Consider the following 72,089-nt stretch of genomic DNA (forward strand, 5'->3'; position numbering starts at 1 on the left):
TGTACTGAAAGTTTGCAGACGAAAGAGCTGTAGACAGTAGAGCTGTAGACAGACTGTAGATAGTCGGGACTTGTTTTATTCCCCCCTCTTTTTTCTTCAGTTCACACAATGCACAATTCACTCTGACCCTCTAGATCAGTGGTTCTCAAATGGGGGTACTCGTACCCCTGGGGGTACTTTGGAGTACTGCGGGGGTAAAAAATTAAATGTAAATAAATGTAAATCTGAAACAGTTGCATGAAGCACATGCCCATATTTCTCACTAAATTGTGAGCATTTGCGCCCTTTAAATGTTTATTCTACCAAATACAACGCACATACATTATTTATCTTTATTTATTATATTTTATCCCCAAGAATAAATTGGGCCGGTGAAGGGGGTCCTCAGCTTAAAAAAATATCTCAGAGGGGGTACACCAGTAGAAGAGGTTTGAGAACCACTGCTCTCGAGGACAATGGGCGCCTGTTGAGACCGACAATACAGAGCAAGGACGCGCCGGGTCATCCCTCCTCTGTCTAATCAGCTACTGGCTACGTCCAGCGGCGTCTCCCATCGAACCAACCGCCAGCCTCCCCCACGCCGCGTCCGGGTGCGCGGGTGGGGAACCCGGGGGCGCGCAGCTACGGCTTGGCCGCCGCCGCTGGCAAGCCCTTAAAGGGAAAAGGGAAAAACATGGAATTAGGGAGATTCTCCGTGAGGCCCTCGTCCAAGAGCACGACGCAGACATCAGTTCATCTGGGCTCTCTCCGCCGCTGTCTCTTCCCTCTTCATCCTTCCTCACCTATAATTGCTCTCATCCTCTCCCTTGCTCTCTCTGTTTAACCTTTCCCTCTGCTTGTTTTCAACCTTTCTCTCTCTCTTTCTCACTCACTCACTGTTTCTCTCTCTCTCTCTCTCTGTGTCTCTCTCTCCCTCTCTTCTGTGTCTCTGTCTCTCTCTCTGTGATTGCATCCATATGGTCTCAAGGGAGAGAGGGTCAACACTACTTATTCACGGTACACTGAGCCTGTGAGAGAAGTTCCCTCACACGCACACACAAACACACATGTGCACTTTCTCTCACACACACGATTAATAGACACAAACTGAAATAAAATCCTAATTTTTAGGCTGATTGTCTGTTTGCAGTGGCCCCAGACCGTTAAGTCCTGCATTCGAGAGAGAGAGAGAGAGAGAGAGAGAGAGAGAGAGAGAGAGAGAGAGAGAGAGAGAGAGAGAGAGAGAGAGAGAGAGAGAGAGAGAGAGAATCTAAAAATCGGGGGGGATTTTCATGCCATCACTAAATACCGTAGCATGAATGCATGGTGTACATTACAGCACAGTGCCGTGGCTCCTCCTCCCAATACATTGAGCCTCAGCCTCTGTGGAGATCTGGCATCAATTACGAGGCCCTCAGAGGAGTAGGGCTCTATGGGGGCCAATGGAGCCTTCTGATCAATCCCCTCTTTTGTTCGGCGCAAGCGGCAGAGGTCGTAAATTTCGACCTGAAGACAGTGTGCAAATTGCAGTCACACTTGGAAGCGGTGGGGGGGGGGGGGGGGGGGTGGGGGAGCCAAGGCCAGGGGAGGGACGGTGAATTAGCCAGGCCTCGTGCAACGGTCCAAATCGGGGCCCGCTCCCTTCCTGTGTCCTGTGCATGCTCACGGGAGGCACGCACAGACATATGGATGTGCACACGCACACGGGGCGTATGTGGACCCGGACACGGGAACGTGAACGTTAAGCGTGTGCAACACACGCACACACACACAAACACACACGGGACCACACCCGTAGTGGGAGGCGTTTCCACGCACCTGTAGGCCTTCGGAGAGGAGCTGAAGGACAATGAAAAGCCAGATGCTCACACTAGCACGCCAACGTTGCTTACACGCGAGATCCACATAGCGTTCCGCCAACATACACGAAGGACACCATGGAGACACCATAACAAACATCTCCAGTGGACACTATTTTCGTCGCCATCTGAATCCTTCTCCATTACGTTGAGCACGTCTGAACTCAATCCACAAGGCCCTGTTATAAGAAGTTCAGCCTGCTGCTCTCTGTGGATGCGGAGGAAATCCTAGGCTAGGTTTAAACCAATCCTTTGATATTGTATACCGTATATGTAATCTTGGGTGCTTGACTCCGAGCCCTGATGTTCTGGGTTCAAACCCTCAGTATGTCCTGGGTTCATAGCCCCTGTAGGCATCCCTGAGCAAGATGATATGGCTCTCTACCTGTGAATAAACAGCAGTAACTGTTTACCGCTTTGGATTAAAGCTTTGGCTAACAGACTCTAATAGTAACACTAAACAGTACATCTGCGCGCACACACAAACATCCACACAGTCACACACACAGAGGTTTGAAGGACATCAATCAATCACATATGTGCGGTGAACCCCTTATATGTGAGGTGAACCCCTTCTCCACGATCTCGTGGCCGACCTCGAGGACAGTGATCCACTCGGTCTCGTCTTCTATTATAAGCGGTCCCTCATAGATCAGGACAGCACCACCGTAGGGGGGGGCACATGCATACACACTGCCCCCCCTCCCCATTTGTTCCTGTGTCTACAGTCTCAAGGCTGCATTATGTTGCTTTTGTGCAGTGATGCGTTTACTTTGTTACAGTGTTGAAGTCGTTTTTGGAGCGTCAGAGTTTTTATATTTTTGTCAAATTTCACTTCACTGCAGAAAATACGGTATACTTTTACTCCACTACATTTGCCGTGGACTCATCGCTACAAAATAAAATTGGATTAGCCTCACAGACTTCCGTACTTTTTATCGTGCTGCGTATGTGTGTAAATAACTTTCCGATCTCACTGACAAGTTGAGCCACGTCTCAACGTGGCCAAAAGGCCCAACCAATATTTTCTGGAAAATCACTACCGCATGTCCGTAAGCTACAGCGAAAGCAGCAGAATGAACACATCCTGGATGACTACTGAAGAATAATCAATCCTTACCCTAATCTTGTGTCCGTCCAAGATTTATATAAGCTGACTATTACTCTTATGGATGACCTCGACTTTTACCAAAATCCCTTGAAACTAAGCTCCTGGCCATTTACTTAAGTATGAGATTCTAGTACTTTAAACTCCACAGCTTAATTCATTGGTTTTATTTGGTTGATTTGAGCCATTTCATCAAAAAGGCCAATTCATATTTTAGCCAAATCTAAAATCAACTCAACCTAACCACACTAGCGGTGGTTGTCAAAGCACTACGAAGTCATATACACCCTAGTAATGACACTGCACACTCAACGTAATGATGTTGTTTTTCAAACAAATCAATTGGAATAAATAACGCTGAATATAGCATCACGAGGCATTCAAAACGGCTCTGAAGATCAAACAAATCTAAATCATGGAATAGTGGTCCTCAAATTATAACCTCAACCAAACTTTGATCATTCCCCACATCGCGTCTGTCAGCCTCAGCATTGGACTCCAAGGACCTCATCTGTCTGCGAGGCGCATTAAAACACAGAGAAAAGGATTTTCCTGGAGATCATCTCTGTGGTGGGTGTTAGTGGAAAGTATTTGCTATCAGCTTTAATACACTGCTTTCATCCTGGGAGGCCTTGCTTCAGGCTTGGGACGGGGGGGGGACGTGTATTCAACGTAGAGATCGTTTGAAGGCGGGTTTCGCTCACTACCTCCGCACTTCAAACCTCCGCCGCAGGATCAGAGAACGAGCGCTCGAGATTAGCACATTTGTTAAGAGGGGAAAAAGGGGGAGCTGTCATTTTGCTGTCTAAATCTTATGAGAGAACAAACCGCCGTCCGACCTTTGACCCCCCCCCCCCTCCACAAACCGTAGGCTTAGCGCAAACTTTGATTTGTCAACGATGACCACAACAGAGAGCCCCCCCCCCCCACACACACACCGAAACGGGGTGCCAAGGTCAAGGGTGTGTGCTCTGACTATCATGTGACATGGGGTTGTTTCTCAGGGTGGCTGCTGGTTGCTCCTACCGTTCCTTACTGGAGTGATGTTATGAGTAGCAGTGTTGGAGTAACCCTCACCTAACCCTAGCCCTGATTATTCAGAGGACCCAGAACTCAACTCTTTCCATAGCATACTGAAACAACATGACCCGTTCATTGCATGGGTGTCAACGGTCCCATGAGAAGAAAAAATAAATAACAAAGATTTGAACCAGAGTCACAAAAGGACACATAATGAATGATAATAAACAATGAATGCTATGAATTAATCTACAGCCACATCTTCAATTGAATGCTAAGAAGTATACTACAGTACACACAAGAGGGCCCCTACAGCCCCTCCTGTACACTGAAAGCAGGGGGCCCTACAGTATGCTGAAAGCAGGGGGCCCTACAGTATGCTGAAAGCAGGGGGCCCTACAGTATGCTGACAGTATGGGCCCCTACAGCGGCCTTCAGAACATTTAAAGCAGGGCCCCCTTCAGCCCCTACAACAGGCTGAAAGTAGGGGCCCCTACCCTCCCTACAGTACACCGACATCAGGGGCCCCAACAGCACCAACAGGGGGCCCTACAGTACACTGCAGGAGTCCCCCAGACCCATGTGACGTGTTCTCCAACAGAGTGCAATGCCGGGCCACAGAATATATACCGTATACATTAGATGGAGATACTGATCATTTGTGAATTTTGCAGTGTTTTAATATGCATCAATCAGCCTGCATCAGTCTCTTTGGACAAAAGCGTCTGCTAAATGCCCTGAATGTCAACGTGCATCAATCAAACACAACTGTGGGACTCTACAGTACAGAGAGCATGTCCATCTTTCGGCACAGGGGAAGCTGACATCAAGACCCACGCTGACAGATATCCCACACACATACACAAACACACACATACACACCACACACACCGCCGCGCTGCTTGCCAGTTGAACACAGGATTGACTGAAGCCATGCCTGGGGAGCAGGAGTCCTCCGATGGACAGAGGAACGCCACGCACCAGCAGCACAGAACACGGTTACCGCATAACGCTGGAGGGCCAGGACAGACCATAATACACAGCAGAACAGAACACGGTTACCGCATAGCGCTGGAGGGCCAGCACAGACCATAACACACAGCGGCACGGGGTGAGAACAACATGGCACCTTGTTCAGAAGCCATCACCAAAGGAGATACTTTATAGGGCTGGCAATCGGTTTGAATGCTTTGGACCCTTTTATCCAAAAGGAACATGGAGTGATTTCAGACCATGGGATTTGAACCCAGAACTTTGCACTGGGGGCTCCAGCTAAAACCCAAACCCTAAAATATGGTATTTATTTATTCATTTGTTTATTTGTTTATTGATGGATTATGTTCTGCGTTACATAGCATTCCTCGTATTTGGCTCCACGGTGTGTTGTATAAGATGGTCTTGGAGGGTGACCGGCGTGAGCAGCGTGGAGGAGACGGATGGCTCTAGTGTTTAGAGCCGTCGCAAAGTACAGACCACAAGAATGAACAGGAGATGACGCGTCTGAAAAAGCATCACCTTCATCAGCTCGGTGTTTACGTAGTTTGATCGCTCGCAGGACGCGGAGGAACAGCGAGTACACCGTCGGTATTTCCTCAATGTTTATTTGCTTGGACTTACCTGACAAACTGTCAATAAAAAAAAACGAAATGGTTGTCCTCCAAAGCAATGAACCCTTAACTGCCGAGCCGTAAAAAGCTCTCTGTTTACGAGTTTGTTTATATAATATGTATGAACTCTTTTGAAAAGTGGTTAATTCCTTTGTGTGTGTACTGACATTTACAAAATAAAAGGCCAACCCAAATGTCACCCTGAAACACAAATGAAGTATATTTAAAAAGCCTTTGCAGGCGAACTCAAATGATCCCAGATGCTTCGCCCTCTCCCCCGTTCACGCCTCCCTCCAGGGAGAGCTATTCCCCGGGTGCCAGCCCAGGTCCGCCTCACCTCGCTTGGCCCCGAGCCCACCACGGTGAACTCACACGCGATGGGGTCCGGAGCAGAACCAGGAAGCTCAGGAGGCCCAGAATAAAAAAGGGTTTTTGGCTTTTTTTTTTTTTTTTTTTTTGGGTTTGAAGTTTGGTAGCCTGGCTACTGCCAGACCAAGCTCAGTCGTAGATTGCACGTTGGTCTTTGGAGGCTGATGTCATTTTCTTCAGCACAAGAGGAGTGATTGACGGGCCTAGTTCAACTGACTGTATGCAATTGGCTGCTTGCCGTCGCTTCCCTGTCGTCATTGTGTTAAACCAGCCAATAGCGCGCCGAATTAAAAATCGCCAGCGGAACGGGCTGGGGGTACCCAGTCTAGAAGTTTGGGGCCCTGCATGAACTCCCTTGCCCCAGGACTTCTCTTGCAGAGTTAGCGCTTATACGTAAGCCTCAAGGGCTGCAAGTCTAATAACCATAGCTCTTCAATGGCACCGCAGCAGCTGAAGAATTACATCTCGATGAAGTAATAATAGAACATGTAAAATGTATAAGTTCTACATTTTTTGCGTTACTTCATATTTTTATATCGAGTTTCATCGCGGTTATAATTAGATATTTAACTGTGGTTGTATATTATCGCTAGGTTCCTGGGTGATTTAATAACATCATTTCATAGGTAAGGACCCTGGGCATGGACCAACCAGTACGCATGGATTCGCAGGAGCATTAGGGTCAACCCAGTTACCTGGGATTGCGAGAGACAAAGTATGTACAATTTGTATGATCGTATGCATGACCAGAATTCATCACATCCGCCTGCCACCAATCATGCTTTCGCCTCCAAAAGGATCTCATGCAAATTGCAAACGGAAAAGCTGAATTATTACAGTAAAGATTTTGTAGATTCTAGCCCTGCAGAACGAGAGGCTTAGATCATTGCTATATTCTCGCTAAGTGCTCCCTCGATTTCTAAGGGTCAGATATGTAATTGAAGTCATTTAGGAGGCAGAGCGTCCATGTAATTGCAATAATCTTGCGCTTCCGCGGGTGGAAGGGAGCCATCGCATCCTGGGTGTACTGGGCAGACGCACGGCAGAGGAGGGGGGGATAGCGTGAATACTGCTGGCAGGAAGGGGAATTGGTTAATAATCAAGAACATTAAGCTCAGATTGCTACACAAAATCACATAAGGCGAGAAATGAAAGACAATTTTGGGATGCGTCTGAAGGATCTGTTTGAATTTGTTAGTGCGTGCGTGTGCGTGCGTGCGTGCGTGTGTGTGCGTGCGAGGGGCTCTATGTGTTTGTGTCTTTATTTATGTGTATACTGTATCTATGTGGATGTCTATGTCTATATATATATATATATATATATATATATATATATATATATACACATGAGGGTTCTTCAAGGAAACTCAGGAAGACAAGAAGTACTCTGCCTTGGGATATCAAAGGGACAATACCGACGCTTTCAAATATCAGACCTGGCCGTCAGCTTCACTGTGGGGGAGTGTGTGTGTGCGTGCATGCACATGTTCGTGCGTGTGTTTATGCGTGTGCTGGTATGTTTGCTCTAATCTCAGTATAACTGTTATAATTGTGATCAGCTGCAGCTTGCTGTTGCCACCATGTGTGCATCCTTCTACTTTAGACACCTCCAATTCACCATATGGCAATACACACATACAAACAGCCACAGGCCTCACACACCCCCTGCCAACGCATACCACAGTAGTAGTATTTATATATAGGCTTTCCTAGAAAGCCTATATATAAATAAAACAGCTTATTTGATGGATGGAAACACTTATTCCACCCTTAGGCCATCCACATGTAAAGATGGATGCCTTCCTCCGGACTGTATAACAATGAACTGGAGATGTTTATCAATTAGCCCGGCGAGTGTGAGGATTAGGAAGCGTTCGGTCGAAGGACGCCATCCCTAATAAACCCTCCGGCCTGCCTGTAGCACACGTGCTGCTGCGACAAGCCTGCTACATGCAGGAGGACCCCGCGGACTGTCCGGAGATATGCCTGCTGTGAGTAATTACCGTCCTCTATCTGGGGCTGGCTCGGAGGAGACACACATCACTCATTCATAAAGGAAGGAGGCGACGCAGCAGCGCCCAAGAGCGGCGTGGCAATTAATTGATAAATGCGAGGACGCGATGTCCCGTCGGATAGCGAGGGGAACGGCCGCTAAAGAGTGCGGTGGGGCGTGACTCGCCGCTTGGAGGAACTTAGTGAAACACCATTAACCTACTAAAGCCCCCCGCGCTGATAGTGGAGGGCACGGGAGGGAGTTTTTAAATTGCGCCGAAGCCCCTGAGATGATGGAGCGCGGCGCGGGTCTCTAGTTCATGGGCTGCAAACCTACTTTTTGATCCGTTCTGACGCAGGGAACTCATAAAGCGCAATGCCGGCCGGGCTTTGAACCATTAAGGATGCGGTGCGATGTGTTTTGACCAAGTGATTACTGTATATACACACACACTGATTTAGAAATGTATTGGAAGTTCAAGCGGGAAAATACCTTGGATGGTTGTAATGTAAATATGGCGCGCATGACTGCGTATTTCCTATTATAATTGGAGTATTAGGCCCATTCCCGTAACGCAGACATCAATAAAAATCTGAGTTGAATTCTGAATCTGGGCAGAGAAGAAGGACGGGAAGAATAAGAGCCTTTTCAACAAACAAATAAGCCGTACACACACGCATAAACACAGCTCACACACACACACACTCACGTAAACACAGCACACACACATAAACACACTCAGACAGTGACACACACACAAACTCACAAGGCATGCATAATACACACTAATAAAACCCAAACTTGCAGACAAACACACACAAAAAAGAAAATCACACAAACATCAAGTGAGTGAGTGAGTGCGTACCTGTGTGCATGTTTGCGTGTGTGATAGTGTGCATGCGTGTGTGGGTATGTTTGCATGTGTTTGCAACATCAAGTGAGTGAGTGAGTGAGTGTGTGCGTGTGCGTGTCTGCGTGTGCACGTGCGTGTCTGCGTGTGCACGTGCGTGTCTGCGTGCGTGAGATTCCTCCGCCCTTGATTAATCTCTGCTGTCAGGGGGAAGTTCCTGTGTTTGGGACCTGACCGGCAGGTTGCCCATTCCACATCTGGAAGCTCTACCCCTGCCATCCCCACACACACACACAGAATACACACACAAACGCACAGACACACACTCCCACACACACTGAAGGCGCACGGAACATACTCAACACATTGTCACGTAAGTTCACCCCATGCACAGTTAACACACAGTCACACACACACACATGGAGACAATGGCCCCTGCATATGTAGGGGCCGGCCGTTGACATGCATAGATGCACACATCCCAAGACACGCAGTATATCAACACCCCCCCCCCCCCCCCCCCGACCCCATGACAACATGGAAATCACACACTCACACTGCCAACCCAGCCAATCAACTCACTGCTCTGTCGCCTAAACACTCCTCCTCCATACTCAAACTTGCTACCTTTCTGTGCTGGCCAAATGTTCCATTCTATCACTCAGGCTATCTTCTACTCCCAGAGGGGGGAGAGGGAGGATGGGAGGGAGGGAGAGATGTCAAATTCAATCTGTATTTCAATTTGGAATTTCATTTGGATAGCGTTCTCTTAATTCCCAACTGGGGGAAAGTTTTCATCTCCTCCAGTCTGAGTATTTTTTGGGGTCAGCCATAGCTGGGAGGGGACCCTGGAGAGGTCGGGGGTTAAGTATCCGACTCAGGGATACTGCGATGGGTTTGGGCCGATACCTCTGGGCCTTCGAGGCCCCGCTGACCTCTAAAACGACCAGGACGTCCTCCTGCCGGCCGAGAGAAGTCTTTGATATAAACTATCTTCAAAAGACTCAAGGCTTGTAGACGTAAAAAAAACAAAACACTGTTTTTTTAAGCTCTCAGAACTCAAATCTAGCTTTGATTTATTTGAACGCTTTACTGCACTGTACACTTCAACGTGCCTTTTGTGCTCAGTCAACCATCCACGTGCGTTGGCAAATGGTTGCTAACGCACGTTAAGTAGCCAAACATTACTATCACTCATTGCAGAAGCAGGGATGCCGTTTTATTCGCGGTTGTTTTATTGCTGCGAGCAAAGTCTGTCGTCGGTCCAACAAAGTTTTGTATTGCGTAAAAAAAACGAAATCCCCAAAGTAAAGACGACTCGGCCAGGCTTCTGCCAACAGCGCCTCAGTGACAAGCTGTGTTTAAAGAGTCGGCTGGTGAACGGTTAACAGGGTTTGGGGCAGTCCGTCAGTGAACAGCCCTGCTTGAAGAGTATAGGGTAGGCTTGCCAAGGACTGGCCGACCGCATCAGCTCCTACCGCAGTAAGTAGGAAAGGACGCCCCGTGAAGGAATAGAAAAAGTGATACGGCGATAAGTGCGCCCTGAACGAAACCAGAGGAAGAGGAAGAAAAGAGGGGACAATGTGCAATTTTCCAACATGATCTCAGAGACCAGACATAGGCGTGTTGTAGCGGGGATGGGTTTATGAAATGCCACCACACTTTCCATTATTCATTCAGTCATTCCATTTTCGATAACAATGTTTTGGCGGCCATTGTTTCACAGCATATCCACTGCACTGCTGTTAGGAGATCCAGGAAGGTTACATTGGGCATGAATAAAGGTTCTCTGGAATGGATTAATGGCAGAACCATTTCATTTCTGCAACAGCCTCGTCGGGACTATGTGTGGGAAGAATGTGCGTTTGTTTTTTGCTTCAAAATGGACGATAATGTGAAACGAATGACGAGCTATCCAGAAGGAGACCTGGGAGACATTGCTTATGAGACAAGGCAGTGGAGGATGTCGTCCTTCTGCATTTGTGTTTATTTATTGTGCATGCGAGACAGGGCTACCTTTCAGAGGCGCAGGCTTTGTTAGGCTGCTGCTGCTGTTATAGTTCAGGGTCACTCCCTGCTGTCACACACACAGGAGATCGGTCGTCACTGCATGTGTATCATTTCATGCAGAGTAAAAGTCTGTTATTCCTATATTTGTTTGAGTACTGTATGTGTGTCCCTTTCTCTATGTGTGTGTGTTTGTCTCTTTGTGTGTGTGTGTGTGTGTGTGTGTGTGTGTGTGTGTGTGTGTGTGTGTGTGTGTGTGTGTGTGTGTGTGTGTGTGTGTGTGTGTGTGTGTGTGTGTGTGGTAATTCAGCTCTTTGTTGTGACTTTGTATACCCCTATGCGTGTCTGATGTTTGTATGAAAGTATGACCCAATGTATGAGAGTGTATCCCTGACTCCCTGTATGTGACTTTTAATCTTTAAGAAATGCATCTCATTCTTGTGTGCCCGTGCAATTGCGTGCAATTGCGTGTGTGTGTGCATTAGTGTGTGTGCAATTGTGTGTTTTTGGTCTGTGTGTGTTTCTCTCTCTCTCTGTGTGTGTGTGTGTGTGTGTGTGTGTGTGTGTGTGTGTGTGTGTGTGTGTGTGTGTGTGTGTGTGTGTGTGTGTGTGTGTGTGTGTGTGTGTGTGTGTGTGTGTGTGTGTGTGTGTGTGTGTGTGTTTGTTACTCAAACCATCTGTCGTTCGCTCCACCGTGACGTACCACTGCCACTTAGTGGACTCACGCCAGAATGCAACGAGGATGAGAAAGTTCCTTATACTGTCTCAAAGTTCAATGAGTCATAATTCACTTGCTACTTAGGAATCACCGGTTTAAACGAAGCAATCCATTTGGCAAGACTCTTCTATTTATCTCGACAATGATGTCTTCTTTAAATTTGACGAAGGATGTAGATTGCATGAACGCAGTAAAACGACGACAATGACTTCACCCATCCACGTACGTCCCCAGAATGCACCTATTACTCCAGACACTGATTACCACGTTCCGCATAAATTACACACTTCAAAATAAAAGCCCCCCCCCCCCCTGGGCACACATAACGTCTCCAACACTAATCAAAAGGGGATTTTTGAGTTTTTAAGGAAAAATCTGCGATAAGGAGCCCTGACTCATACGACGAGGTGCCATTGCCAAGCCCTGCTGACCTTTGACCTGCCAGACATTGTTGTTTTTATTTCCCCCTCCATGAGCAGGGGTAACAGGAGATGGGCGAGCGATCAGAGAGATGAGAGGCAGCGCCTCGGAGATAAAGGGGGCGAGAGAGGGGACGAGCGAGAGCCGGAGCAGGGGGAACGAGGGACGAGGGAACAATGGTGAAAGCGGAGATGGAGTTGTTGATTAAACAAAAGCGAGAGGGAAAGTCCACGACGGAGCGCCGAGGAATTTGTTTTTCCCCCCGGATGGTTACGACGTATCTGAACCGTGAGCAGGAGACGGCGGCGACGTATTGAGAGAGAGAGACAGAGACGGAGACAGAGACAGAGACAGAGACAGAGAGGGATGTACACACACACACACACATTCAGAGAAAGAGAGAGACAAACACATACTCACACACACACACACAGAGACAAACACACACACACACAGTCTCACACACACACACACAGTCACAGAGAGAGGAAGAGTGGAAATGACAGAGTGGGGAGAACAGGATATGGAGATGAGAGGGAGGAAGCTCTAGAGGCGCCATGGGGGAACACGTGGAGATCAGAGGTAGACCCGTGTGAGGAAGAGAGACAAGCGGGAGAGAGCAGAATGGTGTCGGGTTGCAAAATAAAAAATGAGGTAGCACAGAAAAAGTCAACAAGTGTGTGTATTATGAGCGAGCGAGCGAGCGAGAGAAAACGCAAACGTTCAAGTATAACCCGAATCCAAACCAAGATGGCGGGAGAGCTGGAAAAACAAACAGGCAGCCTATGAGGAGGGGGAGAGAAGAGAGGAGGGAGGGAGGAGGGAGGAGGGAGAGAGGAGAGAGGGAGGGAAGGAGGGAGGGAGGAGAGGAGGGAGGGAGGAGGGAGGAGAGAGAGGGGAGGGAGGGAGGAGAGAGGAGGGAGAGAGAGGGAGAGGAGGGAGAGAGAGAGAGGGAGGGAGGGAGGGAGGGAGGAGAGAGGGAGGAGAGGAGGGAGAGAGGTGGGAGGGAAGGAGGAGGGAGGAGAGAGAGAGGAGAGAGGAGAGAGGGAGGAGAGAGGAGAGAGGGAGGAGAGAGGAGAGAGGGAGGAGAGAGGAGGGAGGGAGGAGAGAGGGGGGAGGGACGATAGCGGCCGAGGCCTGTCTTCCTTCGATTCAGCGCTGGAACAATGGCCGCCCATCACCGTGTCAGCACCTAGGTCCCGGCGGGAGCGCGGCGGCGGGAGTGACACGGCACTCCCATCAATGAGCTATTGTGTGTACCACACAGGCTCTAGCAGGCCGCTTCCCATTAGAAAGCCCTCAGCCGCTCGCTGAGTAATCTGCTGCACGCACACCCACACGGAGAGAGAAACACACACACACACACACACACACACACACACATACAGACAGAAGGACACACACACACACTCGCACACGGAGAGAGACACAAACACACAGAGAGAAGGACAGACAAACACACACACACACCCACACGGAGAGAGAAACACACACACACACACACATACAGACAGAAGGACACACACACACACACACACACACACACACACACACTCGCACACGGAGAGACACAAACACACAGAGAGAAGGACAGACAAACACACACACACACACACACACGGAGAGAGAAACACACACATACGTATCACATACACACACACAGACAGAAGGACAGACACACACACACACACACACACACACATAAACACCCACACACACATACATGCGCACACACACACACACGCACACACACTTACGCACGCACGCACACACACACACACACACACACACACACACACACACACACACACACACACACACACACACACACACACACACACACACACACACACACACACACACACACACACACACACACACACACAGACACACACATGGTGGAAAACGCTAGCAAACGGCAGGGAATTTCAAAAGAGAAAAAACATTGAACATGTGCAGGAAAACCAACTCAAAGTGTGACCACACATCACGGGATGGACAATAAGGAGCCACACACATGACAAATTGTCTATTTTGGGTTTCCTATATACGTTATCCCCGATGCCGTACGTGCGCGTGACCGCACACACATTGACACACAAACAGGCACCTTGACACAAAAATAAAGAAAGTCCCACAACCTCATCAATATAGAGAAGCGATACCCCTTGACTCATTCCCGATTCACCTACTGAGTCCGGTCCGGGTTTTGATCCCGTTCCCGGTACAGGAGGCTTCAAGCCAAGGGGGGGATAGAGGGGTGCCGGGGCCTAACGCTAAGCACCTCAGAGTGAGCGTGTGTGGTTGTGCGTGCACGCGTCAAGAGGATGAGCTCCCTCCAACAAGCCTCCTTAAGCCCTCAACACACTGCCTAAACCCCTGGAGTCGGACTTCCTTCGTCGGCTGTGTGTTCGGTCGGTGTGTTGTTCCCCCCCCCAATGGCGGCCGAACCTCTGGTCCGTCGCAGGAGAAAGAAGACAACCGTGGAGTAGAAGAGAGAACGCCTGAGATGCGAGTTGGAGATTAGAGCGATTTAGGGGTCCTCTGATCACAACATTTATTCTAGCCGGTTCCCCTCCGCTGACAAGCTCGGAATAACCCCGGCCGCGGATAAGAAGATCAAGAAAGTAATCTTTAAAATGAGCTGGAACTGAGTTCGCCCGGCGGTACGTAAATAAAACACGTTTCTGAGTGGCTTTATCAACACCAAATATTCAGTCGGGCGCAGGGCCAAAAGCATGCTTGTTTTGTCCACCTCTGTAGATTAAACAAGTGGGGTTAGGAAAATAATCCCCGGCCGGTATCTCGTTTCAGACTCTCACCTCCACAAAGGGAGGCTGTGTAGGTGACGGCAGCGAGGGAACACACGTGTATTGACATTCCAAACATCCGACCAGATCCCAGCACCCCGAAACCCCCGTATTTTTGCATAACATACCAGCCTGCACACACACACACACACACACACACACACACACACACACACACACACACACACACACACACACACACACACACACACACACACACACACACACACACACACACACACACACACACACACACACACCCATGTGCCCCCCCAAACACACACACACACACACACACACACACACACACACACACACAACCATGTGCCCCCCCAAACACACACACACACACACACACACACACACACATAAATACCCCCCTCCCCCACACAGACACACACACACACACACACACCCAACCATGTGCACACACACAAACATGGGCCCCCCCACACAAACACACAAACGCAACTCAGTCCTGTACACAGTGTGTAGTCTGACGAGGTATTGATGCCTGTACTCCCGAAGAGGCGTGTGGCAAACGGCTGATTTATTTGACTTAACCCCCCCCCGCGCGCGCTACACGCGATACGCTGGCTCCTGGGTGCCCCGGTGATGTCATGGCAGGTGAGCGGGTCCGGCTCTGGCCCCGGTGCTGCACTGCTAGCGTGAGTCTGAGCGGCGCTGTGCCGGTCGGTGGAGTTCAGTCTGAACCCCAGCGTGCGGCAGAGCGGAGGAGCCGGCCATGGGAGAGTGTTCCAGGTAAGGGCGCCCTTCAATCAAACCCTGGGGCCACACACGTACTTTAAACTGTTTTATATAAATACCCTGGATTCATCTGACCAGTCTGGGGGTGGATGTGTGCGCGCGTGCATGTGTGTGTGCGTGGGCCTGTCTGTGTGTGTGTGTGTGTGTGTGTGTCTGTGTGTGTGTGTTCGCCCATGTATATTATGTGTGTGTGAGGGAAAAAGCCTCAATGTGTGCTTACGTGTGCTTACGTGTGTGTGCGTGCGTGTGTGTGTGTCGGTGAGAGAGGGACAAGCATGAATGCGTGCCTACGTATGTGTGGGTTTTTGTGTGTCTGTGTGCGTGCGGTGCAGGCAGGTGTGCGTGTGTGTGTGGCTGTAGGAAGGTAAGAAGAAAGACAGTGGTTTGGGCGTCTCTACAGCGCTGTGAAGTATGAATATAGCCGTTCAAACCCACATTAAGCCGGCCAGCCGGCCAACAGACCAGAGAGTATCCCAGCAGGAAGTCAGCCAGTGACGTGCACGGACACACACACTCCGTGCCCGACATTCCACAACAGAACTTCCCTCTCTGGGCTCCCTGCGCTAGAAGCCACCAGGCTGGTCAGCCAAGATGGAGGACTGGTCTCCCCCACATCCGTTTGTGAGCTGCTGACTTCCAGCAGCGGATGGGGTGAATATTTGGGTTTTTGCAGCCTTGCTGTTTTTTTTGTTGGCTCTTTGAAGTGGAGGTTTTCATCCACGAGGAGAAAACATCCATCTTGTCCAGTCGTTTATTTTTGAGCCAAAGAAATGCCCTGCTTGGGTTTTTTTTCCTCTTTCAGAGAGCATATGGATGGAAATGTCAAGCAATACGATTCCACATACTTAAAAATACAACAACTTCTAAGGGGGCATTGACACATCCAGGCATGGGAGATTTATAGCTCAGAGGTGGAACTTCAACCATAGTTCCAGAGATCCATATCCTAGCCTCCTAATCACTTTCACCTGTGCCTCATAAGTGATCTAATCAAGCAGCCTTTGTACTGAAACCCTCTGTTTCAGGTCAACTCTCGCAGTGTTGGCTAACCCCGAACCTGGCAACCGAACCCGGGTTCCATCCACACCGGTACACCTGTGTGTGACTCTGGGCAGAACAAAGATGGAAATCTTTAAAGTGACAATTTGTATTGTCACTTTAAAGGAATCCAGCAGTACATGGGTGTGGTTCAAGAGCTCGATCATTTTGTCTAGCCTCTGTAAAATACCGGAATATCGGTTTGAAAGGAGCGAAGACGGTAAGACCAGGCAGCTGTGGTGATAGCAGGGGAGAGAAGTGAGGTAAATAATTCATAACACGCCGAAACTAACCTTACTTGTGCTCACTGACGAAACTCACTTCAAGCCACTGGAAAGAGCCAGTCCAGCCAAAGTCAACAAGGGCAGCCCGGCAGCTGAGTTCAAACGAGTTAAAGAAGTGATGTCAAGGATTCTCATGGAAATAAATGTCTGCGAAGACACGCTTTGGGTGCTTGTGTAAAACAAATAATATACTCCCTTAAATCGTTTGCAATTGCTGTAATCTCCTTCCTCCTACATTCCCTAATTCTGTATTTTTCCAACACATATTGGATGTTACACAAATGTCCTCCCTTCATTTCCTCCTCCCACTCTCCCACACTTTTTCTTCATTCAACCTTTGGCCTCTGCTTTACTGAGATCGATGTTTGCGTCAATCTGGTCTCCTTTGATTGAATCTTGAGCGCATATCAGCCTTTTCATGCCTTTAACTCCACCATGCGCTGGAACCCATATCAACTGAACCACTATCCCCATCATCCCATATCCCCCCCCGATTCTAAACAGCCGTGGTCGAATATCAACAGATCTAGCCGGATGACTTACAAGAATGAAGACACTTCGACACTACACACATGAATCTGAACACATGAACGCATGAGGAGGCATCACCACTGCTACCCTCTGTGCAAACAGATAAAATGACTGGCTCATTTAAAAATGTACTTCTGCTACAACAAATGCTGACCTTGGTGCCTCTCGTCTTTCTGCCTCTTCCAAGCCATCTGTAAACACATTAAGGGATCCATAATATCTGGATTTGGTGGATGAGTCAACATCGGCATCATCGAATCTCCCCTCCCTGTCTTTAGCTGCACCGTCTAATTCTAGGTCTACCTCAGGAAATGGCAGAAACAATGGCGGCACAGTAGGATCTGTTGCCGTTGGGCTATATTTTTCTAAATCCCCTTCTCACCAACCTCTCCTTAACTCCATTTATTCCCTCTTGCCACTTGGCTACAACATGCACAGCCTTTCACCATGTCTTCCATAGAGCCCTGAAATCTCCCAGGGTCTACCCCTGCATTTGTTTATGCATCATCTATTATAATAGAAAATAACAAAGGTCTTCCAAAAGGCCCCTGGGGCGTGCCACCCTTAACATGGTATACTGCTGTCATGCTCTTTTTGAATCGGTCTCCTCACAAGAAAAATATTGGACCCACTTGAACATTCCTTCAGTCGCACCAAGCTCATCAAGTTTGATTAACAACCCTTCTCTCCACATCATATCGTAGGCCGCCTCGATATCAAAGAAATAAACACTTTGATACTGTGAAATGAGGTCAGGGTTTTCTGCATGATTAAATTCAAGTAAATAAAGAAAGTGTTTGCAATACATTAAACACAGCACAACCATTATATCGCTACTAGCCAAAAGCCTGCAGAAGAAGAGGAGTCTTTAGCTGTTTATCAAAAGTGGTCCCAGCGTCAAATGTGCGCAGTAGGAGACGAGGACAGCAGAGTGGAAGCTGCCGCTCCAAAAGTGAGATGGCCACCATGTTGTTAATAGTAAATGGTCAATGGACTACAATTATATGGTGCTTTTCTAACCAGTGGCCACTCAAAGCACCTTACAATATTCTCTTACATTCACCCATTCATGCACACGTTCACACACCGACGGCGGTGTCGACCAGGCAAGGCGACAGCCAGCTCGTCGGGAGCAGTTAGGGTGAGGCGTCTCGCTCAAGGACACCTCGACCCTCTAAGCTAGGAGGAGCCGGGGATCGAGTTAGCCACCTTCCGGTTACCAGCCAACCGACTCCATCTCCTGAGCCACATGCCGCCCATGTTGTGCATCGGTTGCGGTGGACAGTGAGTGGGTGCTGCTAAGAGGACCTCCCGGACGGACAGGCCGTTAATGGGAGCAGTGAGTAAGGCGAGAGACAAAGGGGGGGGGGGGGGGGGGGGGGGGGGGGGGGATGAGACCGTCTCCATCCGGTTTAAACCGGAGCTCAGCGGGGAGGAGGGAGAGCAACAACAGAAGAAGCCCCGGCCGTGGTGATAATGTGTTGGGGAGCCGCGCGGCAGGCCTTCACCACAGGCACCTGCAGGCTGAAACCTGAGCTCCCACTCTCCACGGGGGAGGGAGGGTGAGCGTGTGTGTGTGTGTGTGTGTGTGTGTGTGTGTGTGTGTGTGTGTGTGTGTGTGTGTGTGTGTGTGTGTGTGTGTGTGTGTGTGTACCTACTTCTGTGTATTATTGTATTTGAGTATGTGTGTGCCAGTCAGTGTGTGTTTATTTATATTTGCGTGTGGTCACATGTGTGTGCCAGTGTGAGTGCGTGCAGGTCTGCACATGTTCTCTGTGTGTGTGTGTGTGTGTGTGTGTGTGTGTGTGTGTGTGTGTGTGTGTGTGTGTGTGTGTGTGTGTGTGTGTGTGTGTGTTAGCATGCGTGTGCCAGTGCATTTGCCAATACATGTACCAGTGTGTGTTGTGTATGCATGTGTGCGCGTGGCACCCGGTACGGTTTGAGCGCCAGCCAGGGATTCCCATGAGTTATGCCTCCAAGCCGCGGCGGCGTCTCGCTGCTGGCTCTCAGGCCCACTCTGTCCTGCTTAGCGTTGCTCGTAATTACAACCAACAACAATCACACTGGCCAGACCTGCCGGAGGAAACCCAAGCAGCTCCCCCCAGCTACACAGCACGCCAGCGTAATACCAGAATCTACGACACATTTACATTCATTGCCCAATTCAGGATTCGTTTTTCCGCGTGGATCGTGTTGCTGTTTTGCCGAGACGTCTCGTCAGCGCACGGCCGCGCGTGTCGGGGAGAAACGGGTTTACGTATTCCGGTGTGATTTATGGTTGATTAGAGGGCGTTTGTCACGGCCCGTCAATTCTGGTGGTTATCGCCGACGATAGTGAAGGAAGGCTGGAACGGGGAACGGCGTACAGTGAGCTGACAGATATACTAATGGATGTGCCTCATTAAACAAGTGTGATGTATCCTCGTTTAATACATTAAATATGAGTTTTGACCTCCGAGAGAAATACTGGAGCATGAAGCAACCCTGAGTTCTGGAGGCAAAACTTCGGAAACTAGCAACCTTGAACTTTTCTTTATCTCTCACACACACACACACACACACACACACGCACACACTCTTTATCTGCTCGCATCAATGAGACTATCCTTGTATTTATTTTTCTACATTCCCGCCCACGGTCAAGCGTTACACCGTAGCGATAGAAATCGGAGGTGCTAATAGCTTCGGAGCGCACGGAAAAAGAGAAACAACCGCGGCTTCTCCGTGCAACACAAAAACACAGCCCAGCAGGGCTAACCCAAACACAGAGACCTCTCTCCGGGCTCCCTCCCCAGGCAGCGGCGGTGCCAGGCCCCCCCCCCCCCCCCTCTTGGCCCCCAGGGGATCACCCTATCTCGGTGCCCGCCTGGAGCTCCCAGCCGGACCTCCACGCCAGACGGAGAGATCGGTGGGTGAAAGGAGGGCTGTGGGTTGGATGGAGGGCTGGAAAGATGGGCCGCCAGATGGAGATGGAAGGCTGGCTAGTTTCATGGACGATGGAAATCAGACACGTGGAAAGTCGTGGATAATGACCATTGACAGTTGGAAGTACAATGTACTGTGCATGTATTTCTGTGTGGCGCATGACATCTCAGCAAAAGGTCAGGCATGACATCGCAGCAAAGGTCATCTGCAGCCTTTTGCTGAAACTGCGTCCTCTCTCTGACACCACTGGCGGGAAACCATCAGTCCCAGTGGTAACGGGGATGACGTACCCCGGTGTGGTCTGCTGGCTCCAGGATGAGTGATGGGTTTGGGGGGTGAGCGGGGTGTGTGAGGGGCCAGGGAGGGGGGGGGGGTGCAGAGGCACGACTTTCAAGTGCAACGGAGCGTTCCACAAGGAGGCCCCAACGCGGGACAGGTGCTGGAAAGAGGCCAGCGTGTGTGAGGACTCAGGTAGAGCCGTGCACACGTGGTTCTGTGCACGTGGTACCGAGTGAGGACCAGAGTGAGGTGTGGACAGGGGCTGAGTAATGGTCTCGTCTGGGAGGAGGAAGTTTGCCCTCAGGCATGAAGACTCTGAGATTCAGTAAACCAATCATCTTCAACAGCCATAAATCAGCCAGAGAGAGAGAGAGGGAGGGAGGGAGGGAGGGAGGGAGGGAGGGAGGGAGGGAGGGAGGGAGGGAGAGAAGCCTGTACTTCTCGAATAAATACTGGACTTATTGGGAGAGAATAGGGAGGAACCCGTACACGGCTGTTAGCCAATCGAGTCCTGGCAGGGGTTGTCGGGGCTGTGGTGAAATCCTGCAGTGGGAGAGCAGTTGGGCTCGCAGGAAAGAAAAGATGCTGAGTTATAACTGCAACAGTGGAAAGAGATGACTTTTATTTATGGTTACGACACCTTCCCAACACCTGTGTGCGCGTGCGTGTGCGCGTGTGTGTGTGCGCGGTTGTCTTTGTGTGTGTGTTTCTTTGCGTGTGTGTGTGTGTGTGTGTCTTTGTGTGTGTCCTTGTGTGTGTCTTTGTGCGCCTGCAGACGCACGCGTATCCATGGAAGTGTGTGTTTCCCGTATCTCCCCACCCCACATATTTGTCCCCGTGTGTGACCCTATCCCCCATCTAATCTCCATGCTCCATCTGAACTTGTGAGTGCCTGAGAGAGGCGATAGCGGGAGTCCTCGTCCGGTTACTCCTTCCCTCCCCTCCCTGACAGCCCACCCCGGCTGCAGACCCCATGTACCCCCGTTAGAGTGCCCCCCCCCCCCACCCGCCCCCCCGCCCTTTAAGGTGAGTGACAGCCTATCAGCAGGGGATCAGGAGAACAGAGGTAGACGAGGGTTGCTACCACTCCGTGTAAACAGAGGACACTTGAGAAAACACCCACGCCAGGCCAGATCTGATAAGAGGTGAGGGGGGGGGGGGGGGGGGGGGTGCAGGGGGAGGGAGGGGGGAGGGAGAGGGGGAAGGAGAAAGGGGAGAGTGTTCCCGACACCCACACACATTATGCTGCGTGTGGAAGTCTGAGGAGATCGCCTCCGAGGTACGGCGTGATTGGACACGAGTGGGACGGAGAGGAGGAGAGAAGAGGATACCTGATGAAAGGAAAGTGATGGCAGTGAGGCGAGCGATGGAGTGCTCCTCAGACACCGTGTGAGTGTGTGTGAGTCTCCTGGAAGGAGGAGGAGGAGAAGAGAGGCGAGGATGAGAGGATGAGAAAAGTCAAAAACACTCCAGAGAAAAAAAGGGTGAAATGTTATGCGTACGTGTTTCGGAAAAAAATAAGGAAGAAGTGAACAGAAAGAGGGGCGAGGTGATCAGCAGAGAAAAGAGAGCATATCTGATGAGAAAAGATAAAAAAAGCAATCAAAAAAGGAGGAGGAGAAAAGGTGAGGGTAACGCGTGGGTGAGGCGGGAAAGCATGCTCGGGGAGGGCGGGGGGGGAGGACAGAAGTGAATGGACGAGAAACGAGAACAGGAGAGGAGGTACCGGCATGAAAACACACGATGAGAGAAGGACGCGAAACCACGCGTAAGAGCAGTGTGGTAAAACACGAGAACAAAAGCCGTCTGAGAACCCTCTGCTCCCAGTGTGTGTGTGTGTGCGCAGTGCTTTCTACGGTGAGTGAGATCGTGGCCTCGCGATGACAGCCGCCTGGCTCCGGGAAGCAAAACACGCACGGAAACCCGACCTCGGGAGTTTCAAAGCGGAGTAGTAGAGCAGGCAGCTACGTTTGCTTCCCCACTCCCGAGTACACCGCCGCCAAACACGCTACATATGATAGAGCTCCATAATGGGGCGTCCAGCCCTCGGGTCGGGTCGCATTCCATTCATCATGCGCCCCACGCCGCCTGTGGCTCGGGCTAGGCTGAGGACCAAGAACTGTCAAGGGCCCGACGTTAGACGCTTGGCTCTCGCCGGTGTTCTCGCCCACCACCCGCGGTCTCCCAACGACCTCGCCGCCCCCCCCCCCCCCCCCCCCCCCTTCCCCGACGCACATCCAAGGCAGTAGGTGGGCCACTGTGGACCCCACCATCTATTTTGACATGTGCTTCAGACATAATGTCACAAGGAAACCCCCCGGGCCTGCCAGAATCACTAACTAACCATAACACTAATTAGTCAGCGGGAGAAAGGAAGGGTAGCCAGAGAAAGAGAGGAGTGGTGGCTGTGGCGGCCATTGTGGTTCGAGTTCTTGGACGGCTTCCTGATTGGCTGGCTCTCTGAGAGAGAGAGAGAGAGACTCTCACTCTTGAACTCCAGGGACAGAACGATCTCTCCGTGTTTTGGGTATCGCGGCAGGGAAGGTGACTGCCAGGGCTTTTAGGGGCGGGTTAGGTTTCCTTCAGACACTCTGGCGGTTTGATCGCGTCGCCGTGCGACTCCGATAGCATCAGCGTCCAAAGGGTCACTTATCCCATAACCGTGGTTAATGGTTTCATCGCAGGCGGCCCGGGACTTTTTATAAGACAAATAAAGTTGTGAGTCTTGTTACCCACGGGACTTAGTTCCCCTCCTATGGGCGCCTAGCGCCTCCCCTAGTCCAGCTCTAGGGGAGCAGAGACGGGCTCGATGCATGCACATTATCGCCTCGTCGGCGCGCTATCGACGACTAGCTGTTGATTTATAACGTTTGCGTAGCTTTACGTCTTTCCGATGTTGACGCCTTCATTAACTCGCGGACGCCGACAGATATTAATCCTTTTATGCCGATTTCTCTCCACTCCAAACCCTGCAGTAATTTTCCAGGAAAAATCAACGAGCACTGAATGTTAAAATATTCCCTTTGTAATCCGAAACAGACATTAATCATCATCCTGGAAAAAAAAAGAAAGAAAGAAAGGGGGGAAAAAAGAAAACGGTACATAAATCCACCAGGAAAGAGGTGTGTCCCCCGCCTTATCTGAAACATGTGCTTCGGAGACGAGACAAGCCCCCTGGAAGCTGAGAACAACAAACACATGCTGTCAGCGGGCTAATGACAGAGTCTGAGTGGCCCGCGCTCTCGCACGAGGAACACTGTCGTCGTCCCCCCCCCCTCCCCATCTCCAAGCAGCTCAACCCCTGGCCCCCGGGCCCTCCAGACAGACACACAGACCCCCAAACGAGGTTATCTGCTCAGACACACCAGCATCCCTTTGCTTGGATTGGCACGGGTAAGTGAACAAAGAGCATCCAGTCGCAGCGGCAGAAGACGCCGTCAACAGACTCTGTACATATAGTTTCCCTAATAACCCCCTGCTGTTTTTTCAAGAGGAAAAAAAGTATTTTTCCCATTACGACAGCTTCAGAAAGTATAGCCTAGAACAACAATAACATTAGGATAAAGAAAAGATACGCTCCGTCCAACATGTTGAACTCGTGACATATCTGTCGTACTATCGGCAACGTTGGCTTTTGTTAATGACCCACTGCGGATTATATACACTACATTTCCTTGTGGTCGCGTTTGTGCATCAGAATCCAAGGGGAAAACGGTGAGTTACGGCCAAGAAGACGATGTTTCTTATGCTCCAAAGAGCGTGGGAAGCTTCTTGTATGTACTTGCACGCTGTTGTGCAATGGCGGCCGCCGGTTGATGGTGGCGCCATCAGCTTTTTTCCAAAGCGAGCCACAACACCGTTCCGTCCCGCTGCCAGTGACCTTCAGTGCCTTGTCATGAGAGCTGAAAATGTTTTAAATAATATAAACCATTTTGATCAGCACAAAGGATCCCGAATCACTGGAGCATCAAAGACAGGGGAAAATAATTATCAATACTGTCAATGTCAACGTTGGCCGGGAAGAATCACGCATCTTGTGCACACGGGCGCACACACACGGACACACACGGATACACACAAACACACACACACACACACACGTTTGTATGTGTACACCATCCACAAGTCTCAAGCAAACATACACGCCCACGTGCATGTTTCCCCCGTCCCTCTTTGTCTCCGGTTCGAGCTCCAAGCGACTTTGCTGCTTTGGTTTAAATAATGGGACTTCGCACAGTTTAGAAAATGCACAAACAGTGTATTGACCCAAATTGTCCCGCGCCAACGGGAAACACCGAGATCAAAGACTTTCTTCTGGCTTCATTTTGGCCCAATAGCTCAGTCCCCTGGAACAGAGTCAATAGTAATGGTTTCAATTGGAAATGTCCCACCAGTGCAGACACCCACACAGATAGACTGGATGATGGAGAAATAATGGCCTTCAACATGGACGGTGGTGTCTCTATTATACACCATGAGAAGAAGAGTACACAGGCGTGATGTACCTCTTTACGTAGACATGCAATTACAGATTCAGGAGGAGATTGTCAGAGACACACACACACAGACACACACACACACACGTACGAAGATAAACGCACGCCCTATGGGCTGCACATGCTGTACACGCACACACACAAGCCCTCAAAGTAAACAGGAGGTCTAGCGGAAAGGCGATGGTAGGAGACACGAGAGCAAGTCTTTGGGGTACGAAGAGACAGAGGAGCCTTAATAGATTCCTTCAGTTATTGCCAGTCATTGTTTTCCATGTAGAGCCATTTATTACTGAGAGCCTGGGCTGAGTGGGTACACCGGGGCTCTGGTTATTCTGAGAAGCCCTGGTCATTCTCAGGGTAGACTTTCATGTCGAACGAGAAGTCTGACTTCCATTACTCTGCTGCTGGGAGTCGCGCACGGTTTACTGAAATAAAATAGGCTTGATGAATGTTTTAGGACGGTTTGCCTCCGATTGCATGCGTGCGTGCGTGCTTGTATGTGTGTGCTTGCGTGTGTGCGTGTTTTTTGTGTGTTATGTTTGGACGGGGTGTTACATTTTTAAGATTGAGCGTAAGAATCCTACAGGGATGAACAATATATCTTAAGACTGCACCTGGTACTGGAGAACCAAGAGATAACCTATTAGATTCCTTTTTTATTGACTCAGGCATGTTTTCACATTTGGAATAACAGCGATAAACCAAATATTGGTTTGAGATTTATATAAACAGATTATTTTTTGCAATAAATCAACGGTGTTCCCCAAGTGTGACATGTATTCCTGGTGCGTTGGTGTGGAGGTGTAGGGTCTTGCCAGGTCAGTCGACCCCAAAGAGAGGGCGTTTGAGGTGGAAGTGGTGAGGACTCTTGACCAAGGACGCTGGGAAAAGCCAGGACTAGAAAGGGAATCAAACGTGGGACTCGGGCTATGCCTGCAGATATCATTAACCATCGCTTTGGAGTGGTTGACTAGAGGGAGAGAGGCATAAAAGTCAGTTTTAAGCCAAATTTATACCTGCTCATGATTAATTCATTCGCATTCAATCCCCATTTCGGAGTAAACCCTGTTTTAGTGTGAATACTTGAATACGAGTTCAATGACACCGCAACACGCCAGTGCAGATAAACCATCATGAAAACAGTCGGGTCTACCGGGTTCACCGAATCAGAGAGGTGCTTATCTACATATACTCCCCTTCATACTTGCCTACTTTTATTGGCCTTCCGCGCTAAATTATGCTCCAAGCTTTTCAGCAGATCCAAGTGTTGGCTAATGGACTCTTGTTTGACAGGAACGTCATCCTGCGCACCGGCTTGTTTAGATCAAGAATAGTTCACCTGGCATCTCTCATAACAAGGATTTGTTTTTGTTTAAACCCCACCAATTTCAAACATCCTGAACAAAAAATAAATAAAAAAAGACATCACTCCATTCAATGTACTTTGTAAAACTGAAAAAAAGAAATCCGATAATCGTAATGATTATTACTTGGCGTTCCTCTGCGACCTTGTGTCATGGTTCTGTGCTATTTCCATAGCCTGGGAATAGACCAATCAGACTCCCTATGTATTCTCAGACTCACAAACCATCAACTGGAACAAACTATGATAGTGCATGCAGAACCGACAGCTGTGGCAGACTGGCTCTGTCTGCTGCAGGGAATCCTCTCAGACGTTCGTTAAAGAGGAACGAGGCCCTCAGGAAAACCCATGCATCTGGAAAAACAACCCAAGGAACAATTCAGTTCTCTGTTTTAACGGTTATCTCCCCTTCGAATATCGCCGCTTTGCCGCGATGTTCTGCAAAAGAAGCGGCATTTGTTCAATACGGACACCTTTATTTGTCGTTATTTGCCTTTTTTTTGTTTTTGAGACGGTACTCATGCGATGAGGTTATCTAAACTGCTCCATCACATCCCTTCAAATGTAGATGTCTCAGAGGGCAGTTTAATCGTGGTAAAATGCTAGCTTTCCTCATCAAGTCATTTGGTAAGTTAGTGGCCAGAAGAGCATTTCTCTGTGCATTCCTTTATAGTCACTACATCGCAATAGTAGTAGTCTCCCAGTCTTTAAGATATGGAACACCGTTGTCAAAACATTGTCCACTAAGAGATTGGTCCCACATATCATATGTTGCCTCTTGGCCAAACCCTCTCAGTCAGGGTCAAACCATGACACAAGGGGATGAGGTCATGTTACACATAGAGAAGGACGAAACACAGATATAAAATCACTCTCTCGATGTACATGTACATGTACTGTACATGCACACACAACAGAATATCTAGCCTCATCATCACAAACAGGCACGCACACACACAGACATTCCTGTTCTGTTTGCATGTTTGTGCTCCCCGAGGTCTAGACAACATATCTTCCCACTGCTCTCATCCTCACTAGTTTCGACAGACTGTGATTGATGAGGTAGTGCTGCAAGCGGCCAAAATACACCGACCTTCCTTTCCCACCAACCCCTGTTACCCTGTCCTCCTCTTCTTCCTCCTCCTCCTCCTCCTCCTCCATCCAGCTCACTAACATGTTCTCATTGAGCAGAGAAGATTGTGAGTCCAACCTCAGACCTCTGCTGGTATACGAACAGCCAGTAAATAATAAAAGGGTCTCATAGCTCCTTATGGTGCCTGGTGTACTACTGTGCATGCGGTAATCAACACAGCATGGAGATCTTCGAAGAACGTATACTCTTGAGGTCACAGAAAGCCAGGTTCCTTGTTCCACGTAATGGACACGTCAACCTGAGACATTGCAAACGCATACTCCTAAATCTCTCTGTTCTGTCTGCGACAAAGGAACGCTTAGATATCAATCCTTTTAAAAGCAGCCTGCTGAACCGCATGGGCTACTGGAGGGATCCAAACCAGGGATTGGAGTCCCAGGAAATGAGGACTGGACCTGAAGCACAGCAGGGCAGTGTGCATAAGACAGTAGACACTACTGCTATTCTGAAGGTTCAGGATCACCCCCTTCACAGTGACTCTGAGCATTTACTGTTGTGGTAGTTTTGGGGGCGTCACGCTAGATGAAGGGTCTCCTTTGACCCTTGTGCCACTGGTATCTTCAACAGTCAATAGCACTTCAGCTGCTTTTACAAAACATTCCTGCTTTTTGAAGACCGTCTTAACATTGTTGCACTGTTAATTGTAATCCGGACGGACTAGGCAAGGTCTGTCGTTAAACAAACTCATGTTGTAGCAGTGGCTCTCAGACTGGATTTATGTGCTGCTGTGACCCTCCCTGCAAACCAACTTCCCCGCTAAGGGACAGCAAAGACAACTTCGTCACTGCGGCATCGACACGGATTAACCTCCGGGGCGCTAACCTTAACATACCGAGCGTTGTGTTTCTCCAGAAGACGTCCAGAGAGCGAGATGTATTATTCATATCAGCAGCGTTTATTACAAACACGTTTGAGCTCAAGAGATAACTTTACGCAACATCTGTGGTGTAAAGAGACACTCCCAGAGAAGTTATCTCGGGTGTCTGGTGTGGGAGAGTACTGGGAGCGCCTCACCCTCAAAAGGGGTGAGGGAAGGTCGGCGTTGCACTCATGGGCCAAACCGCGAATCAACGCCCGGCACCAGGGTCCAAGAAAACGCCTCGCCAGACATCCATGACGTTCCTTTGAAACATGTTCACAAGTTCGGGTTTCTTTGAAACGGCGTGAAGAAAGAGATGTATGCATTACAGCGGGGAACGTTTGACTATTTGCCGACCGCGAAGTCTCTTTTGAGGGGGGGGGGGGGGGGGGGGCGCCGGGGATGCTGGCTGAAGGGTTCGGTCGATGCGTTCGCTGAACTCGTGAGGCCGGTGAGGCCGGGATCGATGAGGGTTTGATCCCTGGATGATCTCGACTGCTTCTCGCGCTCCAAATGTGTGAGCGTTCTCTATGATATCCCTCGACGCAAGCTATAAAGATATATTCACAAAATTATTGATAAGTATGACCTGTTAAAGGCCGTATACTGCAATCCACACCATGAAGTTCATAAAATGAAATCAGTTTCAGGGAAATATTCCATAAATCCCTTTCATATTTTCAGTAAAGTCCATATGTTCTGTATTTATTTTACAGACGGTAACATGTGTGCTATTATATAACTAACATGTGAGCCATAAAACAGTGGCTTAGTAGTCCAGGCTTGACACTAAACGTGCTTTCTGTGGAGGGTATTGTGTGCAGTGAAGCACAGAAAGGCAGGGCTGGGGAGGGAGCTGGCTAGCAGTGGACTCCAGGGTTCGAGAGTCATGGGGGTGCGAGTTTGAAGGTTCATTTGGACTACATGAGGCTTCCCACTCCCTTTCTCGGATGATTCACGGCGCGGATGTCAACACCATCTCTCCCTCTCCCTCCCGCTCTCTCTCAGGGCAAACGGACAACCCAAAAGAACACACAAAAGCACATAAAACTAAGTATTACAAAAATATTGTCTTTAGCATGTGTGGTCTTGATGGAGACTGCCAGGAACACAAACATAATCCCAAAGATTATTGCAATTAAAATGAGTATTACATGTGGTAAATTACTTATGGAGAACCAGTCGTAAAAAGTGGAAAGACAGAGAATTGTAATTTTATTTTCACAGACTAAGCAGCGGCAGAAAACAAAATATCAACCCCAAGTCACCCCAATTTCTCAAGTCAAAGAGGGGGGGATTTCAGCTGCGTTACGCTGAATTATTCGTTGAATTAAAGTCTATTTCATCTCAAAACAGAAGGCTTGTGACAGAACGGGGGGCGGGGGGGGGAGGGGGGGGCACGCTGGCAGTCGCTTTAAAAGCTTAATTGCGCCGGCGCCCGCCCCTCACCGATACACATTACTTTATTGTTTCGCTAGAAAGGCTCTTTTCCTCCACGCTTGTCGGGCACATTTTTACAATTTCTTTTGTCTTTGAATAGATGTCATTTGCGAGAAAAAAAAGCATTCCCATGCATACTTCTATGGGGCTGTGGTGTTCTTTCTTTTAACAGGAAGACATTCTGAGTTGAGTCTATTCACTCTCTAACTAACTTTTTGGCATTGGGCCGTCTACTTTCATTCTGATGCTGCTTAATTCCCCCTGGTGTGTGTTCCAGCTCCGCTGTCATGTGTGGAGTGGGACGCGGCGAGGGGGACAGAGTAATCGATGGGCAGATGTCCAAGAGGACGGTCCGTCCTCTGGCTTCGGATGTGTCCGCCAAGCATCCTTCAGTCTCACAGCCACACAAACATATGCATGCAATTACTGCAAAAATGTCAGGAGGTACCTCTTTGCATACGCGCACATAAACACGCACACACGCACGCATATGTGCATGCAAACCAACATACACTTGTTTGCACACGCCCACACATACACACAAATGCATGTTGTGATTGCACATACACAATCTACACACACGCACTCACTCACAAAAAAACCCACACATACATATTTGTATGCAAGCAAACACACACTTGCACAGGTACACAGTCTAGATAAGTGGCTGGTTCATCTTTAGAGTTCCCTAACACATTGTAACCCTCCAATGCACACACGCAAGACCCACACTTAAAGTCCACACTTGCACAAACAGAAAGACACACACAAATGGCCAATATGTAGCAGTCCAAAGCCTTCGCGGAATCACAAAAACATTAGTGTTGCTCCACCAATCAGAAAGCATTACGATGTTACTCCACTTGTAAGCCACAATGCACTGCAGTCGTGAGCGAGCCACTTAAACATCTGGAATTCCGACAGTTAACAATTAATCTCACTTTTTCTCAGTTCTGGCAAGACCGCTTCTGCTTCCTTCTCCCAAACCCCTCCACACTCCAGCTATCCTCTTTTGTCTTCTTTTGTGCCAACTTCTGTTCTCATTCCCAACAAACTGTTTATTCCTCCTTGCCTTCCCGTCAAACCCTTATCCAACCAGGGGAGGAGATATGGGCTCTGGTTCGCGGTAGAAAGACCTGTCCAGGCTTCTCGTGTCAGGGTTTCGCCCTACATTTCTCCCCATATCCCCGTCTTTTCCGTGTCCACGCCAGTCCTCGCCTGCTGCCTGAACTCGCTTGCTCGCCTAATTGGTGTCCGTTTCCATGCTGCTCTTGACAGACAACAACCACACACTCACTTCCCGACCTCTCCCCTCTGACAGCCAATCAGCGCAGCGTCAGATCAGGGCAGCGTCCACCTCTGTGTCCGGGGCGCTGCGTCGGGGATGAGCTCTCGAGGGTTAGGGCCAGAGGCAGGTGCTGTTGTCGGTAAACAAGCGCACACACAGAAACCCGGATTTTCTCAAGAGACACTTCACGTTGTCCCCTCGACTGCCTACGCCTCAGAGTCAAGTGTTGTTGAGTGGATTTGGTGGTCAATTAACGCAAATGATAGTGTATTTGACGCATATCAAAACGTAAAAGTACTGCCAAGATGCACTTAGATACGCTCACTGAGATGTCATGTGCGGTACACTATTCACTGCAGTAGGCACACATTGGGATCCACACATGCCATTATAAATACATATCCTTCTCATAGAAGGCCTGTCATGTTTCCGAGGGAGGTTAATAGTTAATAACATGCTGTGTGTGTGTTTGTGTGTTTGGGTGTGGCTGTGCGTGCATGCATGCGTGCGTGTCTACCGACCTACCTACCTAGCGGACCCGTCTTGCTATCAGACGATGCGATCTCGACCTACACCACCTGCTGCTGGCTTGTTTCTGTGGTTACCCTCCTACTCTGTAAATCTGGGCCGTCCAATCGATTAACCACCACTTTACAAGCACCTGGCCAATTGCTCCGCTTTGAGAGCCTCTCTGTTCACACCACCTGTTCCAACATTGATAGGATACCACCCCCTCCACCCCTCCCCCCCCCACCCTGATTATGATACGGCGCTTCTCAAACCAAGGCCAGAAAATGGATATCTGTTAAAAACCCCACTCAACTTAGGACCCATCTCTGAGTGCCTGATGGGAAACAGGAGGACTCCGATGATGGGCTGTGACACACATCATGGCTCACAGCCCACACACAGCGAGTACAAGTCAGAGGAGTGCTGAAACTAACCCTGGCATACACCTCTTCTCTCCTAAATATCCTCTACGCTCCCCGGGGGTAAATAATGTCCCTTTGGTTTTCACATTTGGGGGCCAAGTGCTCGCAATTAGTTCCAGTTTGAAGGTGGTTAATCTCTAGAGGTGACCTTTTCCTCATAGTGGACCCTGTAGGAATTTAAATGAACTACCTAGCGATTGTCCCGCAAAAAAGAATCAAGCACTTCTCATTAGCTCGTAGATAAAAGGAGCAGGAATAGTTAACAGTGTTCAATCTTCCTCGTTGTAGATAATTACCACTTCATTGACGAAGGCAGTTAGTAAATGTTAGGACAAAACAAACACATCGATTTAAAGAGTAAGTGGGTCCGGATCAATGTAAACTATATGTGTTAGAGCGGCATATTAAAACATCTCTGTTGATGCAAAGACTACACTGAAGCCTTGCATTTGATTGGCCACAGATGGCTCAAGGTTGAACATAGATGACATCAGCGTTTGTCAAGAATCCAGGAAGTGAATTAATTCTGAGTGGGGAAAAACGACATGGCGTGATATACAGAGTATTCAGTGAGACACAGTTGGAGTAAAAATCAAAAAAGTTACTGATAACACACCTCCTTGTCGTTATATTATCAGGTTCAATCAAATCCATCTTGTGGAAGTGGAAGGGTAGTAAAGGGGTGTTCTTTTCCACATGTTTGGACATAATTCAAGGGTTAAACCCTGCATATTTATGGTCAACCTGAACATGGGCGTTGGGTGTAGGGCCTTCAAGATTCTTGTCAGGTTATGAAACGAAAGTTGGCCAAAGTTTGAACGAATACATGAGTTCACTTTTAACCTCCCAGGCAGAGAATTGTGCATATCCTTCTAGAGAAGCAATATTGCTGCCATCATAATGTTTCACAGTATATTTCAACACTTAATTTCTGCCATCTCTAATTCTCCTTGATATTACAAGGGGAGCGCAGTAACCGGGCCAATTATTGTGGAAATGTCAAGAGGATTAATCGAAGCTCAGAATCAGCTTGCTTTATATTGGCATTGTTCTCAGAAACCACTTTTTTCATTTCCCCTTTCATTTCTGGTGTGTGGAATTGTGGCATTAAAGACAAGGAGGGAAGGAGGAGAGAGAGCGAGAGAGAGAGAGAGCGAGAGAGCGAGAGAGCGAGAGAGCGAGAGGACGCAGTGAGGAGGTCCAAAATGCAACCTTTGGCGCGCTGTGCAATTTCAGTAAGCGAAGGAAACGGACCACGAATGTGCGAAATAAATAGAATAAATAAAATAAGCAGCCTGCCGCTACAGAAGCACACTGGGATTCTTTTTCTGCATGACTGCAGAGACAGAGCGCACACCGCAGGCAGGCCAGAGGGCAGATGGCGCCGCCAAGCTGTGTGTGTGCGTGCGTGTGCGTGTGTGTGTGTGTGTGTTTGTGTATGTGTGTGTGTCCTTTAAAATTGAATGTTTTAAGAGGTGTGTGCGTTTGTGTGTGTAAGGGGTGAGGAACCATGTGTTCTTTTAAATGGTGTGCGCGCGCGTGCGTGCGTGTGTGTGTGTGCTCGCACGCGTGTGCGTGTGCGTGTGTGTGTGTGTGTACATGCGCACACATCCGTGCATGCTTCTGTTATCACAAGGGGGACCAGAAGGCTCCGGTCCTTTCAGGACACAGGTGAGGTCAGTTTGCGACAACACACTGGAGGGCAGACACCAAACCAATACACAAACCAGCCTCATTCCCTACGCATTCCTCCCTCGCTACCATGGCGACTGTGAAAGGCGGGAAAACCGCATCCTTAAAGTATGTGCAGGTAGGTCGTGGAGCTAGCATGCGTTCAGAAAGCTTCCCCCCCATCCCTCCTCCCCCCCCCCCCCCCCCCCCCCATCCCCGTCGTCACGCCGACACCTCCATGCCTTATTCAGCGGGTCGGGCTGCTCAGACGCTGTGAACCGCTTCCAAGGAACAGCCTACCAGCGACGCTTTAGCTCTTATTCATTCCTCGCCGTCACCCCCGCACACTTTACCTTTTTACCATACAATGGAAATGAAAAGTTTGGCCCCCCAAGTTTAATGCGAGTGGAAGTGTTTGTAAAATATGCGGTCTACAGATAGAGGAGAAGAAAAAGTCACACCTCAAACAGTTTCACAGTGAGATGAATGAGCCTACCCCCGCTTCAATGGTGGAGACCGCCGACCTCTGACCTCGTGGTGTCCTGTCTGGGATTAATAAAGTACATCTTATCGGAACTGAGAAACTGACTGTACTAAACAGCAAGTCATACATATATGCATACATGCATACATATATATATTATATACATACATAAACACACGCACACACACACAAATTATGCCAAGCATAAGTGAAATTAAATAAATGGCCACTCAAAAAATATTTTAGTTTTTTTAACACTCGATTATTTCACCGAGTCAGATTTACAGGTGGTGAGTCTACTAACAAAGCCTAGTGTTCAGAGGGTTGTTAGGAAATGGGGAAAAGAGAGACAAAAACGTTTCTGTGTGGGTAAACAATATCCAGCACAGTTTATCTGAACACTTACAGTGGTTTGGAACAGTCAATACAGTTTCCCCACATCATAAGCCTCACTTCAACCACGCCGATTCCTTAGCCGAACTTAACTGCATTTCATGTAAACATAAACATGTCTAGCCTTACACCTAATCCATATTCGCCAAGATAATCCTTAAAACTGGAAAAATTCGAAATCATATTCCAAACTTCATCTTACCTGATCCTAACATCTGGGAACTTCAGGTCGGGAGGGAGAGGGGATGGCTGCTGCAGTCAGCCTGGAGGAAAGGCGTCAACTGTGGTGTTATGTCGCCCTCTAGTGGTCAATTATTTACATTTTATTATTTTATTTATTTTAAACCTACCAAAAAATACCATTTTACATACATAAGACTGTATAAATTAAGGTACATAATGGGTAAACGTAGCTTCTTAATTATGAAAGTAATATATTATCAAATAGGGGAAAACTGCAAGTCACGCCAGTGGTGAATAAAGCCACGTAAAACTGCTCAGCTAAAGATGTTGAGGTCAAAGCTGGATAAACAGGGGCCGTTTGGAGACATGGCCAGGCTGGCCGGGCGCTCCCTAGTGGAGGGTGGGTTTAACAGCACCTGTCAGTAACCACTGAAACTACAGAGAAGGTATTTACTATTCTTTCTGTCTTTCACACAGACATCATGCATCTACTTGGTTACTCTGATATCTGAAGTCCAATGTTAGGCTTACTATTTAACAGTTTAGAAGCAGACTATTTAATGCGGAGGGTTTTGCAATGGCATTGTAAACACGTGCAGTCATTCGTGTTATTCAGACCAGAACAGGGGTGGGGTATCCTGTTAAAGGATGACAGACGGGGGACGTTACGTTGCAGTTCAACTAAAGTAGAAATAGTCGAGATTAGTCCCTTAGGTAACCTTTGAATTCTTAGAGGCTCCCGGTTGGGAGAAAGACTTCAACGTCCATAACTGCAAGCTAAATAACAGGCAACAGGAACCACTTCAGGCCACCTGTGTCAATATCTCGCCGATTAACATCTTCCCGGGTGTAAGTGCCCTCCATTTTCAATGTTAAAATCCCGTTTCGAGCTAATGCTATTGCTCCCCAGATAAATTAATACAATTGAGGAAAAGTCACCTGATACATCTATCCTGTTCAGGATAATACTTTAAGGTTGAGAACCCACCCTCTGTTATCTTAATGGACGGTTTCCACTGGAGGCGGGAACATAATTAGCAACATAATTCCGAGGTTTGAACCAATAATACTTTAACTACACTACTATAGTAAACCTTTATTTATTCAAATTAATGACAGGGGGGACATTAAGAAAGGCAATGAGGGTCATGCAAATCACTTTCACCCACTTTGTTCATTCACTTTCAGATGTGAGCAGGAAGAAAGAACGACATTACCTTACGAATAAGCCTGTCGCAGACACCTCGCTATAACCAGTAGAGGGCGCCCGAGTTTTTTAAACCACATATTTAATCCTCCCCTATTGAGTGGCAAAGTCACGCCCTTTCCGGTAGAGCCCATGGGACCTATGAGATCGAAAAATATGAATGGGTTTCAATGGCGAAAAAGTAATTATTTTCTTGTCCCAGTCTTTATATGCTCCGGATAACACATATGATGTTTATGTACTTAAATGATACATTTTCATGCAAAGAAAACTAAACATTTTCGTTCAGAAGTTTGATAATGTTAGGTTTTTTCCAAGGGGAGGATAAAAGCATCAAAAGAGGTGAAAACCATTATAAATTGGGGCATGTGGAGAGTTTCAGTTATGCTGATGTGGAGATTGTCGGTCTTGTCCACGCCAGTCACAGGGAGCGTGACGGCACATACGAGACATGTAGTCTTTCTCATTGTGTTTTCTCTACAGCCTTTAACTGAACAATTGTACAATAAACGGTCAAACTCTTGAGATGAAAAATTATCATTTTAATCCAAAAACGTATGTGTAATCAGGGGCATATAAAGACTGGGACCAGAAGATTATTAATTTCTTTCCATTGAAACCCATGTATATTTTTCGATCTCATAGGTCCCATTGGCTCTACCGGAAGGGGCGTGACTTCGCCACTCTTTCAATGTCTTCTGCTTTTGTCAAATGAACACACAGGATACAGCAATTATTGAGGACATCTAAATGTAGGATGCTAAGGAAACTAGCTTTGCTCCTATGTTTTTTTATTTATGATTATATAATCACAGCATCCAACTCTTGGCTCTATGATCAACAATATACAGAGAAATACAGCATACATTTCCTTCAGGTTCATTTAATCATATTGACATTGTCGGGATTATCCTTTAGGCACATGGGTGACATGATTTGGCACAGTGGTGTTCAAATCCACAACAAGTAACATCTGATACACTCACACACTCAAAAGAACAAAAGTTTCCTCATTTGTCCCCGTCCCCTACTAAAACCCTCCCCTGGCCGTCCTGGAACCACACCTTCTCCACCTCCGCCTTCCCCAGGTCCCACAGCTGCCTGAGGATGCGCATGCCCGTGCGGGCCGTGATCATGAGGTACTCCTCGTTGTGGGGCTGAAGCCTCACAGAGTGGCGGGCCATCACCAGAGACTGGCAGAAGCGGCAGAGCACCAGCAGGTAGAGGCAGTCCCTCTCCTCCGGGTTGAGGGGCACCACACTCTCCCAGCCCTGCGTGACGGGCTGCCCCACCGCCACGGGGTCGGGGTGCTGGATCATCATGTACATGATGGCGATGGCCAGCTCGTGCACGTAGTGGCCGCTGTTCATGTCGCTGAAGTCCAGGATGCCCGAGATCCGGTAGTCGCCGCTCTGGTCGGGCTCCACCAGGATGTTGAGGTCGTTGAAGTCGCCATGGTTGAGGCCTGGAACAGGTAAACAGAGTAAATATTATTTTACAGGGCTATGCGCGTAGAAAAATTGATGATCGTCAACACATCAAATAATACATTTTTGGCATTTAGTGAAAAATTTGTTATTCTGCAACAGATTTTCTTATATTCTCAGACCTTCTGCATCTTCCTTTTAAGCTATTAGAAAAAAAACATTTGATTTACTAATAACTTAATCAAGGATATCCCAGGTGTCAAGCGTGGTTACACGCAGTATAACAAGTATTATTCGTAAAACGAATAACTACCGATAGGAACAAGTATCGATTAGAAACAGTAAAAGACGTACACTTGCGGAACGCATGGCGTCTCGGTAGCACGCTGGTTTTGAACTCTTCTATAACGACTTTGACTACTTCCTGGAGAGGGTCCCCGTCCATGCTGTAGACGTAGCCCTCGAGGAGAGGGACGTTGGACAGGCTCCAGATGAACGAGTCCCGTTGTAGCGCAGAGAGGTGGGGGTGGTCCATCTGTTGGAGCATGAATCACTTCAATATAACAAAGTGGAGAGAGAAAGACACACACACACACACACACACACACACACACACACACACACACACACACACACACACACACACACACACACACACACACACACACACACACACACACACACACACACACACACACACACACCTCCCCCTCTGAAGCCAAACCGAAATACAGTGAACCTAGAGAATGGTGGTGGCTCAGACCTACCAGTACATTTCCATCAACCGAGGGATTATTTTACCTTGAGAAAAACCTGGTCCATCCTAGCGGCCATTTTCCCGACATCGTACAGCAGCTGAGGTGTGTATGGCACTGTGGAAATGGTGGTTCCCGGGAGGTAGGTCAGCAGCCTCACCATGAACTTCTGACAGCCGAAGCCACAATCTTACAGGAGAGGACAGAATAGGAACAGATATTTTAAATGTCTGTTTGAGGATAAGGAAGGGCAGCAGGTTAGTCTTTTCTGAACCATCAATGTTTAGATGTCTTTCTGTTGAAAACCAAGATTTGTCAGGTTTGAGAAACTGAATACCATTGCCCTTGCAAGGTGTGACATCGTCACAGGTATCCTAGCATACAATCAGCAGAGGGGGGGGAAGGAAAAGGGATTACGCGAACGACAGACTTGACAGGTCCATGACAGCCAGTGTAGGTAATGGTTTTCTGCCAGCTTCAGCTTCAAAAAGGACTTAATTAGGGCCATATGAAATCCGTTTTATTTTTTTCCAAATTCCGTTTTTTCCGTTTTAATTTTCATTAATTCCGTTTTTACACTTAAAATCATCAGAACGAGTGTCAAATAAGTGCGAACGAATACAATTTAATCAGATAGAAGACTACATTTATTAAAACATCACAACATTGCACTGTTTTTAGTGCTTCCAAATAAAAACATGACATAAATATTAAAGTGCTTATAAACTTTTTTTATAAACTCAAATTGTTGTTTGAAGGGGCGTGCCCTGGCTACGGCGTTCATTGTTTTTCATATGGATTTTGGACTTCAAGTGGTCATCGCACGTATCTTTGCGTTTCCAATCGATAGTATGTTGACATATTCTACAAAACACCTGAGTGATAGAAGTGTTTTGGATATTGTTCGGCTCTGAATTCGGGGTTAGAACCGAATTACGGGCGCTTCAACTTCTTCTTCGGCTTCTTGTTTCCCGGAGTGGGACCTATTGTTTGCGTGGTGGACCGGGGATTTTTTTTTAACATGTTTAACTGGTGCATGTTATATGTGCTGAAGAACAGGAACCTGCTGGAAATCAGTTATTTTACTAAGACAGGCCCGTTTTAAATTGTAACTTTGTTACTTTTAATACTTTCCTGCTTAATAAAAAAAAAAAAAAAAATGTATCAGTTGATTCAGTTTTTATTGTCCAATTCCGTGATTCCGTCCGCGTTTTCGTTATCGCGGATTTCATAGGGCCCTACTTAAGTCATATCTAGAGAAAATTTTCATAATCCCAAAGAATTTTCCAAACACAGGCTGTGTTTGAAAATGATTTTGTGACACATATTGTTATTCTTTCCCTCATTAAAAAAAAAAGAAAGTAATATCCAGACAAAAGCGGACCACCATGTTCATTTTGTACACAATCCTAAAAAGAAAATTGGATCTCCAGATATGCTTTAAAATAGGAAAACCATGATGACGGAAAGATGTCTTGCTGGTTCAATTGACAGCTAAGGGCTTGAGGAAAAGTACTGAATGCTATTCTGCTGTGAGATGTCATGATTATCCCAGCCAATGCAATCAAAGTTTCAGTGATTTTCACACCATCATACCCTGCACTTAAGGACATGAATAATAAATAAATGGAAGCAGGTGAGAAACTACATTTTCCCTTAAGACGGATGGCCTGGGTATGCTTTGTGTTGAAATCATTTTCATAGGTTTCCACTTTCAGGATCTGATTATTGATGGGTCGACTGAAGGCCAAGTTATGCATTCCCTACCAGTCGCTGCTTAGCTTCTAACTATCTGCATTTCTTAACGCGCCTACTTCCAATTTACCTGAATGGAAGAATGAAAAAAGTCTAGTCTTTTTTCAACGACTGTTATTTAACTTAAAATGTCCTAATTTGGTTGACGGGTAGTGGAACAATGTTGTCAGGTAGGTATATACACACCCGACATCTGATCTGAAGTGCTCATGTAACCTGGGCTGCCTTCCGAGGCAAAAACACAATGTTGGCGTGGAGGCTCAGCCAATCACAAATCCAGCAGGAGAACTTTTTCGCCACTCACGCCTCCCATCTGAAATGAGTAGGTGTGATTGTGTGCAAAAACTACCGAGAGTTTCCCTCATTGAATAATTCACCTTTTACCAACATAGTTTTGGCTGTTTTGATGAACACTTCCTAAGCCAGTCTGTACTTAAGAACAACAACATAAACAAATAGATTCATAGACTATAAAATGGATTTAATCAAAACCGAATTGTATGTATTTCTTTTAAAGAAAGAGCTTACTCTGCATTCTACGCCCTCATTTGACAATGCTTTTTAAGTGTTTTCTGGCACATCTTTGTTTCCTTCAGAACACTGTGTGCTACCTTCAAAGTAAAGTTAAGTTAACATTCTATTCGTCTTTGTAAATCCTACGCTGCCTTGGCTCTGCCGACTGAAATCCAGGTGGGCGTGGCCGGGTGGCAGAATCAATAAAACTCAAAGAGTGTTTCAGGAGAAGTCTCAGGAGACCAAAGACAAGCAACACGAGTGGCGTTGAGATATGTTGGTGTTGAGTGTGTTTCTGTAACCCTTCTGCCTTGGAGCCTATTGTCTAAACCTCCTGAAACAGTGTTTAAGGAGGGTCATGAAGGCATTCCTGTTTAGGTGAACAATATTCTGCTGGTTAGTCGTTGCAGCAATGGATAGCGCTGTTCACTGGTTGACGTTGTTAACCGTTGGCCATTTATGTAGTTTTATGTATATTAATTAGTGTTGTTATGTATGCGTTATTGATTGTTAACTGATGTGTGTTCTTTCCTGTAATGTTTCAGTGCAGAAAAGTCCAGCCTTGTGTGTTTATTCTAGGACTTTTGAATGCCAACCGGCTGTGTAACTTTGAACAAGTGAATGCACTGCAAGGGCAGTACACCTTTGTCTGAAACATATCTCTGGTGTCTGGCCTTGTGCGTTAACGTCGATGGGGTTGTAAACAGCCTGGATGAGATAAACCTTCTCGTACTCAATTATACAACAAGCAAATGAGTTTTGCTCTGCGAAAAAGCAAGGTTAACGTGAGCATTCTTTGACCTTTGAAACGTTGAGCAGAAAGTTTAGACCCGGTAGGCTATATTAAGGCCATTTGGTCTCGCTTTAAAAATGAATGTCTTTGCCAAAAACACAAACTCAATGACAACTGCAATATGTGTGAGCATTCTTTGACCTTTGAAACGTTGAGCAGAAAGTTTAGACCCGGTAGGCTATATTAAGGCCATTTGGTCTCGCTTTAAAAATGAATGTCTTTGCCAAAAACACAAACTCAATGACAACTGCAATATGTGTTACATAATACGTTAATAAATGACTCCTCTCTTAACTTCCTCCGTTTAACTTGGCTCTGCTAAAATTCCAAACAGGTACAGAGGACAATTTCTCAATAATGTCAATGAATATGGGACTGAATCATAACCTAAAGGCTGAGACGCAGTGCCATATACATTAAAGTAGCCTAGTATATTACTACATCAACGTCTGGATGTAGTTAACAATTGACAAATAATATTTCAACAGTAGGCCTACTTCTTCATTTATTCACATTGACTGGATGAAACAATCACAACGGTCTCAGGAAATAGGAGACATACTTGTTTAGGACAGTATTTCCATTCTGACATATAGCCGTTTTCGCCGTGTACTTTTCTCTTTTATAGCATGCCATGTGGAAGAAAATTACTTATTTTTCTTACTAGCTTGTTTCTCTGACTGTATCTCTCATCACGTGTGTGTTTGCTTTTGTCTGTTAATGTGTCTCACAATTGGCTCCTGATTCGCAGCACCCTACTCGCAGCTAGTGATGTGGGACCAAGTAACAAAGGGATTTTTTCGAACATCATTTTTTTTTTTTTGGACGAACTTGTTACCACTGGCAGTGTGACCAGTTTATTCATAAAACAATGCATTTGTACTCCATTCTTGGTTATGCCATATATCCCCCAGTAAAGGATTCAGTCTGATCCGAATGGTTATTCCCAGTAGAACCGATCTAAAAAAAAATGGATGTAAAAATGTGATTTAACCCATGGAACGCTGGCATGATTTGGCTATACAGACATTTTTGAGATTTGTTTGGAGGGGGAAAAAATAGTTTACATGATGTAATTTTCATTCAAAAAATTGTCATGATATAATTTTCATTTATTCGTTCTACGTCACAGTACCAGTGGTTACCAGTTTGTCATTAAAAAACGATATTAAAAAAGATCGACTCGTTTCCTGGTGGTAACACAGCACTAGCTGCGAACAGGGAGCTAAGAATCGTGAGCCAACTTCAGATGGGTCCATGCTTATTCTTGCAATGCACTGATTGCATTGCTGGACTAGCATCACTGTGATGAGTGATAGAGCTTCGCAAGTTAAAATGTAATAATGTATCCGTGATGGGTTGGGGTCAGGATGGGACAGTGTCATGTGTGGGTCTTGATTGAAACGTGTGTGATTGATCATACATCATGTACCCAAACGGTGCTCAAGCGCTCCGACGTGACAGACCCGAGTCGCTCACCGATCTCCTCGAGGTTCATGAGCTCCCCCGCTGCGTTGCGCACGGCTGTCTGCGCAGGTATGCCGTGTTCCTGCAGAAAACTCATCGCTCTCGTCTGGACGTCGATCATAGTGGGGTTCGTACTGTCCGCTGAATTCATGACCTTCAGCACGTATTCGCCTCCACCTCCGGGTGCCACAACGTGGAAGTTCTGGTCATCGTAGCTGGGTAGAGGGCGCACGGTGGACCGCTCCAGGCCATAGAGCCGCTGTACGAGCTCCAGCACCTGAGCCTCGCTGAGCCGGGGTTTGGTCGTCTCAGACATGGCTGTGTCCCGGGACGGAACTGCTGCCTGCATGAAACCACCAACGCATGCAGTTCAATCAAATTAGGACAATGCACCGTTATTCCATGTAGTAAAGCTAAGTGCACCGTGTTATCGTTTGATATCTATAATGTATCGTGTCTTACCAGTTCAGCTGAACTCATGCAACGTCGACCACAAAACTGGGCGGGCAAAACGTTTCTTCCTATATTATATAATACCTCAGTCGGTAAAACGGTGGTGGTTGTTACGTGCCTGGTTTTATAAATACACCCGTGTTGTGTACATGCCACTACAGTGCGTTCACCACCGTGCAGTGTGGTAAGAATACACCCAGTAATGCTGATACGTAACCAACCTCCTCCGTGTAGAGTAGAGTTGCTCGATTTACCAACCCAAGTACTGCCTCATTTGGCAGCCTGTCCTTTCCGCATTCTTCATTGGAGGAGGATCCTGAATTGTGGCGTTATCCCGGTCTATCGCAACTCAACTTCCGGTCATTACTTACTATGTGCTGTGTAAACCGGTTAACAAACCCCGGCGTGATGAGAATAGGTACATGATAACAAGAAGGGGATTACATAATGGACTTGACAAAAGTCCCTCCCTCTCTCATCTCTCGTCTCTCATCACAGCCACTAACTGAAAGGCCTGCCCTGTCTCTCGCCAGTAACGTCTATCTGGAGCATTCCGTTCCATGGGGTCCTTCGTGAGACGTTCAACGCCGAGGTCAAAGGTAAAGCTGTACAAAAATAAGTTACAACCAAGTCATTTGATTGGACGTGAGAGGCATTCCATAAGTGCTGATAGAGAGAGGAACAGGGCTGGGACTTTGACCTATACCATAACTCCGCTTTACAGGTGTTTCTGATAAACGTTAATTACAATGATATGGTGCTCACAAATCAGAATCACCAAAGTGATTGTCGACAGACTCTTATTAATTTTGTGCAAAATAAATTGGGAAAATACAGATACATAGTAGCTGGCCACCGTAATAGAGACCTTATTCACATAACACATATTCGCATAACACAGACTCTTTGTGAAATCCGTGACCCTGAAAGAAGCGATGTCAACGGCTTCACTCATGAGCTCAGAGGAGTGAGCCCAGTTATTCAGCTCTGGGAACAGCGCTGTTATAAACTATATGTTTCAATAATGCCTTTTTTTTTTCACGTTGTGGGAACGTTGACTTCGTTGTCGCAGTGGGTGTGTGTGGATGATGGCTCGTTTAAGCAGCCTCGCCTGGCCATGTCTGATTAGTGGAGGTAGCCATCCCTCACCTCACTGCACTGAGCGAGTACCTTAGCTCATGCTTTTTCGTTGTAAACATCGATGCCTGGGAATAGGTGCGGGATCCCTTTGCCGAGTTGCAGCAAGTGACCTACTGGTAAGGCAGAAGAGGAGCTGTTGGAATGAACCTGTGATAGACCATCAAAGGTCCGAACCCAGAATGTGAGTCATGTCGACTTTTGGCCCTCCCTCTCACTGCAGAGGACATGCGAATATTGCTCCATTAGTCTCCACTTTGACTGCATGAAGACTTAAGTAAAGGTTTCGTTTGCATGTGGAGAACTATTTTCTGAGTCTGCCTGTCATCCATCACTCCAAGAATCCAAAAACTGTATTGCGAGACAGGCTCAGCCATCTCATTAGGTGAGGTGAGCTCATTATGTTCATAAGAGTTATTGTGGATATTGAGATGAGAATGTGATGTAACAACAATATTCCAGTCAAAATTGTATTATTACTTACATTATGATTATGAATAATTGGATTAAGGGCCCCTACCGCCTCCGTGCGCTAATACTGTTGGCTTTTGTCAAGGCTTTATCATTTGCACATCTTCCTAAAATCGAACACACCCATTATCAATTGTACTAATAGCTTGGCATGAATATACCCTACTATGCTTTTTAATCTTAAAAGTAGCAAATTCACAAGACAAGTGACAAGTGATTCACAAGTGCTAACTTAACTGCAAAGTCCTCGTCCCCAGAGACCGCCACAAGCCTGCAAAGACAGGCAGACCAGTGTAAGCTAACAGTAGTATGAGTGACTGTGCTTGCGTCAAAACACTGTTTTCCGTTGGTTACAGTGCACATGAATAATCAATGATCATGATTATAGACATAGTGTAATATATCACCCTCTCGGGGTAATATATTACACTAATCAGGCGCATCGTTTGCTTATGTCTGGGGTCGCACCAAACGCCTTAACAAACATAAAGGCTCCTAGCTAGCATTACGCACGGCTCTCATCTGCTTTTGCCCTGACATATTTCATTAACGAGCCCTTACATATTTGATCTCTGCAGGGTGAACTAATACGGTGCTTTGTATAGCCACCTAGGGCATCATTACTCTTTCAGGAACCTTTCCTTGAATGGCCGATTACCCACTGTGCTGGGATGATTAAACCCGGTTATGTTAGTTGTTACGACATCTGATTACAAAGCAACCGGAATATAAGGCCAAAACAAAATATGTATATTTTTTAAGTCGAAAGAGCAAGGAATACACCCGCAAGAAAACACAAATGGTGAACGTGGCCACGACTCAGTAAAAGCACAGAAGGCTTCTTATTGATGGCTCAACGGATTACTAACAGTAAGATGCCACACACAATTGCAAAATAACTACTTCTAGCAGAGGTTATGCAAGTTATGCTTGGGATGGAGGCAGTTTGCAAACTGGAATCCGTACCTCTCTCAAAGGTCACTGTGAATGTGAATGTTTACCTAAACATCTTGTTACTCTCCAACTCGTTGACTCATAGCTAAAAAGAAAGCATTGCTCAGCTAAACTGTTGAGAGAGAGAGGGAGACTTCACTTCACTATGACTGTGTTCCGACTCCAACACACACAAAAAATTAGAAAACTGTTCATTTTATTCATCTTTTAAAAGGTATCACGGTGCATACCACAACTATGTGTTCTGACTCAACACACACAGACACACAAAGGCACGTGCGCGCTTGCACGCACACACAAAATAGAAAACTGCCTATCTTGTTCATCTTGTAAACGGACCGTGCACACCACACAACATGAGCATTTAAAACAGTGAATGCAATCATTTTACCGTTGCGAAGACAGAGTAGAACAAAAAAATAATTTAAAATGATATAGGCTATGTCTTGGGTACTTAGGGGACTTGATGGCGCCAATTGTTTTCTTTTTCGTACGTTTTACACTGTGACACTTTACAGGGCTCTAAGAATAATTGGATTCAGGGCCCCTACCGCCTCTGTGCGCCAACACGGTTAGCTTTCTCAGTGCTTTATCATTCGCACACCTGCTTTAAATCTAACACATACAATATCAATTGTACTATAGTATCCTGGCATGAATCTACCCTTCCATGCTTTTTCATCTTAAAAGTAGCAAACTCTCAAAGTCAAAGGTCAAAGTCAAAGTCAAAGTGTGTTTATTGTTGCATGTACCAAATTGCTTCAGCACAGCAAAATTCTTACGACTTGGCAAGCATCATTCATCTACGCAGTAGACGTCATACATATAACAAAAATAACATAAAACTCTATAACACTATGACAGTAAACCATATGAAATGTAACATTAACATACAACAATTTAAAAAACAACATTGACATATGACATTGCACTATGACATTATAACAATATAACATATAACATTAACATTCCACAATTAGAGTACAGTAGAAGGGCTAGCAGCAGTTTAAGTGTGAATAGAGAATAGTTAAAAAGAAATGCTAAGGATAAGTTAAAAGTTTTTAAAATTGTGCAAATATATCTATGAAGTGAATTGTATGAGTGGGGGAGCAGGGAGTAGGTGGAGGTGGCAACTGTTCAGAGGTTCAGTGTTTCTGATTCAGAAGCCTTACAGCCAGGGGGAAAAGGCTATTTGTGAGTCTGGTAGTCCGTGTTCGGATGCTCCGGTAGCGTCTACCAGACGGCAGCAATGAGAACAGTCCATAGCCTGGGTGGCTGTTGTCCTTTAGAATCTTTTTTGCTTTCCTCAGGCATCTACTGTTGTAGATGCCTTTCACGGAGGGGAGATGGCTGCCGGTGATACGCTCCGCTGTCTTCACCACCCTCTGCAGGGCCTTGCGGTCGGCAGCGGAGCAGCTACCATATCAGGCAGTGATGCAGCCTGAGAGGATGCTCTCAATGGTGCATCTGTAAAAGTTTGTTAAAGTTTTTGAAGACATGCCAAACTTCTTGAGTCTCCTCAAGAAGTATAGCCGCTTCTGTGCAGTTTTGACTGCTGAGCCTGCCTGCATGGACCAGGTTAGGTCATCCTTGATGTACACACCGAGGAATTTGAAGTTGGAGACTCTCTCCACTTCAGCTCCCTCGATGTGTATGGGGTCCTGACCCCCCCTCTGCAGCTTCCTGAAATCCACGATCATTTCCTTGGTTTTGCAGACGTTGAGAGACAGGTTGTTGTCTTGGCACCATTCTGCCAAGACCCTTACCTCATCTCTATAGGCGGTCTCATCGTTGTTAGAGATGAGACCCAGGATGGTAGTGTCGTCTGCAAACTTCAGGATGATGTTGGAACTGTGTGTTGCCACACAGTCATGCGTGTACAGGGAGTACAGGAGGGGACTGAGTACGCAGCCCTGGGGGGCCCCGGTACTCAGGGTCAGTGAGGAGGAGGTGTGGTTGCCCATTCTCACCACCTGGGGTCTGCTCGTCAGGAAGTCCAGGATCCAGTTGCACAGGGGTGTTTTAAGACCCAGGCCCCTGAGCTTCGGGACGAGCTTGGCAGGCACAATAGTGTTGAATGCTGAGCTGTAGTCCACAAACAGCATCCTCACATATGTGTTGCTCTTTTCCAGGTGGGAGAGGGTGGCGTGTGTAGCTAGGGCAATGGCGTCGTCTGTTGATCGGTTTGGACGGTATGCAAACTGAAAGGGGTCCAGGGTGTTGGGAAGGGTAGAGCAGATGTGGGTTCTGACCAGCCGCTCAAAGCACTTCATAATTGTGGAGGTCAGTGCTACAGGGCGGTAGTCATTCAAGCAGGTTACTGATGTTTTCTTTGGTATGGGGATGATGGTGGCCTGCTTGAAGCAGGTGGGGACTTCAGACAGATGCAGTGATAAGTTGAATATGGAGGTGAATACCTCCGCAAGCTGGTCAGCGCACCCCCTGAGGACGCGGCCTGGGACTCCATCGGGCCCCGATGACTTCCGGGGGTTCACCCTTTGGAGCTCTCGCCTCACGTCAGCCACGGTCAGGGACAGAGTGTAGTCGTCCTGGTCCTCGGCCAGTCTTGCTGAAGGAAGGGGGTTGGTTGCCTCAAACCTTCCGTAAAAGGTGTTGAGGTCGTCAGGGAGAGAGGCGGCTGGTTGATCATCACTGCTATTTCTCCCTTTATAGCCAGTGATGTGTCGCAGGCCACCCCACAGGCGTCGGGGGTCAGAGCTGAGGTAGGTGGACTCCAGCTTGTCCCTGTATTCTCTCTTTGCATCTCTGATGGCCGTCCGCAGGTCACATCTGGACTTCCCCAAAGCCTCCTGGTCACCAGAGTTAAAGGCAGAGGACCGTGCTTTGAGCTTAGCACGGACATTACCATTTACCCAGGGCTTTTGGTTTGGGAAGGTCTTAACACTGGCCCTAGGTACGACATCATCAATGCATTTGGAGATGTATGAGGAGAAAGAGTCTGTGTATTCATTGATGTCCCCATCAACTGCAACAAAGAACATCTGCCAGTCTGTTGTGTCAAAGCAGTCCTGCAGAGTGCTAATGGCTTCAGCACTCCAGCGTTGAACTGCCCTAGAAACCGGTTTTTCCTGTTTTAGGCGCTGTCTGTAGGTAGGGATAAGCATAATGGAGGTGTGATCCGATTTTCCGAAAGCGGGGCGGGGGAGGGGTTTGTAACACTTTCGAATCTGTGAGTAGCAATGGTCAAGAATCTGATCACCCCGGGTAGGAAAGTTTATGTGTTGATAGTACTTCGGTAAAACTTTCTTCATATTGGTCCTATTGAAGTCTCCAACAACAATAGAAACCGCCTCAGGGTGAGCATCCTCAAGTCCATTAATTACTCTGTAAAGTTCCTCTAACGCGCACGTTTTGTCCGCCTGCGGTGGAATGTATACTGCTGTGACAATAACGGAGCTGAATTCCCGTGGGAGGTAGAAGGGGCGAACTTTAATCGATAACAGCTCCAGGTCTGGTGAGCAGTGTGCTGAAAGTGCAGCAACATCCGAGCCCCAGCGAGAGTTAACCATCAAGCATACCCCTCCTCCCCTTCTTTTACCTGACTCGGAAGTCCTGTCCTGCCGGTAGATGGAGAAGCCGGTCGGAGTGACGGCAGAGTCAGGCACCACAGGATCCAGCCAAGTCTCGGTAAACGCCAGTACACTCAATATGGGTCCGGTGTTCATTTCATTCAGTTCATTTTATTGTATGACAATGTTTCTACGTATGTGAAGCACTAAGAGTCTGCCTCATTTAGGAAAAGGGCTATGTAAATAAAGTTGCTCCTAGCTATCACTACGCATGGCTGTCATCTGCTTTTGCTCTCACATGTTACATGTTTACCGAGCCCCGAGGGGAGTTAATTATTTATTTGTTGCCACGACATAAAAAAAAAAAATCACCTCTGGGGCTCCTAACACGTTACATCTCTACAGGGTGAGTTAATACGGTGCTTCGTATAGCCACCTGTGGTGTCTTTACTCTTTGAGGAATCTGTCCTTGAATGGCCAATTGCACACCGTGTGCTGGGATGAATAAACCCTTGTGATGAATACATTGTGGGACTTGGATCGACTAATTTAACGCATTTGAGGGTTTTTGACGATGGCGGGGACACGGGCCAACTCTAGGGCAGATGCCCGCGTGGCTTGCCTTCACATGGGGGAAAATGATTGCCGGCCCTCTAGGATGCCCCTTCATGCAATCCATTATGAGGCTATGCCCCTGTAGAGCAGGACAATTCGATAAAGTGTCTGTGGGGTGCCACTATCAGCACGTTCATTACACCATCGTCAATGTGTTTCAGGCTGGCCACGAGCTGAATGGCAATACTAAAACTTAATACACCCCGTCCATGCACAGCACAACTTTCAATCTGGCTCGGAAAGCAAAAGTATCCAGGGTAATGGAAATCGAAAGGATGTCATTTGCTACATGGCCTCTTGAAGCGGCGTCCATTTTCTTTGTGTACGTCTCCGACCCGTTCTTTCATTTCCTCGGCTGCATGTTAGGGTCAACCCAGTCGCCAAGAAAAAACGTTGACCTGGGTATCGTAGGAAGAGATCTGGGATGAGGAAGGAAACAGAGGAAATGGGTGTGCTCAGTGTGTGAGCAAGAGGTATGTGGGTTGATAACATTAGACCTTCGCCACAACAAGGTCCACTTATTATTCATTTATTCCACGGGTGTTGCGGTATTGGTATATGATACTCATGCTGCCGAAAAAACTTCTATTTTAATAGTGAGGTCAAGTCGGGCATTACAATAAAAGAACACACACACACACACACATGAAAAAGGGGTAGAGTCAAGAGCATGAAGACCATGAAGTGAAATAGCCGTATGAATTCAAACCCTTCTCAGAAGATGGGGAAAAACAAGCAATGAACCAGAAGCACATTAACTCTAAACTGCATGGCTCCCATTGGAAGATCAGTGTCTCTGCTTTAAATAACATGAAACACCAAAAAAACACAATGATGCGCAAAATAATAAAAAAATAAGATTTCCAAAGCAAAACAAACCCATATAAAAAATAATATCTGAAACAGATGGAAGACGGACCCCCCACAAAGGGCAAAATGCAATATCACCACTGTGAGAAATGGAATGGCTGACATGCGCCACCATGATCACTCGGTGACAGTGTTTGTCTTTCAGATTGATGATTTATAGACACCAGCTACAGACCTGCCATATGGCTCAGAGCCCAGGAGAAAGAAGGAATGTGTGTACCGATCATCCATCTACCGATGGGTTAATTAATGTCAGGCGACCTGGATCAGCCCCATCGCCCACTGGTTGGCAATAACCAGACCACATAGACTGGCAATGATAAGCCTTCATGCACTTTGTGGCTTCCGGCAATGAGGAATCCGTAGCTATCAAACCAAATATATTGAATATATATATATTGGGACTACACTTTGTTCTATTGCGTGTAATTTTTTGAGTGTGTGTGTGTGTGTGTGTGTGTGTGTGTGTGTGTGGGTGTGTGTGTGTGTGTGTGTGTGTGTGTGTGTGTGTGTGTGTGTGTGTGCATGTGCGTGTCTCATTTTGTGTGTGTGTGTGTGTGTGTGTGTCCGATCTCCCCAACGCTGGAGAGATTGGAAACGGGAGGGTCGAGAAGGGTCCCACACTTGCAGATAGACCTTGAAAAGTAGATGGACTTTGAAAACACGCGTCACAGAAAGATGCACAAACTCAGTTTCTCAATGTCACAAACGTATCTCCTGGGCACAGAGCTCAGCGTCATCGCAAAAGTGAATCTACTCTGCGGTTATTGGAGGAAAAAACACCCGGGGCGGTCACCAACCATTAAAAGAACATCAAGCACAGAAAGAGAAGGCAAAACACACCTGACCATCCACATGTAAAATAGGTTTCAATGAAGAATGGGTAAAGAATCAATGATTTGCTCTTTAACCATGGCGTCCACTCCCACCTTCCCCATGGTCGTTGATATCCATGTTTCATGATCACAAGAGTATACTGTTCATTCAAATAAATACATTACTCGTTCCGAAGGAAAGCACGTAATGCACAATGTCAGCCGAAACCTATACAAAAGAAAAAACCCATATAGAAAGAAAACATAAAACAGTTAGAACACAATAATAACATACATAACCATTAATAATATTTAACATGACATAAATCAGGCGGACACGTATCACACAGGGGGGAGGTAGTCTCTCCTCATGAGGGCTGGAGGAGATATTTCCTTTATTACGGTCAGAATGATTTTCATTTCCCTGACTGCCAAGAGAGCCCGTCTGCAGCTGTATTGGCTCCCATCTTGTGGAGAGGCTGGAGGGTTACATCATGCAATGGTGACCATGTTTTGGTCCCAAACTTTATCTATTTAATGAATGAATGAGGGGTTGGGGTGAGCTAAGCCAATTTCTGCTCCAATCCCTGTTCTCCTCTCTCGGACATGTCATTCAATGTATTCATTCAACTGTGTTTTTTATTTATATTTTATAACTTTATATTCAATACGTGTGAGAACTAATGATGAAATACTGACAGCCGGGAAGCCTGCATCAGTTTGGGCTCTGTGTTATTGTGCTCCCAGTGTTTGGGGAGGTAGGCAGGGATATAAACAATTCAATCATTTTTTGAGTATTTATTCCATAGTATGGAATAATGTTCCATAGAATGTATTGGAAACACTGTGAGAGCCGGGAGAGCCTTTAAACTGATATAATGCAGTGCCTAACATTGACAGCACACCTCAAGTAAGTTGAATGCAATGGGCCATTTTACTGGACAGACATATCACGTCCCAGAATGCAATGCACTGGTTGGTCTGTTTCTCAGGCACTGGTAGGACTGTATGGCTCTCCAATGTCTGAGCAAGTGCAATGCCTTTTAGTGCTTATCATGTATCCTGTCACTCAAATTACATTTATTTATATAACATATATATATATATATATATATATATATATATACTCTATTAAGATTATAACTACTACTAGTAAAACTTAAATTGAAATGGTTATACCTTGGCTTAGAGAGTATGCTTTAGTCCTACCTGGAATGAGCGAAACGACAACACAAAGCACTTTTCCTTGTATGACTTATAATTATGTCATTGTAGAACCACTCTGTCAAATATGCATAATAGTCAAATAAATGTATTGTGGTAAGTGCTCTATGCAAATGCTAAGCTTGCAATAAATGCACCCACTCTGGCACCTAAATACAGTGTGAGTGAAGAGTGTCTGAAGTCAAGTCATTTAGCACACAGCCCAGGGGTATAGTAATGCAGTACAATGATACATGGCTGTACTTCAGACTGCAGATGCCATTATTTGGCGATCAGAACCGAATGGGTTGGGGATTGATGTGGGCAGCAGGCACATATGATCTGGGTCTCCTGTTTGGTTCCAAGAATGGTTGCTTATAAATGAAGAGTCCAATCAATAAAAGAGCATGTGATACGTACGACCTTGGAATAGGACCACAGTTATGCATTTAAAATTCTGGATGGCTTGAATTAAAAGTATTTTTATTAGATTACAAGAGAGATTGGTCTAGGTTTTGAGTGCTCAGGAAATAGTCTTTATTCAATCTTTATATTAAATGTATCTAAGTCCAAAATAAATCAAACATTAATCTGTAGGATTTGCTCATCAAATATCGAATTTTTTACATAAACCTTGCTAAAGATTGGCCTTTGAAGTTCCAGATATCGATTTTAGCTTCCCTCTATTCTAGCAGCGCATTTAAATATCCTTATTCCTCCAAGGTTTCCCCCCCCAAGATCATTGAAAAACCACCTGCTTGGATTTCTTCTAGTTGCTTGTAAATCTATACTGTTGACAATTCTGGAGACTCATTTTTGCCATTATTTCCTGCTATATTGAAGAATAAAGAGAAAGAAGGCTTTGCCTTACCCTTAGGAAAGTAATGTGTAGATACAGGTATATTCAGCAAAACAGGATTGTTAGTCAAGAAGTCATGAAAAGGATCCAATTTTATTTGTAAATATTTCACATTGTCGCACAGATGTTAAGGAATCCACTAAACACAACATAAGATATAACAAAAGCAGAACTACCCTGCTATCTTCATCAGCAGAGAAGTTTGAGGGACAGTAAATATCATGACTTTAAAGCTTCAATGATGGATTTTAGCTTACCCATTGTCCCGTAACATATCACTTGCAAAAATCCCTGCAAACAGTATTCATGATGCCAGGGAAGATTAGATTTTCATTTTGGCATTTTTGACGTTCTTCTCGACATGTGGTGGAATACTATCATGGTCCTGTCTGAGCCAAGAGATTAAATAGAGAGGTATAAAACCTTGGTGTCATTCATCAATGAAATATTATTATTTTTAAATAATATAACGGTTTCTTGACTTTTAAAATGTTTTACTTTTGATGATGTATTGCTTGATTTAAATATTCGACATGATCATGCCGAAGTTTATCATATTAACAATTAATATACTGCATATATTATACATTATGTAACACAGTAGAGGTTCCTAGCTAGTGCTGGTGCCAGGTCTATATCGTATGAACAGGCCTAGGGAAAACATTTGCATCCAAACCAAACCCTTTACCAATGAAACCGAATAGTGCTTCTCACTGTTGCTAAGATACCAAAGCCCACTGATGGACTGATCACACAGATCAGCGTCCAGACCTACGCTGGCGCTGCAGAAACGCCATGGTGCTTTGTGCAACATGTGCCCCCCCCCCCGTATGCATTAGGAAATCCTCACAATGCATGCTAAACATTTTACATCGATAAAATGGACTCGACACAAGCCGGGCTCTTAGGTTCCTTTACTTTTCTTTAATTTGTGTTTTCCTTACACTGCCGCTATCATCTTCTCACTGGGCGAGTAATTCTGTCTTCTACTCCATCGATGAGCGGAGCAGCTCCTAGGCCAGTTCCTTAAGGTGAACATCAAACTTTTTTATTCAGGATGAAGAATGCCAGTAGAAGACGTGAGGTGCCTCTCAAGAGATGTGCTCAGAAGAGGGACGCCGTACAATACTAAGACCGCCATCAGGGCTGCTTCCCCCACTCATCGCCAGATCTGTGATCCAACAATAGTGGTTGATTAAAAGTCACAGCTTTTCTGAATCACGTATTCAAGTTCTATTTCCGTGTTACCTGAATCTATAAAAAGGGGGATGGGTGAGGGTACTGTGTTCCAGTCTAGCGAGGTATTTTATTTAGTTTTACCTTGGATATCCTCGTTTGTTTATTGTAATGTTTCCTTTTGTATATTAATGTAATGTTGACCTTCTTGGCTCCTCTCTAAATGTCTTTGATTAAAAATAAAGACACTAAAAGGGCCAACCACTGTTTGTCACTGTTTGATAAAACTATCATTTCGATTTTACTGTGCCATTAATTCATAAATTGAATGGGCCATTTCCTAAGTTATTTTCTTGTGTGTATTTCTGCTGTATTTTGACGGGGGGCTGAGTTGTAGAATAGCCATCTTGTATGTGTGTTTTAGTATTTGGTTAGAGTTAGATTGTTTTTGTAGTGGTCATTTATTCATAATTTTCCTACATATTTGTGATGATTCTCTTCTTCTAATCTAGAATTCCTGAAGTACTCTCTGTGCAGTTTATACCCATACTGTCTATTTATCGATTAATGTCTTGAAAAAGCTTGGATTTTTGGTACAGCAGTCCATTATATCCGGTTTATTCTGGGTTTGCTCTATCGATTAGTATCTCCTCACAATTGGCATTGTAGATCAGATAATACACATAGACGGCTCAATGCTGTATGGTTTTTTCTCTATGTTTTGTATTTGCATTTGTTTTGGTTAATGGCTCTGTGATGATTGGCATAGCTAAGTCTAGTGGTATAAAAGGTGGCAGCTGCAATTAAGAGGATCCGCTTTAACGAGCTCAGGCCACTTCACAGCCTCTTCACTGAATATTGGTCTGTAGTCTGGAGGACATTCGAGCCATCATGGATCAGATAATGCAGCTTCAGGCTGAGAATGAACACTTGAAGTCACAAGTGGCAAAACATAGAAGTGTTTCACATTGAACAGGGCCATCTAATGAGCCTGACCCCTCCACCTCACCAAGTGTCAGCATACATACCCCTGCTCCTGCTCCAGTACCAACTCAATGTATGCAAGTTGCCCCCAGTCTTATAGCCCTTAGACCAGCGCTGTCAGAGGGAAGGGGAATCTCTCAGACCATTCTCAAGTTTTAAAGTCCCTGATGGATGTCATTCGTAAATGTCATTCGTAAAACACCTGGTGGCATTCCTTACTCTCACCAGATATTGTGCGGTTTATAGGACATGACCGTGATGATATGCTGTGTGAACTGAGGGGGCTGAAGTGGAGCATCAGTCAAAACAATGTGTCATTAACTGTGCTCAGTACTGCCATTGGGAGGGAGGAACAGGGAAAAACCGGGTGAAGCAAAGGGTTTGTCCTTCATCCTGCAATAAATACAACAATTCAGAGGACGGGATGTAGTTGGGTCTCACTCTAAAAAAGAGTTAAAGAGTCTATCAAGACATAGCAGATACATACTGTACATAGATATAGGCATCCTTAATAGAACCTCACACAGCCACATTTCATAAAAAGAGGCTCAAAACCCGATAGTTTCCCAGCAGATGGTCGACCAATTTGTCTGTGATGTAATAAGGCAGGACACATAGTCCGGTTCTGTACACCACCTCAATTCAATTCTTCCGATGGGATGTCAAGTACCTGTCGATGAAGACTGGCCACTGATCCATAAAAGAGCATAGTGGTGTTGACCGACAATGAAAACCATCCCACTACACTACACTACACTACACTACACTACACTACACTACACTACACTACACTACACTACACTACACTACACTACACTACACTACACTACACTACAACAGCGCGTCAGTCCTCTCTTGGTTTTTATTATTGCCTCCGATTTAAAAGGAGTTTTCAAAGCTGGCAGTACCCTTACACCGTCTTGCGGGGGATGTAATTGGAAGCAAACGTAAAGCTAAGGGACATGTAAGTGCTCCATTGTGTCCATTAGTCAGTGCCTAATGGGCACAGTGTCCTATTTTCTTTTCCCTCGCTGAACTCTTTGTTCCTTGAAATTTACGCCAGTCATGCTGGCAATGTCGCCTGAGGATCAAGAAGGCCAACAAACACTTATTGCTTTTGCCAGCGGTGACATTAAGTGCTCAGAGCGTAATATGTCTAACTACAGCTTAAGGAAGGGAGATGCTTCCTGTACCACCTCCAGAGTGCAAGTTGTTTACCACCTTGTGTCTCTGAATTAACCATGTGTTGAACATGACCCTTAGACTTAGCCCAAAACCTCGATACCACAGAAGATTAAAATAACATTTCATCAAGAATCATGTTTGCATCCTTGAGCAGGATGACTAAACCCCCTAACCGTGAATGAACAAAGGCCGCCTTTTAGTCTGGCCATCCTAAACCCCATAGTTTAAAACACAATTAATTAATTAATTAATTAACAAATTTAAATTACTTCTGGGGTTGTCATGGCAATAGACCTACCAGGAGATTTAAGTTGAGATGCCTTAGCTTATTTTAGCATCTCAGTCGGCGTAGCTTATCAGCTTTGTTTATCTGATTTATTTTATAATATTGTGTGTGTTCGGGGTTCTCCTTACGAACCCATATTGTTTTGCTGGAGAGAAACATGGGACCGTATATGCATGACATAAACATGACCCTGGAGGCATTGGGGTCGCGGCCCTTGGGAAGCCATCTGCGGACAACGGACATTATTCAGGTACCAGGAAAAGTCCAAGCTATGTTCTAAAGCCCTGTATACACAAGGCCATAGACTCTGTTTGTGAACATTATTAACATTAATGAGCCGCATTGAGAACATCTGTTTAATCATTCCGTTGGAATTGACACCCTACATGACACCTGGGTGCTGGTGGAATAATTCCCTCTCATTAAGTAGCGATTTGCATTTAAAGGAGGCCATGCATGCTTGATAAACACCTGCTAAGCAACATGTTCCCCCTAGTCATAGGAAAGTTACAGCATCATACGCTCGCTGCTGTGTGTGAGCGGGCATGGTTTACAATGAGTATGAGGTTTAGTAAGCAGGACAGGTGCTGTAGTACTTCAGCTGAGATGAGGGACAGTCTAAAAGGGTACTTTATTGATCTGAAAGGCCATCAGAAATCCGTTTTTATAAAACCTTTCAGATTCTGACTCTGTAGCCTTGGTTTGTTTGTGCGTGTGCATGTCGATGTGTGTGTGTGTGTGTGTGTGTGTGTGTGTGTGTGTGTGTGTGTGTGTGTGTGTGCACGCATCCTGTTAACGGCCGAAAAGTTCTTATGACAAGAAAGCCATTGATCAGGGCTTTCAGCCAAGCGCAAACGTTCTCGTCCTTCAGCCCGCTTCTGAAGTCTGTACAGAGTCAGGTCGATTCCACCGATTCCAGCATCACCTCTCAATGCAGACAGAGAACTGGCCTTTGTCATGGTATTATACTTAAAGGTTGGGTATGGAAATCTCTTTTTTGGCCATTTTTGCAAAATTACTTGAAATCCTTAAAAAAAAAAAAAAAAGTATTCATTTGTTCAGAAAACTTTCTCACTTGCAGTTACAGCCAGGGGCTACAAGGGGGGGGGGGGGGGGTGCTGCAGCACCCTAAACACCCCCACTTCCCGCGTCCCTGGGTAATACCGTTGTTTTTTATTGGTCGTCATGAAAAAAAAAAGGGGTAACACTGTTGTTTTTTATGGGTCGCCATGAAAAAAACAAAAGGGGTAACACTGTCGATATTTATCAAATAAAACATAGGGGGTAACACTGTTGTTTTTGTCAAATAAAATATAAGGGGTAACACTGTCGGTTTTTTATCAGTCGTCATGAAAAAACCATAAGGGGTAACGTTGTCGTTTTTTATTGGTCGTCATGAAAAAAAACGTAAGGGAAATAATAGAAATACAAACATACATTTTAATGTCATGTATATCCTCTTTATTGATGATTGATTATTGTGTATTGTCATAGCCTCAGTGGTGCATTGGAGTGTACTCTGCCTAACCCACTAGCGACTGCGACTCAATTTCTCAATATCTTTAATTTGTCAAATATAACCACAGACATATTTGTATTACAATTCTCAGTGGGAAGTGGAGAGAGCTGTGAGCTAATCCCCTGGAGACCGGGGTTCAAGTCCGGTTGATGAGCTTTGTTGCAAGACTCATATCTCTATTACATACAAATTATAAAGGCAAGTAAAACCATTGTGTTCACCTTATTTAGTGTCTTGATGGTGCATTGATAAGTTAGGAGGTTAACACTCTAAACAGCTCAGGTTCAGTTCCCTGCAAAAATGTTGACAGATGTTCCACTGTCGATTTTTATCGGCCGTAATGAAATAAACATAAGGGGTAACTGTCGATATTTATCAAATAAAACATAGGGGGTAACACTGTTGTTTTTCTTTGGTCGTCATGAAAAAAAACACAAGGGGTAACACTGTTGTTTTTTATTGGTCGTCATGAAAAAAAACATAAGGGAAATAATAGAAATACACACATACATTTTAATGTCATGTATATCCTCTTTATTGATGATTGATTATTGTGTTTTGGTATCACCTCAGTGGCGCAGTGGAGTGCACTCTGCCTAACCCACTGGCGGCCGCGGCTCAAATTCTGTGGAAAATACAATGTCTTTAATTTGAAACGTAATGCTATCATGTCTCTGCACTGTCATATATAACCACAGACATATTAAAAACACAAATCTCCGTGGGAAGTGGAGAGAGCTGTGAGCTAAACCCCTGGAGACCGGGGTTCAAGTCAGGTTGATGACCTCTGTTGGATGACTCTTATCTCTATTTCATGCGAATTATAAAGTCAAGTATAACCATTGTGTTGACTTTTTCCGGTGTCTTGATGGTGCATTGATAAGTTAGGAGGTTAACACTCTCAACAGCTCAGGTTCGGATCCCCGCAAAAACGTCGACATGGGTTCCACGGTTGTTTTTTATTGGTCAACATGGAAAAAACAAGAGGGGTACCTCTGTCGTTTTTTATCGGCCGTCATGAAAAAAACATAAGGGGTAACACTGTTGTTTTTCTTTGGTCGTCATGAAAAAAAACACAAGGGGTAACACTGTCGTTGTTTATTGGTCTTCATGAAAAAAAACATAGGGGGTAACACTGTCGTTTTTTATTGGTCGTCATGAAAAAAAACATAAGGGGTAACACTGTTGTTTCTTATTGGTCGTCATGAAAAAAAAACATAAGGGGTAACACTGTTGTTTTTTATTGGTCGTCATGAAAAAAAACATAAGGGGTAACACTGTTATTTTTTATTGGTCGTCATGAAAAAAACCATAAGGGGTAACACTGTTGTTTTATATTGGTCATCATGAAAAAAAACATAAGGGGCAACAATGTTGTTTTTTATTGGTCTTCATGAAAAAAAACATAAGGGGTAACACTGTTGTTTTTTATTGGTCGTCATGAAAAAAAACATAAGGGGTAACACTGTCGTTTTTTATTGTTCGTCATGAAAAAAAACATAAGGGGTAACGCTGTTGTTTTTTATTGGTCGTCATATATAACCACAGACATATTAAAATTAGAAATCTCAGTGGGAAGTGGAGAGAGCTGTGAGCTAATCCCCTCGAGACCGGGGTTCAAGTCCGGTTGATGTCCTCTGTTGGATGACTCTTATCTCTATTTCATGCGAATTATAAAGTCAAGTATAACCATTGCGTTGACTTTTTCTGGTGTCTTGATGGTGCATTGATAAGTTAGGAGGTTAACACTCTAAGCAGCTCAGGTTCGGATCCCGGCAAAAACGTCGACAGGGGTACCACGGTTGTTTTTTATTGGTCAACATGGAAAAAACATGAGGGGTACCTCTGTCGTTTTTTATCGGCCGTCATGAAAAAAACATAAGGGGTAACACTGTCGATATTTATCAAATAAAACATAGGGGGTAACACTGTTGTTTTTCTTTGGTCGTCATGAAAAAAAAAAACACAGGGGGTAACACTGTCGTTTTTTATTAGTCGTCATGAAAAAAGACATAAGGGGTAACACTGTTGTTTTTTATTGGTCGTCATGAAAAAAACATAAGGGGTAACACTGTTGTTTTTATTGGTCGTCAATGACGACCAATAAAAAACAACAGTGTTACCCCTTATGTTTTTTTTCATGACGACTCGTCATGAAAAAAAACATAAGGGGTAACACTGTTGTTTTTTATTGGTCGTCATGAAAAAAAACATAAGGGGTAACACTGTTGTTTTTTATTGGTCGTCATGAAAAAAAAACATAAGGGGTAACACTGTCGTTTTTTATTGGTCGTCATGAAAAAAAACATAAGGGGTAACACTGTTGTTTTTTATTGGTCGTCATATATAACCACAGACATGTTAAAATTAAAATTCTCAGTGGGAAGTGGAGAGAGCTGTGAGCTAATCCCCTGGAGACCGGGGTTCAAGTCCGGTTGATGTCCTCTGTTGGAAGACTCTTATCTCTATTTCATGCGAATTATAAAGTCAAGTATAACCATTGTGTTGACTTTTTCTGGTGTCTTGATGGTGCATTGATAAGTTAGGAGGTTAACACTCTAAGCAGCTCAGGTTCGGATCCCCGCAAAAACGTCGACAGGGGTACCACGGTTGTTATTTATTGGTCAACATGGAAAAAACATGAGGGGTACCTCTGTCGTTTTTTATCGGCCGTCATGAAAAAAACATAAGGGGTAACACTGTTGTTTTTTATTGGTCGTCATGAAAAAAACATAACGGGTAACACTGTCGATATTTATCAAATAAAACATAGGGGGTAACAATGTTGTTTTTCTTTGGTCGTCATGAAAAAAAACATAAGGGGTAACACTGTCGTTTTTCTTTGGTCGTCATGAAAAAAAACACAAGGGGTAGCACTGTCGTTTTTTATTGGTCGTCATGAAAAAAGACATAAGGGGTAACACTGTCGTTTTTTATTGGTCGTCATGAAAAAAAACATAAGGGGTAACACTGTTGTTTTTTATTGGTCGTCATGAAAAAAAAACATAAGGGGTAACACTGTTGTCTTTGTCAAATAAAATATAAGGGGTAACACTGTGGTTTTTTATCAGTCGTCATGAAAAAAACATAAGGGGTAACACTGTCGATATTTATCAAATAAAACATAGGGGGTAACACTGTTGTTTTTCTTTGGTCGTCGTGAAAAAAACCACAAGGGGTAACACTGTAATTTTTTATTGGTCGTCATGAAAAAAAACATAAGGGGTAACACTGTCGTTTTTTATTGGTCGTCATGAAAAAAAACATAAAGGGTATCACTGTTGTTTTTGTCAAATAAAATTTAAGGGGTAACACTGTTGTTTTTTATTGGTTGTCATGAAAAAAAACATAAGGGAAATAATAGAAATACACACATACATTTTAATGTCATGTATATCCTCTTTATTGATGATTGATTGTTGTGTATTGGCATCGCCTCAGTGGTGCAGTGGAGTGCACTCTGCCTAAACCACTGGAGGCCGTGGCTCAATTTCATGAGAATTATAAAGTCAAGTATAACCATTGTGATGACTTTATTCTGTGTCTTGATTCTGCATTGATAAGTTCGGAGGTTAACACTCTAAACAGCTCAGGTTCGGATCCCCGCAAAAGGTACCACTGTAGTTTTTTATTGGTCAACATGGAAAAAACATGAGGGGTAACTCCGTCGTTTTTTATAGGCCGTCATGAAATAAACATAAGGGGTAACACTGTCGACATTTATCAAATATAACATAAGGGGTAACACTGTTGTTTTTCTTTTGTCGTCATGAAAAAAAACACAAGGGGTAACACTGTTGTTTTTATCAAATGAAACATGAGGGGTAACACTATCGTTTTTTTCAAATGAAACATCAGGGGTAACACTTTCCTTTTTTATCGGTCGTCATGAAAAAAACACAAGGGGTAACACTGTCGATATTTATCCATTAAAACATAGGGGGTAACACTGACGTTTTCATCAAATGAAATGAGGGGTAACACTATTGTTTTTCTTTGGTCGTCACAAAAAAAACATAAGGGGTAACACTGTTGTTTTTTATTGGTCGTCATGAAAAAAAACATAAGGGGTAACATTGTCGTTTTTTATTGGTCGTCATGAAAAAAAACATAAGGGGTAACACTGTTGTTTTTTTATTGGTCGTTATGAATAAAAACATAAGGGGTAACACTGTTGTTTTTTATTGGTCGTCATGAAAAAAAACATAAGGGGTAACACTGTTGTCTTTGTCAAATAAAATATAAGGGGTAACACTGTCGTTTTTTATTGGTCGTCATGAAAAAAAACGTATTTGAAAAACAAAAAGAAATTGTCCTTGTCAAATAAAATATAAGGGGTAACACTGTTGTTTTTCATCAGTCATCATGGGAAAAAAACATAAGGGGTAACACTGTCGTTTTTATCAAATGAAACGTAAAGGGTAACACTGTCGTTTTTCATCTGTCGTCATGAAAAACCCATAAGGGGTAACACTGTCGAAATGCATCGAATAAAACACAGGGGGTAACAAACCAATTTTTTCCGCTTAAAAAATACAAACTCTTTGCCAGGGAATTCTGCTGATGAGCAAACAGAGAGAGCAAAGAGAGACAAACAGACAAACAAACCAACAAACGTTGGGATTGAACACTGGGGGGTGGGGTGCCACTACTGGTCCATCCTGGAGGGCGCATGATCACCACATTATTGGTTATCAACCAAATCAAAGGGGATTGAAGATGAAATGAGAGAGGGAGGGAGGGAGGGAGGGAGAGAGGGAGAGAGGGAGAGAGAGAGAGGGAGAGAGAGAGAGAGAGAGAGAGAGAGAGAGAGAGAGAGAGAGAGAGGGAGAGAGAGAGAGAGAGAGAGAGAGAGAGAGAGAGAGAGAGAGAGAGAGAGAAATGTTGAAAACAAGCAGAGGGAAAGGTTAAACAGAGAGAGCAAGGGAGAGGATGAGAGCAATTATAGGAGAGGAAGGATGAAGAGGGAAGAGACAGCGGCGGAGAGAGCCCAGATGAACTGATGTCTGCGTCGTGCTCTTGGACGAGGGAGAACTTCTCAGCACCCATAAGGTGGACTACTCACAGAATGTCTCACCCTATGTGTCTTACTAAAGGAGAGTGTGTGTCTGTCTGTGTGTGGGGGGGGGGGGGGCAGGGGATGCGAAAACAAAATGATCGAAGATGAAAATGAGGGACTGAGTGAGAAAGGGAAAGGAGAGAGAGAGAGAGCGAGAGAGCGAGTGAGAGAGAGAGAGAGAGAGAGAGAGAGAGAGAGAGAGAGAGAGAGAGAGAGAGAGAGAGAGAGAGAGAGAGAGAGAGAGAGAGAGAGAGAGAGCGAGGGAGAGAGAGAGAGAGAGAGAGAGAGAGGGAGCGAGGGAGAGAGAGAGGGAGTGAGGGAGGGATGGAGGGAGGGAGCGAGGGAGGGAGGGAGAGAGAGGCAGGGAGGGGGAGAGGGAGAGGTCTGTGTGGGCGTCGACAGCACCTGGGGGTTAGGGCAGAGGCAGAGTGCCGTTGGAGCAGATGAATCGGCTCAGGGAGCAGTGAATCAAGCTGCTTGGCACCAGCGCGTCCCCGGCCCTCCACTCCCCCCCAGGACAGAGGGTCACCAGTCCGCAGCGTACCAGCAGGTAAGGCTGTTTCTATGCATCAATGAACGACTGATTCAAACGCTGGAAAATTCGTCAATACCTTTCTTTCCATTAACATTAAATTGAGTTATTTTATGTAGCACATGTGATTAGATATATGTATAGATTGCTTTTCAAGAAGGCGCATCTCATATTTTATAAATATTTCAGGGTTCATTAATAATAAGCTACAATTATTTATCATACTTATTTTTGTCAGAAATATATGTTAGAAAATAATGTTTCTTGGTGATATGAGAATGAGTTGTGTGCATTATGGATTTTTCATGAGAAGGAGTACGAGTTTGTAATGCATATTCAAGCTCGTACATATATGTGTGAATATTGTGGAGATGTTGGATGGATCACTGACCTATGAGCTCAAGTATTCCTGAATCAATGCAGGTGGCAAGTTTTATGGCTTACAACTCGAAGATAATACACTTATATTTCTGAGACTTATAAATTACTGTATTCTAGTTGTAAGGTGTTTATCACTATGGGCTCTGTTTGTACGTCATTAGCTGGAGAGGTATTTCAGTGGGAGCAGTGCCATACTTTAAATGGATGGATATAAATCGTTCCTGTCATTGGCAACCATGAAGCACATATTCATATAATAGCATCATTGTTCCATTTCCATCCTATCAAGACTATGAATCCGACCATATTCATACTGAACATGCTGAAAATCCATAATGTAAACCAAACAACAAGATATAAAAATGGATATCATGTACAGGTATATGCATATATGCGCACACACATATATGTATGTGTGTGTGTGTGCGTGTGTGTGTGCGTGCGGGTGTGTATGTGTGGGTTTGTTTGCAGAGGCATGTCTATGTGTCTGTATGTGTGGGTGTGTTGATATGATACCACTCAGTATATCAAAGCGTTTTATTAAATTGAGGTCTTATAATGACTTGGAGTAGATTCATATAATTCTTGTAATACTGCAATCTGATTGCGGAGGCAGTATTTTCACCATCGTTGGTTGACTAAATCACAGCATAGTGGCCATATGTCATGGAGTGTTTATGAATTCCACTGTCTGTCACAACCCTTTAATCTAGCATGTATTAACAATACTAGGTGCCATGTTAGATCTCTCATTGAGATCAGTCGGGGTAAGAGGACATACCAGAACACAAATGATAATTATATTACATTTTTCAATCAGAATTAATCAACCCAATTTGAATACACCACTACAAAGCAGGTTTCTACCCTGTTTCTATTGTCTCAGCTTTCCACCTTTTCAATTGCAGCCTGGGCAAATCATTCTTATCCCTAAGAAAAAGAGGATGGGACATAATGTGTGTTGCATTGCAGGCTAATTATTCCAAATCATTAAAAACATTACAACAGTGTGTTGTATGCAACACACTGTTGTACATGCAACACAAGCTGTGTTGCATGTTTATGCAACACAGCTTGTGTGCTGCGACAGACCCCCCAAAACGTTCCTGCTGGATGATGAACTAAACCAATGAGTGCAGAGTCACGTTCAGGGACAGCTCTCAGCCCCCAGACACACGGCCCGCGTATCTTCAGCTGAGAGACGCCCTCTTCTCTGTCCCTACGAGAGAGAGCGCAGCGACGGCAGCTGCACGAGTGCCGTTCTCAAGAGCATAATATTGGAAAAAGCCTAATGTAATCAAGTAATATGGGTCTGCCCGATTTTTTTTACACCTGCATGATGGAAGCCTACAGTCCTCGAAACAATGCCTCGTCGAATTACTCCAGCGCCATTATCTCAGGGAGGAGGGAGGGAAACAGGAGTATACAGTATAACAGGTGCTTTCAGTGCCAGTCTGGAACCTCTCAGTTCATTTTGATGGACAAGGAAAGACCTACAACTAGCCAGAGCAACCAAACGTTTGACTTATATGCATTCAACTTTTACTGAATTTTGTCAGAAGTACGGCAAACACATTCTTCTTGCCAACAAAAGTTTAAAGTTTAAAGTGCAGTGGTTTGTTCATCTTTTGGAGAAAATATACAGCCTACAAACATCAGAGGCAGCCATTTAGGTTTTTAATTGAATGCCTCATTGTGATTCATTGTACCAAGCCACACCCGCAATAAGATGAAGGGTTGTGATTGGACAGACCCGAGCCAGATCTGTTGGAAACCTGTCTGAACGGGAAGGGGGCAAGACCAGCTGCCTGAGCAAATAAAACATGAGCTTGCTGAACTGAACACAACAGAACAGTACACTTGTAAATGATGCCGCTGACGCCTAAGTCTATCGCTAGGTTGAACTACCAGGTAACATAGAAAAGAGACAAACCATGTTCCTGTGCTTCATGAAGTTAATGGACTTCCCAACCAAAATCAATTCAAATACTGTTTTCATTCTCTATTAATGTACCACTTCTTCCACATCTACTATTACTAGGCGACTACTACTACTATGACATATAATAACAATTAATGATTATTTCTATTCAAATACACTGTTCGTACAACATCCCTCTTTATTAAAGATTATGTCAAATACTTATCTCAATATAATGCATTAAATCATATAGCAAAAAAAAAATGAAATACCTAATGAGGATCGCAGCGAAAGAGTTGAACCTCGGAGAGATGCCCCACTAAAAGCTTTTTACTCGAAATACATTTTTATAAGCAGTGTCATGAAACGGCCAGCTGACTGCTGGGCTGATCTGCTCTGACAGACTGTGCGCTGTCAGCGCGGCGGTGCCCTTACTCATTAGAGGATGAGATGTTTGAGACGTGAGGGAGAGGCAAGCAGGGCCAGGGCCAGGTCCAGCCACAGAAGCTTTTACTTGAATTTGAATAATTTAGAAATCCTTCCGAAAGATGACTTGCTTGCATGCTGGTCAGATGTTATTCATTGCATGTTGTTGGAAGCCGATATTATTTTTTGGGACTAAGCCATGTTTTAAAGGAATTACACTGGCAGACCTTGAATAGAAAAAACACGCTTTTGCAACCTTCTGAGGTGTCTGGAGCAATTGGGGAATAATTCATTAAGAGGTGAGTTCCATTTGAAAGAGTGTCCAATGGTAACATCAGCTGCTTTAATGTGTACATTAATGTGTGTGTAATGTATTGTATTTTCAGCTTTTGATGTCAGACATTGATTGATTTGAACATTAGTTATGGTAGCCTGGGTACTGGATCCTCTGAAAATCACATTATACTTGCCAATGACCTTGTCGTTTATCCATGTTTACCACTGTTTTGACATCCTTTTATTCCGGCTCTAGTCAACTCCGTTAATCATTCTGTCTCCAACAATAGTTTCTCTGCTCTGGTCTTCTTGTGAAGACGATTTTCGATTTTCTGAAAGGTGTTTACAGATCAAGTTAAGACCTGATGACCTAGTCTAACATTCAGATGCAACTCAGAGTACCATCTGTGAGGCTTCTGCTGTTCGCTCTCTGTTCCTGAATATTTCCAAAGCCTGAATAAACAACAACCATCTGTTCTTGCCAGAAATGTTAGTTGTGCTTGATAAGTAGGCTACTTGACAAAAATCAAATAGCACTACCTTGATGCCCTGCAAATGAGACCAAATTGGTCCCTGACATGCACATCTATGAAAGCACATCCTCTGTGTCCATCATTGGAAATACATTGGACACAATGGAAGATATAATGAGCCCGGCAATTTCCCAGCAAGTGTATTAGCATTGATAAAACCCCTTTCATGTTGATGGCTTCAAACGTTATCCTTTGGGTCATTTCATAGCAACCTTTGATTGGAATGCTTTCAGGTTGGAGACAGCTGCTTCATTTCACTTTATCCAGCCCCATGAGTACGTCTACAGACAAATCTGTTCTCCTGTTTTTCTCTCTCAGATAATAACCCCGGGGTTCCCAGCGCCATGTCTCGCCTCAACTGCACTTACGAGCTGACGGCCGGCCGGGACGGCTTCGCATGTCCGTCCCGATGCGAGTACCTGACGTCCGCCCTGAACATGAGCTACCCGGAGCTGGAGGACGCGTGTCTGACGGACCAGGAGTACCTGGAGAGGTACCGGGGTGCCCGTCGCTCGCCCATGTTCCTGCCCGTCTGCCTCACCTACCTGGCCATCTTCCTGGTGGGTGCCGTGGGCAACGTGCTCACCTGCACCGTCATCGCCCGCAACAAGGTGATGTGGACGCCCACCAACCTGTACCTGTTCAGCCTGGCCGTGTCCGACCTGCTGGTGCTGCTGCTGGGCATGCCCCTGGAGCTGTACGAGATGTGGCAGAACTACCCCTTCTTGCTGGGCGCGGGCGGCTGCTACTTCAAGACCTTCCTGTTCGAGGTGGTGTGCTTCGCCTCCATCCTCAACGTCACGGCGCTGAGCGTGGAGCGCTACATCGCCGTGGTGCACCCGCTGCGCGCCAAGTACGTGGTCACCCGCAGGCACGCCAAGCGCGTCATCCTGACGGTGTGGGCCGCGTCCATCCTGTGCGCGCTGCCCAACACCAGCCTGCACGGCATCGCCACGCTTCCGAGCCGATCGGTCGGCGGTGGCGGCGGCGGCGCCGGAGCGGGCGTCAACGCCTCGGACTCCGCGTCGGCGGCCGCGGGCGGCGTGCTGGACTCGGCCATCTGCGTGCCACTCAGCCCCCAGTGGTACAACCTGACCATCCAGGTGACCACGCTGGTGTTCTTCGTGCTGCCCATGGCGACCATCAGCGTGCTCTACCTGCTCATCGGCCTGCACCTGCAGCGCGAGAAGATGCTGCAGGTGTTCGAGGCCAAGTCCAGCTCCTCGGGCCAGGAGAGCTTCTGCAACGTGCGCCGGAAGCAGCAGAAGGCGCGCCACCGACAGGTGACCAAGATGTTGTGTAAGTATCGTAGATACTCAGATTTTCGGCATTTCTATGCTTTATTATAGAGTGAGATTGTTAGGGAGGTACAGAGGGGAGGATAAGCAGCAAAAGACAACGGGCAAGGATTTGAACCCGGGTCGCTGCGATCAGGACTGAGCCTTGTATGGTACTCTCTCTGGTGACGCACCTCCGTGGCGCCCCCTCTGGTTTGTATTGTAGCAGAACTTAGGCAGGGAGGAGTGAAAGGGGTTTGAACCACAACTTCTGAGATGTTATGTAAGTATCGCGCATCAAGGGGGAGGAAGTATCGAGCCTCTGGTTTGTTTTGGAGCAGAACTTCAGCAGGGAGGAGTGAAAGTGTTAATGTCGGTCTGAACCATTACAAGATTGAAGCTTATGATAAAGACTGTAATATGCTGCAGTCTGGGGAGAGCCATTAGCAGATATTGGGAGCACTGTTGCGTTGGGTGTATACAATTAGGCCACACTTTTTTCATTTGACGGTACATTAATAAGACGTAATAAGACGTATTTTGTATTAGACCATATTAATACATTTATTTGATGATGCCCTGAGGCGCCGAGATGCATAATGGGATTTGAGGACAAAGGGGGCATAGCCTGTATCTCCATGGGGGGTTTGGGTGAAACGTTAGGAGAATAGAGTTAGGTTAGATATCACAGTTTGGCCAAAATATGACTCTGTAATTAGTATAAGTAATAGAGTAGAAGCAGACTTCAGAACCTCCAACATTAGGCAATTGCAGACAAGATAACAAATTAATATTAGGCCATTAGGGTATTACATCTTCCTTGACACTTGCACGCATACAAACTTTATGTTGCAGTTATGAAGTGTTATGCAATGCAAGCCTGCTCTCTCTCTCTCTCTCTCTCTCTCTCTCTCTCTCTCTCTCTCTCTCTCTCTCTCTCTCTCTCTCTCTCTCTCTCTCTCTCTCTCTCTCTCTCTCTCTCTCTCTCTCTCTCTCTCTCTCTCTCTCTCTCTGTGTGTTTGCTATAGTGTGAAATTTATATGTTACCTGAATGATGGAAATGACAGATGAATAGAACCGTTGATAGAATTTTACCCTCCATAATAAGAAAATCGACATTGAAAGTAGACATTGACCTGTAGTTTGGTACACTGACAGTGAACATACACTGTGTGTTCACGTCATGGCACTGGCTGGATTTGCTACATGACATTTATGGATCCAGGTTTCCCGTCTTTTACGTTTGGTCATTATTTTCTTGTTAATTATTCAATTCTATCATTCTTTCACATCCAAAAGCCATTATTTTGGGTTCACGGCTGTCATGCAGTCCACACACGGCCAATACGGCAACAGAAAATCCTGTAGTTTGCTTTAGTAAACTCCCATCGCTTCCCTCCAAAGTTTGAACACCACAACTTGCTCCTGTTGGAAAATGACTGGCAGGACATTTATGATAACTCAAAGTGACAGCACCAACAGCATAAGGACAAATGTCCATAGCATCGCTCGGCAAGGAACAGGCTTTAGCCGTCCTGGCGTCTTGCAGTAGTTGAAATGTTAACGTTGATTTATGAGATAAGTCACTTGAAGGTAACGAGCCATACCTCATATGATAGTAATAGCAGTAAATTATCCCCAGTGCTATCTCTAAATGAACGGACGCTGAGCTAATTTACATAAATGCATTTCATGTCACTACTTTGAACCCATTGATCTGAAAACAATCAAGGTCACAGGTCCTTGACAGAAGCATTCAACGATTATCGCAAGACGCTTCAGACAGCCAGACTGAATAGTGGGACTATTTCCCACTTGTCTTATCTCCCTTTGCATGGACTCCTATTTAGCTCTGACACTCATCTCATTTTGAATTATGTATTTTGTTAATGTGAAATGATATCCATCGCTTGTTGAATAATGAATGATGGATGGGAGGCTGGAGACATGACAAACAGTCAAAGGCAAGCTGTTTGACATTTGGAGCCTCTCTTTTTGCTCTTTATCCTTTGGCTATAACATTTAAAAGTTCAGAATGTGACGGCTGGTGTGAATTCTTTGTCAGCTGTGCTCAAGGGGAAGAAGTATCAAAGTCAAAGTTATACGCACGGACCCTACTCATTAGGGACTTTAACAAGAGTCACGTGCCATGTGAAAAAATACAACTAGCAACCCCTTGAAACACATGATATTACGCAAAGAAGACGCTATAACCTATGGCGAGCAGTTTAATTAAAAAAGAAAAGAAAAAATGTGTTGATTAATGAGATGATTTGCAAATAATAACAAATCCCGTCATCCGATTGTTTCACAATAATAAATTATTTTGAAAAAACATGAGCCAAGTCAATTCAAATAAACAATCATTTCATGACTTGTGTCAATCATTAAAGAAATAATGAATGAAAATATGTATTCTAAAAGTAAACAAAGTGTCCCCCAAAAGTTTGAGAGTGGCTCTCATGTCCAACACCATGACACAGTTTTCTTTCGTCTGTTTCAGTATTGAAGTATCTAAGTATTAAGCCGTAGCCTACCGTCTAGTTTTCATTCTGGCGACATGGTCAATATAGACCTCTGAAGAATATATCCCGCCAGATTCCACTTGGATTTTGGATTGTCGGTTCAAAAACCCCATGTTATTTCCAATAGATATTTGACCGATGGATCCGGATCCTCTGAGACGGGACTTATTCTTCAGAGGTCAATCCCTCGTCTGTGACTCAACTGTTTCCCTTCTCAACCAATCAGACAGCGCCACGGTGAAGCCTGTCAGGTCCCATTGGCCCCTCGGCCCGAATGCTGAACTGTCGGCACCATGACTGACCTTATTTGGTCCTGTCGCTCCTCCATACTAAGGCAAACCTAAAAATTAGAAATTTG

At 45.6% G+C, this 72,089-nt stretch overlaps 2 protein-coding genes across 5 annotated transcripts in view; one reads left to right on the plus strand and one right to left on the minus strand.

Annotated features, from left to right (window-relative positions):
• Positions 1-36,555: 36,555 nt before the first annotated feature.
• On the minus strand, positions 36,556-49,557 carry hykk.2 (hydroxylysine kinase, tandem duplicate 2). Of its 4 annotated transcripts, none has more exons than XM_030372815.1 (5): positions 49,319-49,557; positions 42,757-43,087; positions 38,263-38,405; positions 37,816-37,996; positions 36,556-37,499 (listed from the first exon to the last, which is right to left on the minus strand). In XM_030372815.1, the coding sequence occupies exons 2-5, from the start codon at positions 43,058-43,060 to the stop codon at positions 37,045-37,047; spliced, it is 1,083 nt and encodes a 360-aa protein (XP_030228675.1). In that variant the 5' UTR covers positions 43,061-43,087; positions 49,319-49,557; the 3' UTR covers positions 36,556-37,044. The 4 variants fall into 4 exon arrangements, with proteins under 4 accessions (XP_030228675.1, XP_030228674.1, XP_030228672.1 ...); XM_030372814.1 differs by having other exon boundaries at positions 42,757-43,097; positions 49,319-49,545; XM_030372812.1 differs by lacking the exon at positions 49,319-49,557 and adding an exon at positions 43,207-43,505.
• Positions 49,558-68,270: 18,713 nt separating this feature from the next.
• nmur1a (neuromedin U receptor 1a) overlaps positions 68,271-72,089 on the plus strand; it is a 4,914-nt gene continuing 1,095 nt past the window's right edge. The window contains exon 1 of the mRNA XM_030372909.1: positions 68,271-69,228. Within this exon, the coding sequence (XP_030228769.1) occupies positions 68,274-69,228 (955 nt within the window). The 5' untranslated portion in view covers positions 68,271-68,273. The remainder of the gene's footprint in view (positions 69,229-72,089) is intronic.

The sequence above is a fragment of the Gadus morhua genome, chromosome 12, assembly GCF_902167405.1.
Source record: "Gadus morhua chromosome 12, gadMor3.0, whole genome shotgun sequence".
Taxonomy (NCBI): domain Eukaryota; kingdom Metazoa; phylum Chordata; class Actinopteri; order Gadiformes; family Gadidae; genus Gadus; species Gadus morhua.

Bases quoted from the DNA above. Each gene is read 5' to 3' on its own strand.
- hykk.2 (XM_030372812.1), bottom strand. The intron at 37,997-38,262 runs GTAAAATAATCC...ATGCTCCAACAG, and splicing joins TGGACCAGGTTTTTCTCAAG to ATGGACCACCCCCACCTCTC. The intron at 37,500-37,815 runs GTACGTCTTTTA...TACCTGTTCCAG, and splicing joins ACGCCATGCGTTCCGCAAGT to GCCTCAACCATGGCGACTTC.